This window comes from Microcebus murinus, chromosome 4, assembly GCF_040939455.1.
Source record: "Microcebus murinus isolate Inina chromosome 4, M.murinus_Inina_mat1.0, whole genome shotgun sequence".
Classification (NCBI taxonomy): Eukaryota; Metazoa; Chordata; class Mammalia; order Primates; family Cheirogaleidae; genus Microcebus; species Microcebus murinus.
The window spans coordinates 4,256,810-4,324,179 of record NC_134107.1 but is presented as its reverse complement, the minus strand read 5'-3'; the positions used below and the strand labels follow the sequence as shown (position 1 = coordinate 4,324,179).

The window sequence follows — 67,370 nt, the reverse complement described above, 5'->3', positions numbered from 1 at the left end:
CCCTAATGTGCACTTAGCAGTGGCCAAAATGGTAAGGGTGACGTTATGTAAGTTTTACCACAGTTAAAAAAATAAGACAGTGAAAGTCAATGTATCCACACTCTGATTAATTATTAGCTCCAGTGTTCTCCGCACACAGGTCAGGAAAGCAAGGACTCTGCCTGTTTCTCCAGGAAGGGCCCCTGGTCGGTCTGTCCCAGAACAGGGGCCATAAAGTGTTATCAGGGCTATTGCCTTCTCCGACCCTTGCCACCCTCAGAGCTCAGGCCCTGCCGTCTGCCTCCCTCTCAGAGCTGAGCTGCTCAGCCTGAAAGCCCCTCCAGGCTGAATAAATACGATCTGCTCCTGGGGGGCAGGGCCCTGCCCCAGGCCTGCTGGGGGCAGGTGAGGTGCAGGTCCTGGAGGGGCTCTCCTCCCACAGGAGGGGGGACCTGCTGCCTCCTCAGGTGCATGAGAGGGGCGCCCGCCTTTGTGGAGCCCCAGCGCCTGTCCCTGGATTGCCCAGGACAAAGGGACAGGAGGCCTGGGAGGGGCAAAGAGCCAGGCCCTGAGGCAGAGCTGCCTTTGGGACACACCAAGCTCTTCCCCGCCCTGACAGGGTTCACAGAGAACCCCTGTTGCCCTGCAGGGCTGGGGCCTCTCCCACGGCTGGGTGGTGGCCGGGCCCTCTGCCTCCCACCCTTTGCACTCCAGGTGCCCCCAGCGATCACACCCTGCCTGCTGCCTGCAGGGAAGGACGCTGGCCCATCTGGCTGGCTCTTCCCTACCCCAGAACACCCTCCTGGGAGCCTCCTCCTCTCCCAGGCCTCAGTGATTCCTCAGCTACAGGCCACCTTCTCTCTCTGCTCAGACGTCTCCTCAGAGGCTGCTAGCCTCCTGCCTGGACACCCCCTGTACTTCCTCTCATGCACTTGTTTCCAGGGGCGGGGAAGCTGGGGACCTGGGGGTCCTGTGGGCCCTGCTGAGTGGTGGTCCTGTCCAGCTCCTGGCCCTGCCACCCACTGGCCACGCTGTGCCCCTGCATAAGCTCTCGGCCTCCTGGGCCTGAGTGTCTTCGATGGTGAATGGACAGTTCCTGCTTTCTAAGCCGGTTGTGAGTTCAAAGGAGGCAATATTGAAGCACTCAGAGCGGGGCCCGTTGAAGCTGGGTCTCCTCCTGCACACCACGTAAATCAATTTGAAATGGACCAAAGACCTACATTTAATAGCCAAAACCACACGACTCTTAGGAAAAAAGAGAGGGCAAAATCTTCATGACCGTGGCTTCAGCAGTGGATTCTCAGATATGACACCAAATATGAGCAGCAACAAGAAAAAAGGATAAATTGAGTCAAAATTAAAACCTTTTGTGCATCAGTGGCCACTATCAGGAGACTAAAAGACAACCCACAGAGAAATAAAATATTTGCAAGTCATATATCTGAAAAGGATTAATATCCAGAACACATAAAGAACTCCCACGAATTATCAACAAAAAACAAACAATGCAATTTAAAAGTGGGCAAAAACTTGAATAGAAATTTCTCAAAAAAAGATGTACAAGTGATCAATAAGCACATGAAACTATGTTCAACCTCATTAGGCATTAGGGAGATGCAAATGGAAAACACAATGAAATACCATTCTATATCCACTGGGATGGCTATTATTATTATTATTGTTATTATTATTATTTTTGAGACAGAGTCTTTGTTGTCCAGTCTAGAGTGAGTGCCATGGTGTCAGCCTAGCTCACAGCACCTCAAACTCCTGGGCTCAAGCTATCCTCCTGCCTCAGCCTCCCAAGTAGCTGGGACTACAGGCATGCGCCACCATGCCCGGCTAATTTTTTTCTATATATTTTTAGTTGGCCAATTAATTTGTTTCTATTTATAGTAGAGACGGGGTCTCGCTCTTGCTCAGGCTGGTGTTGAACTCCTGACCTCAAGCGATCCTCTGGCCTCGGCCTCCCAGAGTGCTAGGATTACATGGGATGGCTATTATTAAAAATCAAAACCAGGCCAGGCGCAGTGGCTCACGCCTGTAATCCTAGCACTCTGGGAGGCCGAGGCGGGCAGATCGCTCCAGATCAGAAGTTCGAAACCAGCCTGAGTAACAGCGAGACCCCGTCTCTACTATAAATAGAAAAAAATTAATTGGCCAACTAATACATACAGAAAAAATTAGCCGGGCATGGTGGTGCATGCCTGTAGTCCCAGCTACTTGGGAGGCTGAGGCAGGAGGATAGCTTGAGCCCAGGAGTGTGAGGTTGCTGTGAGCTAGGCTGACACCACGGCGCTCACTCTAGCCTGGGCAACAAAGCGAGACTCTGTCTGAAACAAACAAACAAACAAACAAACAAAAATAAACCAAACCAAACAAAAACGAAAAACTCCAGTGATGAGGTACCCTCAGACATCGCTGGTGGGAAGTACAAGGATGCAGCACCATTGAAAACAGAAACCTGAACATACTTGAACGTCCACTTGATGGCAGTGTTATTCACACGGTCAAAACGTGGAAACAACCACCCAAGGCTCATCAACAGATGGATGAATAAACAAATCGTGGTGTGTGCAAACAGTGGGATGTTAGCAAGCCCCGAAAAGGAACATAATTCTGACACACTGCAACATGGATGAACCGTGAAAACATCATGCTAAGGAAACAAGCCAGACACAAAAGAACAAATAGTATACGAATGCACTTCTGTGAAATATAGAGAACAAATTCACAGAGACAGAAAGTGGATTAGAGAGATTACCAGGGGCTGGGGGAAGGAGGAATAGGGGATTATTGTTTGAATGGGGGGCTTCTCTTTGAGGTGATAAAAGGATTTTGGAAATAGCGGTGATGGTTGCACAATATTGTGAATGTAATTAATGCCTTGAATTGTACACTTTACTAAAATGAAAAATGTTGTCCCTACTTCACCACAATAAAAAAAGGTGCCTGCCCATAGCGAATGCTTTGTGCGTTAGCTGTAGGGACGCGCTTGTCACGGCCGGCACTGTTCACGGTCCCTGCTCCAGAACGGAGACGGTACCTGAAGGCATGAGCACACTTCCTCACCCAGGAGCCAGCAAACAAATACGTCAGATCAGTGGACTAGCTACACGTGGGCAGGCCGGCAATCAGGGCAGGTCTCTCCCGGGGGCAAGTCCTCCCACTGAGGGGACCGCAGTGGAGAGGTCTGGCAGGAGATGGCGGGTCAGGACACAGGAGGCCAGGCTGGCTGGGGGAGCCCGGAGTGAGGCAAGGGAGCTGCGGGGCGGTGCTGGCTGCGGTGGGGCTGGTGAGGGTGAGGCCGGGCTGCTGGCTCTGCTGCAGGGAGGGAGTTGCGTGCACGCCTGTGGAAGATGGAGCCAGCATAGCGAACGGTGGATGGATGTGGCCTGTGAGAGGGAAAGAGATGGAGGCCGGGGGTGGGGGAGGTACGGGTGGAGGTGAGTAGGGCAGAGGGAGAAGGCGTCCAAGGCCCAGACACCCGGGGGTTCAAGACACCCACTCACCAGCAATAATGGGAAGGGGTGGCTGGGACTACTCCTGGCCCCTCCAGCCACTGCAAGGCCAGAGGAGGGATAGACAAGGACTTCAAAGGGTCACACCCTCAGCACACTCATCCGAATCTTGAGTGAGGGCACACATGCAGTGTGACACGGCTAATTTAACATGTTGCCATGCTATTCTTGATGGGAAAAAACCAACCGGTTGTGCAGGCTCCAGAAAGTAAAGCACAATATTGCGCTTGTCTGCCTGTGGTGATTCCCTCCTCAGGACGGGGGAAAGAATGACCAGGAGCACACTCCAGGTGAACAATCCAGGTGGACACTCCAAGAGCACAAGCCAGGTGCACACTCCAGGTGAACAATCCAGGTGCACACTCCAGGTGAATACTCCAGGTATACACTGCAGGTGCATGCTCCAGAAGCACACTCCAGGTATACACTCCTGGTGCACAATCTAGCAACACAGTCCCAGTGTGACTACTCCAGGTGAACAATTCATTTGCACATCCAGGTGCATACTGCAGGTGAACAATCCAGGAGCACACTCCAGATCAATAGTCTAGGTGTACACTCCAGATGTACACCCCAAGGGCACACTCCAGGTGCATACCCCGAGGGCACACTCCAGGTGAACATCAAGGTGCACACTCCAGGTGAATACTCCAGGTATACACTGCAGGTGCACACTCCAGAAGCACACTCCAGGTACACACTCCTGGTGAACAATCTAGCAGCACAGTCCCAGTGACTACTCCAGGTGATCAATCCAGTTGCACGTCCAAGAGTTCACTCCAGCTGAACAATCCAGTTGCACATCCAGGTGCACACTCCTGGTGAACATTCCAGGTGCACTCTCCAGATCAATAGTCTAGGTGTACACTCCAGGTGCACATCCCAAGGGCGCACTCCAGGAGCACACTCCAGGTGAACAATTCATTTGCACATCCAGGTGAACAGTCCAGGAGCACATTCCAGATCAACAGTCTAGGTGTACATTCAAGGTGAACAGTCCAGGAGCACACTCCAGATCAACAGTCTAGGTGTACACTCAAGGAGTACAATCAGGTGAACAGTCCAGGAGCACACTCCAGATCAACAGTCTGGGTGTACACTCAAGGTGTATAATCAGGTGAACAGTCCAGGAGCACACTCCAGATCAACAGTCTGGGTGTACACTCCAGGTGTACAATCAGGTGAACAGTCCAGGAGCACATTCCAGATCAACAGTCTGGGTGTACACTCAAGGTGTACAATCAGGTGAACAGTCCAGGAGCACATTCCAGATCAACAGTCTGGGTGTACACTCAAGGAGTACAATCAGGTGAACAGTCCAGGAGCACATTCCAGATCAACAGTCTGGGTGTACACTCAAGGTGTACAATCAGGTAAACAGTCCAGGAGCACACTCCAGATCAACAGTCTGGGTGTACACTCAAGGTGTACAATCAGGTGAACAGTCCAGGAGCACATTCCAGATCAACAGTCTGGGTGTACACTCAAGGTGTACAATCAGGTGAACAGTCCAGGAGCACATTCCAGATCAACAGTCTGGGTGTACACTCAAGGTGTACAATCAGGTGAACAGTCCAGGAGCACAAGCCAAGAGTGCCCTGCAGGTGCACACCTCAGTTGCACAGTCCCAGCCACTCCCCCAACCTCTGCAGCAACCCCCAGAGCACCCGGGACCATCTCACATGTAGGCAGCTCAGCCCTTTCAGTTGCTTGGACTAAAACCTTGGTGTCAGCTTGGACTTCTCTCATCCCCAGACACAATTTGTCATAGCATTCCATTGGTTCTGTCCTCAAAATATATCCAGAATCCCACCACCTCCATTGTACACCCTGGTCCAAGTTCCAGCTCACACAGGCCTCACTGGTTTCTTCCAGTGGCCTAATTTGGACCATCCCCTCCTCTGCTCAACTCCCCTAACGGTTTCCCATCCACCCAGAGGGAAGTCAGCTGCTGCAATGGCCCACAAAGCCCCACGAGGTCATTCTCCCTCTGTCCTCTCTCCAGCCTCCTCCCCATTTTGCTCTAGCCACACTGGCTGACCTGTTCCTCCTTGGACCTGCCAGGTGCCCTCTTACCTGGAGGCTTTACCCAAACGTCATGCAGCTCTCCTCTTCGCTTCCTTCAAGGCTTTACTCAAACAATGCCTGCTCAGAGAGGCTTCCACCTTCTTCTTCTTCTTCTTTTTGAGTCAGGGTACCGCTCTGTCACCTGGGCTACAGTGCAGTAGCATCATCATATCTCACTGCAATCTCAAACCCCTGGGCTCAAGTGATCCTCCCGCCTCAGCCTCCCAGAGTGCAGGCATTACAGGTTTGAGCTGCTGTGCCTGGCCCAAAAAGCATCTCTGCAGAAACGTCCAGAATAGTGCTTGACCAAGTACCTGGGCCCCGTGGCCCGGCCACATTGACATCAAACCAGCAAAGGGCTAGGGCTGTGAAATGCCGTGACTATGGGCATGTTCCACATGAAGAAGGCTTAGGTCGAGGCTGAGCTTCCCAGGAGGGGGATGCAGAGGGCTGGGGTGAAGGGGCCAGAAGGCTGCACCCCACTGATCTCTTCCCGTGAGCCCAAGCTTTAGTAAATTCTACTAAATGTAAGAAATACTTAGTGGAACTGTGTTTTTACAGATAAAGTGAAGGGGCCATGCCACAGAACCTGGCTTAATTTTTCTGGAAGTGGCCATTTCGTTTTGAATGAAACAGTGCAAAGCGTCTATGTGACCTGTGCTGATGGTTCTCAGACTTGGCCGTGCTGCAGAGTCCCCTGGGGCTGTTGAAACAGACTGCTGGGCCCAGCCCAGAGTTTCTGATTCGCTTCTAACAAGCTTCCAGGTGGTGCTGTCACTGCTGGTCCAGTGACTGCCCTTTGAGAATCACTGTTTTATGTGACGAAAATAGATTTCCGATGCAATAAAACAAGAGGAACATGCAAACATTTGCATGTTTCTTGGTCTCTGATGCCAAGAGCCCTCGCTCCATGCCTCTCTGCTCTCTCCAGCAGCTTCCGTGGTTCCGAGTCTGGACACAGGGTGGTGCCATGTGCCCACAGGTGGTCCTGCGGGCCGTGCGGCCGTCAGCTCTGTGAGGGCGCAGGTGGTGGCTGGTCCTGCTCCTGACCAGGAACATCAGGTGTGTGCTGAGAGGTTGAAGAGGCTGAGGGTGAGAGTGTGGGCAACAGGGCCACTTATGTCCACCAGAGGCCATGGGAGCACCTCCTGGTGCCGCCCCTCTCCAGAACGAGCTGGGATGGGCAGGGTGGGTCTGGTGCACCCTGAGCCCTGGGCCTTGGGCCCTCTCCAAGCCTCAGTTTCCCCAGCTGCTACATGGGGCCTTCATCCCCACCTTTACCTGCACTTGGCCATGTTCCCTTTCTCCCAGTCACATCATTTCCTTCTAGCAAAGGGCAGATCTGGGTGGAGGAGGAATCTGGGCCTCGGGGACAAGGGGGGCTGTGCCACACCCCCCGGCTTGGGCAGCCATGGCGTGGGTGGGGGCGGCAGAGGTGTGCATAGGGTTTGGTTTGAACAAGTCCTTCAAACTGGGGACTAAACACTGGGTTAGGATGAGGACCAACTCTCACTGCGGAAGGTGGGCGCCCCAGCAGCTGCGCAAGTGGGGAGTGAGGAGGGCACATATGTGCTTGGAAAGGTCAGAAAGGGCAGAAGGCCTGTGCCGGGTGGGTGGAGGGGCTGAAGCTGCGGATGGTGCAGCCATCTGGGCTGGAGGGCGGCCTGTGAGGTCGTGCTCCCCTGGAGCGAGTCTCCCCCATCCCCTCACCCCGGCCCTCTCGGGGCCTCCCTCAGAGGCAGGCCTGGGATCCATCTGTGAAAGAAGAAACACCATCGGCTGGCTGTGATCCTTGGAACAAGCATTCAGACCCACAGCCTTAACCCAGACCGGACCCCAAAGCTATAATTAAAGTTTCAGGCGGAAGGGATTATCACAGAGTGGGGCAGAGCCCCCCAGGCCTGCGGCTGGCATTGGGAGCCAGCACTGCTGGAGGTCACATTCAGGACACCCTCCTCCTCTGGCCTCACAGGACTTGGCTCCTTCGGAGAAACCAAGCTACAGGAAGACTGGCCCTGGACCTGGGAAGTAGGGTGGATAGACTAGAAAGTAGTCCTAAAATTAAAGCAAATGTGCTTCCCAGGGAAGAACAAAAGTGAAATTGTGTTCCTAGTGGAATTTATCCCTATCATCAATTTGCCATCTCTAGGCGAACTTACAGAGGCACAATTGCCCCTAGCAAGGGTGGCAACCTGGCCAAATCTGGGGGTGCAGACAGTGACCATGGATGAGTCTGGGGGCTGGTGAGATCAGGTGTCCTGCGGCTTCTCCTCACTCCCGGGCTGGGTCTCACACCAATTTGGTCTGAAGACAACTAAAGAGTACACTGGGCTGTGGCCTTATTATGGTTAATGACAACATCTTGGGTCATTCTGATAGTGGAGTGTAATCTCTGCAATTTCTCTCATGTCTGACTCTGCTTGGTATCCCTAAATCTAGGACAGAGCCTTGCATGTAATTGATACTCCATCCATCTACCCACCCATCTACCTCATCCACCCACACACCCATCCACCTGTCCATCCACCCATCCACCCATCCATCCACCCACACACCCATCCACCCACCCATCCATCCACCCACTCATCCATCCACCCACACACCCATCCACCTGTCCATCCACCCACACCCATCCATCCACCCATCCATCCACCCACTCATCCATCCACCCACACACCCATCCACCTGTCCATCCACCCACACACCCATCCACCTGTCCATCCACCCATCCACCCATTCATCCACCCACACACCCATCCACCCACCCATCCATCCACCCACTCATCCATCCACCCACACACCCATCCACCTGTCCATCCACCCACATACCCATCCATCCACCCGTCCATCCACCCATCCACCCATCCATCCACCCACACACCCATCCACCCACCTGTCCATCCACCTGTCCACACACCCATCCACCCATCCTCGATCTACCTGTCTATCTGTCCACCCTTTCTTCCACCCCTATATGCATTTACCCATCTATCCATCCAACATTGACTGAAAAATCTACTAAACCAACACTGCTCTAGGCCCCAAAGATTCAGTGGTAAACACAACAGAGTCCCTACCCGCATGGACTCATATTCCAGCTATGAAATCAGACAATAAACAAGATATATCTGAAGAGATGTCATTTGAACAAAGCCTGAATGATCTGAAGAAACAAGTTAATACACGAGGGACAGGCTGTCCAGGCACAGACACTGGTGTGGGGTGGGCATGTGCGAAGTCTGAGACAAGCATGGATCATAATCCTGAAAGACACAATCCTGAGTGTTGAAATCCCAGAAGATCAAAATCCCTAAAGTCTAAAATCTCTAATATCCAAAATCCTGAACACGATAATTACAAGAATCATAGAATAATTTCAAAAAGAGTGGCGCCACGCAGAAAATAAATGTGCATGTATTCTCTGAGGACAGCCACGTCCTAAGAGGAAAAAAGCAGCTATTCATCATGATTAGAGACTTTGAAATATACCTAATGATTGTGCGAGTTGGCTGGCTCTTATGGACTGTCCCTGGGAAGTGGCCCATAATCTATCCTTGTAATACACTTTTTCACTTGTCGAATTTTCTTTATAGTTTTTTCCTTTTTTAAGTTTTTTTTCCACTATTATAAATTGTCAGCATTATTTTATTTATTTATTTTGAGACAGAGTCTCACTCTGTTGCCCAGGATAGAGTGCTGTGGCGTCAGCCTCGCTCACAGCAACCGCAAACTCCTGGGCTCAAGCGATCCTCCTGCCTCAGCCTCCCGAGTAGCTGGGACTACAGGCATGCGCCACCATGCCCGGCTAATTTTATATATTTATATGTATTTAGTTGTCTAGCTAAATTCTTTCTATTTTTTAGTAGAGACAGGGTTTTGGTCTTGCTCAGGGTGGTCTTGAACTCCTGAACTCAAACGATCCGCCCACCTTGGCCTCCCAGAGTGCTAGGATCACAGGCGTGAGCCACCTCGCCCGGCCTATTTTTTACATATTTTTGCCACACTGTTAGCCTTGTCTTTGCATCATTTCTGTACTGGAGGTTTATACTATGTAGAGACTTTAAGAATTCTAGTTCATTTTATGCATTTTTTGCAAATTTGACTCTATGAAAGTGCTTTATCACAATGTTGACTTTGTGCGTAAAAACGACAAAACCCTCAATGAATGGAGAGATGTCCTTTTTTTTTTTATTTTTTAATTTTTTTTTGTTCATTCAGCATCAGAATGGAGAGATGTCCTTTTTGTACATTTGCACTTGGGAAAGGTAAAACATCTTGCTATCTCGGCTCTTTGGGCGTTGCATATGCTGTGGGGACCCATCCTGGTTTGTGGCCGGCCCTGCTGAACACTTAGGTTGCCCATCAGTTTCTGATGACTGCGGTTACAGAGCTGGGTGCTCACAATTACCAACCAGAGTGATACGTTTATGCATTTCCCTTTTTGACCTGTTTCTTTGGGAATACAGCTCATCTGCAAATAACTGTTGTTGTTGGTATACTTGTATTTAAGCCTGCAAAAATATGTATGTTAAGGCTGGGCATGGTGGCTCACGCCTATCATCCTAGCACTTTGGGAGGCCGAGGTGGGAGGATTGCTTGAGCTCAGGAGTTCAAGACCAGCCTGAGCAAGAGCGAGACACCATTTCTATTAAAAATAGAAAAATTAGCTGGGTGTAGTGCTGCACACCTATAGTCCTAGCTACTCATGAGGCCGAGGCAAGAGGATTGCTTGAACCAGGAGTCTGAAGTTGTTGTGAGCTAGGCTGATGCCATTGCACTCTAGGCCAGGCCGTAGAGCGAGATTCTGTCTCAAAAAAAAATGTATGTTATTATTGCCTATTTTATTGTGTAAAGTGGCCTATGAAGCATTCTGTTGTGTTTTTGTTTCTCAAATAAATCCTCTTTTAAAAATATAAATATCTTTTAAATAATTTTTAAATAATTTTTCCAGAATTATATTTCAGAATTTTGATCTTTTGAGATTATGCCTTCAGGATTCTGTTTTTTGGGATTATAATCAGCTCCCATTGGGGACGAAGCAGAAGGCTGGTGCTGGGGTGCAGGGAGAGCAGGAGAGGGGCAGACACGGTAAGGCAGGCGGTGGTCAGACCACACAGGCCTTGGAGGGGAGTGGAGCCTGTTGCAGGGTATTGAGCGAGGCAGTGAAGAGACTTGGTTGTTCCAGGGTTGTCTGGGCTGCTGTGGGGAGGGTGGGGAGTTGGCACCCTGCGGCACAGCGTGAGCACCGCAGGGAAACGGAGGCAGACGTGCTGACACTCGCCTGAGCAGCTGAGAAGGGACTGCAGAAGCCTGGGGGGCACCCCCAGGCCTTGGGAACTTCTACACAAGGTGTAGACAAAGGCCAGTGGTCAGCAGATCCCAGAGATTGTGAGTGACAGGAGCAGCCTGGGTGTCGAGGCTGTCTGGACCCGAGCTAGGGGAGGTCTGGAGAGGGTGGGTTTCACCTGGGGCCACCAGGGCCAGGCAGGGTATGGATGAAGTTAATGGAAAGCCAGGTTCATCAGGTAGCAGCCACGGAGAAAAATGCTGGAAAATCGACCTTTGCATTTGGCAGAAGGAAGGTCAGGGGCACCGGGCACAAGCTGCCTGGAGGCAGCCCAGACTCGCCTGGGGTTTTGCTCTGAGAGAAGGTGTGAGTGAAAGTCTCCCAGAGAGCAGGTAAACAAATTTATTAATAAGTGCTTGCTGTGGGAAAGAATGAACAGCTCATTATCTGCAGAAGAGAAGAGGTTTGGGCTGGAGCCCAACTAACCCAGCATGTCTGGCCCTGGGCACCCCGACTTGCCCATGCGCCCTGAGGGCAGGGACTTGGGGTCAGACAGGGTACCCTGCCCACAGTGGGCACTCAGAAAATGCTGAACTTCTCCCCACCAGGGCAGCCCACCGTACACAGACAAACAGAGCCTGCCGGGTCAGACCACATGTGTGGAGCCAGGCTCAGAGAGCCAGGCTGCTCTCAGGCTACTTGGGGCTTGCTCCGGTGGTGACAAGTCAGTTGGGAATGAGAAGAGGGCATCCAGCTTGGTCAGGAATCCTCAAGTTAGAGAATTGTAAAGTAGCTCTACGTAGTACTGCATGGCTGATACACCAGGTATTTATGGTTCACTTAAAAATTATGTCGCTTTCCCCTCTTGCACTCTCAAACCCGACTTCCTTGGCCCTGCCCTTTCACTGAGGTCATTTTTCACAAAGAAGCGAGAGCCCTTTCCAGAGTGTGCCCTGCTGCCCCACACTGCGAGGGGCCGAAGCCCTTGTGGTCACATCAGTGAGAGCAGGACAGGGACTGTTGGTCTGAGGCCTGCTGTCACCCAGTTCCAAGCAGGCATCCTTTCTGCCAAGCCCTGTGATAGGAGGGGACAGCTGTAGCTCCCTGCTCTGGCTATAAAAAGCCCCAACACCCAAGCGAGCAGAGGACACTCCGGGAACCCAGCTGAACTCAGGGAGGAGCCCAGCTCAGAATCATGCCCAGGCTGCCCCCCACTCTCAGGCTGCTCCGAGCCCCGCTGCAGTGTTGGGCAGTTCCCAAGGCGCATGTCTCTGCCAAGCCGGCCAGAACACCCACCTCTCCTGCGGTAAGTGACCCCCAAGACAGCAGTGGGCAGACCTGAGAACTAGGCCCATTTCCTGGGTTTCGGGTGACACAGAAGTCTGGCTGGTAAAGGGGAGAGGTGGCCCTGGTGTCTGAATGCCAGGAATGGGGTCCTTGCAGTGCTGTCAGCCGAGGGGAGGGCCACTCACCTTCCAGCAAAGGGTGTGTGCTCCAGCTTCACCTTCTGTTAGAGGGGAGAGTGGGGCTGCTCCCAGGGTCAGAGGAGAGAACAGGTGAAAACTAAAACCCAAGTTAGCTCTCTCCACCACAGATCATGAGTGTCTCTGTTTCAAGCAGAACTAAACCAAGGTTGTGAGGGTCATTTGCCCAAGGTCATATGACTAAGACCTTAACCCAGACTGAGGTCCCTACCCTAGGCCAGATTTGCTTTTAAACCTCTGGGGCTAAAGTCAAAAGGACCAGTTTGCAACCTGGCATCTGACTCAGCTTTGGAAACAGGGATGGAGGACTGGGCCCCCAGGGCCTGCTTCAGGAGGAAACTGAGTGAGGGTGAAATTTGGCTGGTGCCTCAGCACCTGGCTCTGTAAGTTCAGTCACTGAGAAGCTGGGCTCCGGGTGGGCACACGTGCAGACACAGCACTGCCCAGCCTCTGAACAGGTCTGTGTGGAGGAAGGGCCCTGTGCTCGTCCACTTTCCACTTGAAATCTTCCTGGTTTCTGCCCTCGGTACGGCACCGACACACACGGCCACGAGTAACCAGAGGGCAGTGTGCCCCGTGTGTCTGGGGTCATGACTCTGACGCCTGCCCAGTGTGAACTGCAGCCTGGCAAGAAGGCACAGGCAGCCTCTTGGGAAGAGGGGTGGGGCCGTGACCAGCGGCCCCCACAGACAGAAGCCTCAGGCTACTGCTCCTGCTGAGGGCTAGAGGCTGCCAACCTTGGTGATGGCAGTGGTTACTCACTGCATGTGACCTCACCACGTGAGAAGTCTGAAGGCAGAGAGATAACACAGCTGGGGAGGGAGGGGGCAGGGCAGTCTGTCTGAGTCCCACACGGTGGGACCCCAGGGACAGAGGTAAGGCGGACAGCCTCCCTCAGCGACCCAGGCTTGGTGGACTTTTGTGTGCTTTCCTCCACTAGGAACAGGCCATGGGGCTCTCCATGATATTCCTCAGCTTCCTGGTTCCTGCGGGCTGGATCTTAACCCACCTAGACTACTATAAGAAGAGCTCTACAGCGTGAAGCCTCCGTGGACACCCCAGGCACAGGGCTGAGGTTGCATTAAAGCTCTCCTTCCACCCAATGTTCACTGACTCTTCTTTGTGCGCACACCCACTCCTAGACTGGGCACCTCACGGTGGTTCCCTCACACACCTAGCCCTGAGCTGTCCCAGGGCCGGCTCACTGGGTCACAGAAGCGGCTGGCTCTGAGTGATGTGTGGTGGCCAGGATGTGGACGCCTGTGTCAGCAGGCACCTGTGGGCTGGAGAACAGAGCAGACACCCCCATCTCTCTGATGGCAGACAGGACCAGCTTCATTGGTCCTCAGTGCCAGGCTCTGCCCCACATGGTATGTGCTGGGAGAGGAGGGGCCAAGGCCAAAGCCTCCAAGACCTCCCTAGGTTCCAGCTCATGCTTTTTAATCAGGCGCAGCTTGACCTGGGAGCTAAACCCAAGGAAGCAGAACCACAAAAAGAACAAAGGAAAGGTGTTTATTATAGGAACGTTCTCGAGCCACATTGCAAAAAGATGTTCACAAAGGTAGATGCAGATGGAGACCAAGCTTGGAGTGCGTGTCCTCCAGACTGGAGGGGCACTTCCTCCGTCATCAAATTGCGACTGGGGACCCCTCTCTCCCGCAGGAGAGACCCATGAAGGAGGCTTCTCCCTGTTTTCACAGCAACAACAGTCTCTACTCCACACAGGACCCCAAGTCCCACCCAAACTCAACGCAGATCTTCTCAGCTGCCTCCCCTGGTGGGCAGGGACGCCAGGGCCCTAGGTGAGGATGTCGTGGGCCTGGTGCTCCACCAGCATCTCCATGCTCTTCACGTCGGTGCACCAGAACTCCAGGCGGTCCTTCATTCCCTTGATCTGAAGTGCAAACCAGGGCCACACGGGCATTGAGACATGTGTGAGTCACAGGCCAAGTGGCCAACACCACAGCACCTGACAGGAGCTCTAACCAAAGGACATCTGAGCTGGGGGAGTGGGGTGTGTGACAGGACTGCCCAGTTAATTCTTATCGAAGGACATTTTTTAAAAAACTTGCATGAAAGAAATCTGGCAAGAACAGAAAAAAACTTGCATGAAAGAAATCCGGCAAGAACAGAGGAAATCCACAGTATCAGATTTCCAGCAACTGTGAATAAGATGGATGTGAGCTCAGATGACAGAACACGAATGTAATTTAGGGGTGCACCAATCTTAAGATTAACAGGCTTCTCAGCACAACCAGCACTGTTATCATCATAAGCTTTTAAATGCAGGGTTCAAATCCCAGACTTACATTATATCAGGTTCTTAGAAAAGCCCAACAACAGTAATACATTCTCTAAAACCTCTCGTCTAACAATAGTTTCTTCCTAAATGGCTTCCATCCAAGTGAAACTAAACATAGACACAACTCAAAACACCCACGTTTCAGTCACATCACCTGTTGTAAATCCAGCACTCGGGGCTGCACCCAGGTCATATGAACACGCTTGTCCACCTCGTCTATACTGCCTCTCACCAGCCCCACTGAGAGTGCCTTCATCACCAGCAGCTCCACCTGTGCAGAGAGAGGGGCTTGTGTGAGACACCCTGACACACACCCACAGACTCAGTGGCTTCTGAGACTTGGGGTGCTGTTTCTCTGTTGTCTCTGACAGTCTGGGGAGCAGAGTGCTCACACAAGAGTTCCAGCCCCCTCCTGGTGGCAGCTTTGCTGCTGTAACATCCTGAGTCCAGGGACCGTACCTCATTCACTGTGATTTTAGCACTTTTGGCAATTTCTTCAAAGGTGAGTTGTCTGTGATTGGCAGGTCGTGTAAAAGTCATCTGAAAAAAAATTTTTGTCATTAACTATTTAAAACTATTTTTCCAAATAAAAATTGTCAGAGAACTAACTGATTAAGATATATTTGTTAGGCCGGGCGCGGTGGCTCACGCCTGTAATCCTAGCACTCTGGGAGGCCGAGGCGGGTGGATTGCTCAAGGTCAGGAGTTCAAAACCAGCCTGAGCGAGACCCCGTCTCTACCATAAAAATAGAAAGAAATTAATTGGCCAACTAATATATATATATATATATATATATATATAAAAATCAGCCGGGCATGGTGGCTTGTGCCTGTAGTCCCAGCTACTTGGGAGGCTGAGGCAGGAGGATGGCTTGAGCCCAGGAGTTTGAGGTTGCTGTGAGCTAGGCTGACGCCACGGCACTCACTCTAGCCTAGGCAAGAAAGCGAGACTCTGTCTCAAAAAAAAAAAAAAAAAAAAAAAAAAAGATATATTTGTTAATTCTTGCTCTGAAAATAGAAATCATCTTATTAGTACCCCCAACATTACAAGTTTTCTAATACTGGTCACGTATCTTACTAAGAACAATCTTTCAACACTTAGATAAGAAGGTTAATGGCGAAAATAAGCTTTATTGGAATTTTTAATAATAACCATTATTCAGTCCCTGAATAAGTGCTTGAGGGCTTATTCAGCACCATGTGGGCTACCATGTGAACCAAAAATACAAGGTCTGTTTCCTCATGAAGCTGAAACCCTAGTGTGGAAAGACAGGCGAGCCCGCAGACCAGAATGGCTGTGCCACGGGAGGCGCTGTGCCAGGATGGAGGAGCAGCTATTTCATTTCAGCTCAGATGGCCAGGGAAGACCTCTCTGAGGATGGGCCACCTGAGCTCAGACCCATCACAAACTTAAAACACAAGTGGTGATGAAGGGAAAAGGAAAGTGGTAGAGAGTGGCATGGGGCAGAGGAATATCACTGAAGTTTTAACCTGCATTCAGGAGAGGCTTGGAGCTTGCAGGACCTCATCTGGCCAGGACCACAGACAGAGTAGCTCCTGGGTATGTGCTTACCTCCATGAGGCACAACAACTGAATTTTCCTCAGAAGCTGGGCTTCGTTGGCTGCTAAATCAGGCTGTAAAGTGTAGAAAGACAGAACAATGTTGTCCACGTTTGTGCTTATTAATTACTTAACCTGGGCTTTGGAATTCTTTCTATCACAGTACATTGAACAAAAAGAAACTGGGCAAATCCAAACAGTTTACACTGTAGATGGTGAAAGCTCATTATCAGCTTTACTTGGTTTGAACTTTACTTTCTCAGGAAATCTACAGAAGAGTGCCTAACTGAAAGGCTGTTTCTTAAGACAAGAAATGAAAACATTTACACTAATGTTATAAACACCATTAGGCAGGGCCACGAAGACTCTGCTGGCACAAGGTGCGTCAGGAAAGCCCCTGCACATCCCAGAGGCTTTCAGGAGGTGCCTGTGTGGTCAGCACAGTAAGTGGCATCCCTGTAAAGGACAGACTCCCCAATTCTAGACACTTGTTCTGAATCAAAAGAGCAAGTTACTAATTTATAATGAAAAATATCGTTGTCATGAGAACTAGAATACACCCTCTGCAAGACCAGTGCAATCTCTCCTTGTGGGTGTATCAAAGGGTTATTTGGTGAGCACAGAATTAAACCAAAGAGGCTAGTTTCTTGATTCAAATGTTTAGCAACTCAGACTGTGATGCAGGCAGCTCTGGCAGGGACATTTCTGCCACAGACAGTTGACAGGTCAAGCTCTTGGAAAGGGGCTCTCTCACTAGCCCCAGACAGGCTTTTGCTGCTTGGACAGGTACTGCTCGAAAGCACCTCTGAATGTCCTGTTTTTGTTTCTTTTAATTGCTACAGCTGGCCATCTGTGAGTGGCACATTTTTTCTCTGGGGTCATCAATACATACTCAGACCACAACTGAGCCTGGCGGGATGCCTTCCGCCTCCTCACAGTGTCGTCAGCCGTATTCTACCCTGCTCCATTATGTGTGAATTTTACAAGTGTACTTTAAAATTTGAGACAATTGAAAGTTTCAGAAAAGTACAAAATAACACAATAACTCCTACCACACGTAATATTTTAGTAATATTTGCTTCCAATAATTTCATTTAAAAAAGACTAAACTTACTGTTAAAGCTCAAGTCCTTGTTAAGCACCTCTCACTAACTCCCGCCTCCCACACAGGCTTTGAAACCCAGTGCCTGCCCTCCCCACCCTGACTCCTTACTTGAACTGACCCCTCCTCTGCCCTGCGCCCACGCTGAGCTCATCCCTCCCTCACGTTGCACGCTCTGGCGATCCCCATCCTCAACACCCAAAGTAGCCCGCACACTCTCCCGGTGCAGCAGACACGCTTCAAGTTTCCTTTTGCTCTGCCAAGTTTGCTTCTCACTCACCCCCACGGCACGCAGAGCATCCTTACTTCCGGGACACCTTCTGTGAGGCCCCTCCAACCCAGCACAGACGAAGGGCCCTTACTCTATTCCATCCTCTCAGAACACCCTTTACCGTTCCTCTGCAGCACTAAGCCATCCTGTAGCTAACTAACCACTTAGCTTCCTGCTCTGAGAGAGCAAGCACCTGCCTGTCTTCATCTCTTCTCTGCCCAGTGCCTCCCTATGTGCCTGGCATGTAGCTCAACAAACATCTGTTGACTCAATGAATAAACAGCCGGGCATCGTGGAGACCCACCTGCTGGCCCCAGGCCGTCTTCAGAGTCTGGAATCTCTCTACATTACCACTGTTGAAGGCGTAGAGGGTGTCGATCAGCCACTGCCTGTCAGTGCTCCTCAGTGACTCCAGCACAGGGTGCATGAGCTGTGAGAACAGGTGGTCAGCCGACAAGGAAAGTCAGTCTCCCCCTTGTTAAAGAAGCTGAGCCCAGGGCCAACTTACGAGTTCTCCGAAGTTAAAAACTCCCTCTCCAAGAAGTCCTGCCAGTCCCAGCGTGAACGCTCTCTCCTGCTGCTCAGACACTGTGTAGCAACACAGGTCCAGTTACAACAATCAGTCCTGTTTGGCTTTAAAAATCTCACATAATAAAAAGTAAAAAAACCATTCTTTGGAATGGTTAAATTACAAAGCCTTAATTAACATCAGTCATCTCTTCTCAAGTATTGGATTGACTCAGATTATACCAGGAGCCAAGAGTTTTATGGGAAACACATTCATTTATTACTTTTTTCCTAAAATTATGTAAGTCTATTCATATCTCAGCCAGTACTACTTCCAAGAATAATGAGTTCCTTAAATTCCTTACCTGCTATGGGAAGTAGTACTACCTCTTATTTTATTTATGTTCACATTACTAAATTTAGCCTCTTTTTAGTCTAGAATTAATGTACTTTCTGTTCCTATACAGCAAGACCTTTATTCTCTTGACCACATTAGTTGCTCTTCTTAATACATTTTTCTCGAGATACAGTAATCAGAACTGCATCAACACTTTTAAGCATTGCTGGTCTCGTGAGCCTCAATAGTATATTGTGAGAAACAGCTAAAATTTCTTACACTTTCTCTAAAACCCACTGGTCACTTTTCTTTCCACACGTGAATCCTTGGAAGATTTTACAACTTATTCCCAGAAGTCTGAATTTTCAGTTTTCAGAACAAGGGTCTCAGCTACAGGGATGGGGGTAGTTAGAAGGTACTTACATTCTGTACTTCCTACAGAAACCTCTGACCTAGGTACAGTGAGACCCTAGAGAAGGAATGGTAGAGGTGCTAGGAGGAATTAGCCTCACTTTCAGCTGAATTAAATGCTAGAAACAAATACAATGTAGAAACTAAAGCTCAAACAAATCTTCCCACCTTTTCTTCAAAAGAGGAGGAATCCATTTGAGTAATTTCTGAGACCTATCACCTCAAGCACCTTACAGCCACTGCATTTGGAGAACATGCTCCTGTGTCACATGGACTTTAATGGCCCACGTTACCTGGTAGATCCTTGATGTCAACACAGCCCAGAAACCGCAGAGCATCTTTGTAGTAGGAGGCGTGATTTCCAATTGTTTGATAGTATTTACTGGAGAGATCGTAGAAACGACTGTGAACTGATGTCACACCAGGGAGATTGTTGAGCATTTCTTCAACATCTTCAATTGTTTCCTATACATAGGAAGCAAAATCGTGTTTCTTTTTTTTTTTTTTTTGAGACAGAGTCTCACTTTGTTGCCTAGGCTAGAGTGAGTGCCGTGGCGTCAGCCTAGCTCACAGCAACCTCAAACTCCTGGGCTCAAGCAATCCTGCTGCTTCAGCCTCCCAAGTAGCTGGGACTACAGGCATGTGCCACCATGCCCAGCTAATTTTTTCTATATATATATTAGTTGGCCAATTAGTTTCTTTCTATTTATAGTAGAGACGGGGTCTCGCTCTTGCTCAGGCTGGTTTCGAACTCCTGACCTCGAGCAATCCTCCCGCCTCAGCCTCCCAGAGAGCTAGGATTACAGGCGTGAGCCACTGCACCCGGCTTCGTGTTTCTTTTTAACACAAAAGATTTTTCTTTTTTCTTTTTGTTGAGACAGAGTCTCACTTTGTTGCCCGGGCTAGAGTGAGTGCCGTGGCATCAGCCTAGCTCACAGCAACCTCAAACTCCTGGGCTCAAGCAATTCTACTGCCTCAGCCTCCGAGTAGCTGGGACTACAGGCATGTGCCACCATGCCCGGCTAATTTTTTCTATATATATTAGTTGTCCAATTAATTTCTTTCTATTTATAGTAGAGACAGGGTCTCAATTCTTGCTCAGGCTGGTTTCAAACTCCTGACCTCGAGCAATCTGCCCGCCTCGGCCTCCCAGAGTGCATAAAAGATTTTTAAAGTAATATATCACAAGATAAAAAGTATAAACCACAAGCTTGGTGTGGTGGCTCATGCCTGTAATCCCAGCACTTTGGGAGGCTAAGGCAGGAGGATTGGTTGAAGCCACGAGCTCAACACAAGCCTGGGCAATATTGAGACCCCATCATAACAACAAAAAAAAATTAGCTGGGTGTCATGGTGCACACCTGTAGTCCCAGCTACTCGGGTGGCTGAGGCAGGAGGACCCCTTAAGCCCAGGAGTTTGAGGTTGCAGTGAGCTAGGCTAATGCCACTGCACTCCAACCCAGGCAACAGAGCAACAACTTGTTTAAAAAAAAAAAGTATAAATCACAAAGGCAAAGATTGATCAATGTGACCACATCAAAATGCAAAACTTCAATTCATTCAAAACATAGAAAAAAAGTACAAAGACAAGCTACAGGTTAGGAAGCAACAGTTACAGCACATGTAACCCACCAGGAATCCTGACCAAGGAAATGTAAAGAACTCCCACAAGCAATCAGGAGATAAGCAACACAACAGAAAAATGGGCAAAAGACATTAACAGGCAATTTATAGAACTGGGGACAAAAATGGAATAGGCAATATACCACTAGTAATTGAGAAATGCAAATTAAACCCCCAGTGAGACATTACTTCCTTTCCATTAGATCAGCAAGAGTGAAACAGTCTGAAACCATCAAGTGTTGAGAATACTGAGCTTCAGGAGTGCTCATACAGTGCTGTGGGGGGCATAAGCCACACTGGAGAAAAACCTGGCAACATCTGATAAAGGTAAAGGTGAATACACCTTATACCTGTAGTCTCCAGGAACATACCCTGGTGAGATTCTGCCTATGCACACAGGGACCAGGGACAGAAATACTAATAACAGCAATATTTGCAATAGAAAAAACAGGCAAGATGCCTTCAACAGGAGACTGGATACATATGTTGTGAAACACACAATGAAATACCACATAGAAGTAAAAACGCACTGGTTACACATGTCTACAGATGGCTCTGAAACCTAGTGTGGAGCCAGTATATTAAAATGTACTCAGCACAACATACCCCTATTTAGCAATGCATAAGGAAACACAAACACATAGGCACCAGAGGGAGCCTCGCTGGCGGAGAGTATCCTGAAGGCTGTGGGAGCTGTGCGGCGCTGCTGCATTCCTGAGCTGGTGGGGACCATGGATGCCCATTACAGCTCTCTTATGGTGACTTAAAGCTTCTGGTATGTATTAAATATTTCAATACAAAATGCAATAGGTATGCATATGGGGCTAAGACTGAGAAGCAACAAACAACAAAAAGTATTTTTTAGGGCAATGAGAACCTGAATACTTTCAATGCCAAAAGTTTTGTTAATATTACGATTACAAAACAAACACAAACATGTGCAGGGCCTGGTTTAACAAGGTGAACTGACCACATATGTTGGTCTCACTGCCACCCAAATTCACACCTATGTCCCAAATTGCACTAAAATGAAAATAAGAATACAGACAGGAAACTTCAATAATACTGAAGAGGCAGAAAGACGACGGAGGAGGAGCACACAACCTGTCAGTGGTAAGTAGGCTGACTTTGGTCAGACCAGCTGAGGCCATGTGGCGTGATGTGGGGTGGAGGTGCTGCAGTCATACAGGAGAGTGCTTTTGTTTAAAGGTAACAGGCATCACATCAGCAATTTACTCTTAAATGGTTTTGAAAAAAAACTATACATAAACACACACAGAATAAAGCAAAAGTGGTAAAAGGTTAACAATAGGAAATCTAGGGGTTCTTTGTGTTATTTTTGCAACTTTCCTGTTAAAAAATATTTTTTAAATAAACAGTTTTTACTGTGATAAACAGCTTTTTAAACTAAAGATAAATCCATATTATGGTGATCTCACCTTTGTAACTTGCAGGTCCCCGATGTTTAATTTAAGAGCTCCAATTGCTGTTTTACAAAGAATCACTGCCTCATCACTACTTTTCACCTAAAGACATCAAAAAACAGGGAATCTCAGAAATGTAGGCAGCTGACTAACAAAGTCAGCCAGTTACCTGTACATTAACTTAACTTTCATGACTAGAGACGCTGTGGTCTCTAAAGTTGTGGATAATGAGCATGACACAAACTGTAAGTCACATATATTCTAAAAGGTATTGCTTAAACTTCACGTTTACCTTCTCACGAGTCTTTTCCAGAAAAGTAAGAGCCACGTTAGGATCTAGAAAAGAAAGGAACAAAGTCAGAAGAACCACTAACAGAGTACCTTTATAAACTGGTTTTACCAACCAAGACACCTTCAGGTAGGTTTTACCAACCAAGACACCTTCAGGTAGGTTTAGACCATAAAGTATAATAAAAACATAACTTATAATCAGATACACACACACACACACACACACACATATATATATTTTAAGACAGAGTCTCACTCTGTTGCCCTGAGTAGAGTACCATGGCTCAGCCTAGCTCACTGCAACCTCCAACTCCTGGGCTCATGTGATCCTCCCACCTCAGCCTTCTGAGTAGCTGGGACTACAGATGTGCACCATGATGCCCAGCTAATTTTGCTATTTTTGGTAGAGATGAGGTCTCACTCTTGCTCATGCTGGTCTCGAACTCCTGAGATCAAGTGATCTTCCAGCATCAGCCTCCCAGAGTGCTGGTATTACAGGTGTGAGCCACCACCATGCCTGGCTGCCATTTTGTTTTTATAAGCTAAAAACCTTCTACTGTCTATCAAAATACAAAAGTTCAATTACCTTACATTTCATGATCATTTTAACTACCATTTGGATCTGCTCCTTGATGAAACAAAGTGGGACTTACCAGTCATCTGTCTGACAACATGAAGAATAATTTCTACCAGAGACAAAGGATTCACCCTGAAATAAAAACCACCAATTTTTGAATGTCAATGAATATAGATATACTCATTTTCAACGTAAAAAACTGACAAAAGGGTTTTACCTGTGTTCAAATTCACTGATGAAGTTTTCATAAAGCTGTGAAACCAAAATATAGTGAGAAATTATACAATGTCCTTCAGTCTGCAAAAATCAAGACCCACCAAACATTGTTTTTAACAACAATCAATGTGATCAAGTTATGATTTTGCAAACCAAAATGCCCATCACATAGTAAGCAATGCATAAATGTTTGTTTAACAACAGGAGACCCATATTAAGGCTTAGGTTCATATAAATGATTATCAATGGATTATTAAAGAAAATTAGGATTTCTTTCTAGTTTTGGGAATTAGAGCACAGACCTACAAGAATTTCCTAAAGACCTAGCCCTATATTCTTTCTCCAAGGTATTCTAAGTAAAATAGACCATCAGTTTAAAACATTTGCTAACCAAACAGAATGAAGTGCCTTCAGATTTCAGAAGGTTAAGGCTAATTATGTTCCATTATCCAATTTCTTAGCCATTCAGTACACACTTGAGCACTTCCTCAGACTCTATGCAAAGTACTACAGACACAGAATGCGTAGGATAAATGATGTGTCTTTGAGGAGCTCCTGGTCTAGTGGAGAAAACAGTCTTTAAACAAATAAATGACAATACTGTGAGTTCAAGAGCAAGGGGAGGAAAAAAAAAAAAAAAAAGCACAGCCTAAGGGAGAGGCTTCAAAGAAAGTTATTCCAGAAGTGGTAATACTGAGTTTCAAGGAATGAAGAGCAGTTAGAGAGATGGACATCTGGTGTGGAAGAGGGGGCAGTTGAGAGAAGAACATTCCAGGCAGGAACAGACAAGTGCAAAAGCACTAAAGAAAAAATTACATTATGTTTCAGGAGTATTTCTGAAGAACACAGAATAGGAGGCACTAAAGATTGGTCGCTCTTCAAAATGCAAGGCTGACACCAGTGGAGAAACATGATCACACTTCTATTTTAGAAACATGACTGGGGGCTGAGAGGATAGCAAGGAAAAAGACTGAGAGAGACCACCAGTAGCCAAGACAGGAGAGTGAGGGAGCAACAGTGTGAGGATGGATGAAGAATCTGAGAGGCGCTGGTAAGTTGGACAACTTGGTCAGAGGTGAGCTGGTCACAGAGAAGGGGAGCTGACAATGACTCCTGAGCTTATGGCTAGGTAACTGTGCAAAAGGAGTGCCCGGTGTGAGCAAAGTATGGAGAGGGACCCTCCAAATGACCTCGACTTTGGATTAGGAGAGCCTGAAGCTCCTCTGGGATATGAAGACAGAAACATGGAAAGATCCCTATGGCAGTTATTTAAATCTGGCACACAGCAAACAGCCATCTAAATAAAATGGCATTTTCACTAGAAGAGTCTATTCCAAAGATACCTTCCTCATTAAGAGGGAATGTTTTAACTTTTCTAATATCTATTTTAATTTATGGAATTATTTAAGGAAAAAAGCCCACTAAGTACAGACACTAAAAATTACTTTTGGTGACTGTAAATTCATGAATACTATCTATTAATATTTTACACTTATGTGGGCTGGATCTCAATAATTTTTAAAGGTTTACTTTGTCCATGAAAAAAATAATCATAGATCTGCCAACCTGAATAGCATCATATTACCATAAGGTTCAGAAACTATTTTGCCATGTGTGGAAAAGTGATTTAAAGATAAGAAAGCAAAGGATAGAGGTAAACAATTATGAATTATTTATCACAATGATATATATAACTTTAGGGAACAAGTATTAAGAGAGGTCTCATTTATCAGTTTTTCACATAATCTAGAAGATAGAATGCCCAGCAAAATCTCTAGGCTTATAGATGATTGTAAGTTCCTTTGAGTAGTAAAATGTCAAATTGATAGGTATAAACCACAAGAAAATCTTATAAGCTCAAGTGGTAGGGTAGTAAGGTGGTAAGCTTCACTGTGAGTAAATATAATGTATTCAGGAGAAATAACTCAGGCTATAATTATAAGCTAGGTATCAGTTACAATGCTGGTATAAATCTGTGATTCATTCAGAATCAAAGAAAGGCATCAGAGAGTAAGACAAAAGACTTCAAAGAGCAGGCTACCCATGAGCAAATTTGTGAAAATATGTCAGGGGATCTGGGGGAAGCTAGGAAAGAATATGCATTTTTTTTGTTGAGAAAATTCTAAAAGTGCTCCATCACACAGGCAGCATATTATGCAGGACTCCCTCTCTAACCCCTCCCACCCTCAACTAAAATACAAAAGGTGCTCTATCTTCCACACTACCCAGGACAGACAGTGTTCAGACAAGCAAGCAGAGTCAGTGTGGGTGAGTGGAGTGATGGCAGTTATCTAAAAGATTCCTGTGGTAATCCTCCTCTACATCCTACCCAGCCCTCTAATTGGTTTTGAACTTTTAATTTTTGCATAACAGTTTCCCAAAAGTAGGGTACTCAAAACAAAACCAAAACCCAAAACAGTCTATGAATAATAACATATTGGGGGATGCTATAACAAAGTATAGCATGCTAGAATTTTAGAAGCAGCTAGATTGTTTGTGTTTGAATCCTCTTGTGTCACTTATTACCTGTGACCTATGGTAAGTTAAACTTTTATATCTGCTTCTACATTAAAACAAAGGATAAAAATAGTACTTATCTCCTCATATTCTTATGAAAAATAAAAGAGTAAATATGTAACACAAAAAGATTGCTGAATAATGGGTATACCTTATTATTACTATCATAAAGCCCATCTATTATTTTAGCAAGTCCTTGAGCACATTCATATAGCCTGACCTAACAAGGTAAATTATTTACCTTAATGAGACCATCTCCTTGAGCAAAGCACGGATCCTGCACAAAATCAAGCACCTGAAGTGTCAGCTGATGCCACAACCTGAAAAATATAAGGCCCTTGAGACTTAAAACTAATATCCAATCATAGACACTTTTAGCCTTGCCAGTCCTACCAAGTGACAAATACAGGTTGAGTATCTCTAATTCAAAACTCCAAAATCAGAAATGCTCCAAAATTCAAAATTTTTTGAGCACTAACATGAGGTTCACAGGAAATGCTCATTGAAGCATTTCAGATTTTGGATTTTTGGATCAGGGATGCTGAACCAGTAAATTATACAATGGAAATATCCCAAAATCCAAAATATTTCTGCCCTCAAGCATTTAAACCTGTACTAACTATTACTAGTCTCTACTGTGAGGCAGAAAGAATGCTAACACAGAAGCTAATAAACCTCAATTCTTTTTCTGGTCTTGCTACTCAATGGTTATGTCACCTTCATATCACCTCACTTCTCTAAGTCTCAATTTTCCCACCTATGAAATGGAGGACACCTTTCTAGATTATCTCAAAGAGCTACTGTGAGGTTCGATTGGAAATCAGAACTTTGAAATCATCCAGATCTAAGTTGAAACCCCAGCTCTTCTACTTACTAGCTGAGTATCTCAGGGAAGGTGATTAAACTGAGCTTCAGTTTCCTCATCTGTGAATGGGATAAAGGAAGGATTAAATGAGCAAATATATATAAAACCACTAGGAAAGTGACATAGCACTTAATCCAAAAACCAAAGGCTAATATATAATAATGCAGATAAAATGCTTTGAAAAATACAAAGTGCTATCCAACACAAGCAATTATTTGCCAAACACTAATAATTTGGTCTCAAAAACTGCTAACAGCAGAAGGCTGTTGAATGCTGAACATTGTCAAAACATGTACTGAATATCTATGTGAGAGGTAATATGTTAAATGCCAGAGTTGTTAACAGGTAAGTTACTACAGGAGGCGTTATTTTCCTATGGAACAGTTCTAGTCCAATGCTAACAATTTATTCTACTCATTTTAAAAGAGGTTGGTGCTCAGTAGCAACAATTTAATTGTTCTGAAAGTCATCCTGTTTCTAAACAAACCCAAACTCCAAGATCTCTCTAGGGGCACAAAGCCCAGCGTGAAATACAATGGAAAGTAGGGACAATGGGAGAGGGGGAAGTGGTTGTACCCTGTCCAATAAGCTGCAGAACCAAAAGAAAATAAAACTGCACTGTCCTCTGCTCCAGACCGTGAGAATGATAACTGTAGTTATAGTCACACTGTGACAAGGCTAAGTACAAGTCACCAGGATCTCTTTCCCAAAAGGGGGTGTCAACCTAGGCCTGGAAGTGTGTTTGCCTGTTTGGAATTAAGAGCTAAAATCACAGGCCATCCCTGAACACTTTTAGTAAGACCAGAAAGAAAAGGAATTCAGAAGTCTCAGCATAGAACCTCGATTAGGAAAGCAGTGAATCCTAGACCCAAACATCCTGGCTACAGGTTTGCTCCTTAGTTCTCGTGGACTGTCACCCTTTTTTCCCCTCAGCCCCTCGGATTCCTCAGCCCACCTCCTGGCCTCGCCCACCACCCCTCTTCCCATTCGTCCCCGCCTCCGCAGGCATCCCCACTCGGGTCTGAGTGCCCTCAGCCCATCAATGTCTGCCCCCCCTGTCCCGCTCGGTCCCAAAGACCTGGGGCCCCGCGCCCCCGTGCTCACTTTTTCGTGTAGAGCTCCTCCAGACGATGCCACACAGCAGGCTGCCCGGGCCCGGAGCTCTGGCTCTGCTGTAAGAAGCCCGGTACGTCCTTCATGTCGGCAGAAAGACCCCGGGACACACGCACTACCTAAACGTCAACGCTGAGGGGATGGCGGCCGGAAATGCTCACTCACTTCCGGCGTGGCGAGGCGCGGGGCATGCCGGGAGCGCCAAGGCAGGAGGCGGCCCGCCAGTTGTCGGGGTAACGGCGTGCCACGCGCTCCGGACGGAATCTTTCGCTGGAGTGCTGCGGCCCTTCTGCACAACTCCCCGTTCCAGGGAGGTGTTGAAGAGTGTGGGCGCCTGTGGTCGTCGCCTGGCCTTGTGGCGTGAGCCTTCGAGAGCCGCAGTTTCTCCTCAAACGAGGATGACAAGAGCGCCTTCCCAGTGATGTCTCGCTAGGACCAGGTGTAAATGTAATACCTGACTCCAGGAAGCGGTCCGGGAGTATTATCACTATCCCGGTGGAAAGACAGAAGTGCAGGCTTCTGATTTGGTCTTTCGGGTGAAAGGTCAGAGACTAGGCCAGGGAACTGCCTCCACTGGGTGTTTTCCTCACTCTAGGGGCGCTGTGGGGTCTGCGCGGGGCGGGGCAGGGCCTGCGCGGGGGAGGGCCCGAGGACTCCGAGTGCGGGAACGTGGAGCTGTGGGGCCTGCGCGCGGGGCGGGGGCGGGGGCGGGGGCGGGGCCGGGGCGCTATGGGCGGGGCCTGCGCGGGGGGCGGGCCTGAGGACGCCGACTTGCGGGAACATAGCACCGGGGGGCTGGCACGGGGCGGGGCCTGCGTGGTGGGGGGCGGGCCCCGAGGACGCCGGCTGTAGGAACATGGCGCCGTGGGACTAGCGCGCGGGGCGGGGCTGAGCGCGTTCTGGGCGGGGCTTGCGCGGGGCAGAACCTGGAGGACTCCGGCTGCGAGAACATGGCGCTGTGGGGCCGGCGCGCGCTGGTCGTGCTCCGGCTGCGCGGCGCCGGGGCGGGAGCGCGCGGCCTTGTTGGGGCCCACGCTGGGCTCGCGGGGCCCGGGCTCCCGCGCAGGTACTGCGGGGCGGGAGGGCGGGCGGGCCCTACGTGGTGGTCCTCGACACCTCGCCCCTCCCCCGGGCGGGTTCCGCGGCGTCCCCTGCTGTTTTTACAGATGATGTCTTGGAGTTTCTTCCGTCTCTACTCATCTGTCGAAGCCCCTCATTTGGCTGTTTCGTGATTTACTTCCCTTATTGAAATAGTTTACAGTTTCATGGATAGATTTCTAGTATTTATTGGGGCTGCTGCATCTAAAGGCATCTACGTTTAACCTTGTCAATGTCGTCTATGAAAGTTGTGCGGTTCACACTCCCAGCAGCTTGGTCATACGCGTAACTGCACGTTGTGCAATCCTTTCCTAAAATACAGCCTGCATGTGGCAAAGTCCTAAGACCCGTAGTTGTCAGTAAACAAATGCCCCATAATGGATAAAGATTTAAGGATGGTACATTCACTTAATGCCGTCTGACATAGCTACTAAAAATATTGTGGCAATTTTAACAGAGAGATCCTCATTCATCTAAGAAACCTTCATTTTGTGCCAGACTCTGTTCTAGGTGCTGAGGATAGAGCGGGGCCAGGACAAGCACACACTTGCTTCCGTGGAGCCATTTCTGATATTGGCAACAATCTACAAGACTGACTGTCGTTAAACAAGTCCTTGCTACCACTTGTCCTAAAACAGGAAGCATGGGGTTGCCTGTGAGGAGTAGTCTGTTTGCATGGGCTTTCTGTGTTTTGGATCTTCTGCCCCTGACTTTAGATTCGAGGCTCTGTGTAATTCAACCTTTGTGTCCTTCCATTCTGTCCCAGGCAGCACCCATGCCTGCTTTTCAGGGTAACCCTACTCCCAGTAAATCTCATACCATGTAGCATGTGTTAAGTCACACAGCTTAGGCATGTTCTCGATGGTTGGTACAGCTCTGTCCCTGTGTCTTTCAGCGCTCACAGACATTAACTTACATAGATGAGGGATGTGCTTCAGGTCCTCTTCGTAATCCTTTGCACTCAGTAAGCACTCAGCAATGGTAATAACTTTCCTCTCATAGCAGTTTACATTTAGGAGCTCAGGAACTAGTTTGGGTAAAGATCTTGGGCGAATAGATGTCCTAAATGCTGTGTGAGGTGGGGCATTTAATAGGTGGTGGGATGGTTTTGGAGCCATGGCTTTCCCTTTCTTCCTGTCTACTTCCAGACCAGTTTTCATTTGAAAACCCCTTTGGAAGTTTGCATTCAGGACTTGAGTGCCCACTGAGCACAAGGTATCAAGATGCATTCCTCAAGGAGGGAGACCTTTTGTTTGGCTGAAATGAGGGGTAAGGAGTAATGGGGAGTTAAAACTGCCACTGGGGTGGGATATGTTGTACTAAGACATTGGGATCCTGTGGGGAAAAGAGAGCTTTGGGGGAGACCACGGCAGCAACGTGTACCGAAGATTGTTGTGTGGGGAGATTTTGTTGGTTTTGTAGGGAGCAAAAGGAAAACACAAAAGAGCAAACAGAAAAGTGAGACAGGATCATCATCCTGGAAGATAAACTCTGAATTATACTGACATGTATCCAAAGATGTGTTTTTCGGGTGCTTGTCTCTTGTCTGTGTGACAAGTGAGTAAAAGAAATACTCTCTTTCATTAAGATTGACAAAAAAAAAAGAGAAAAGAAATACTCTCAGTTGTCTGTTTTTACATCTGTGTTTGCTTTAGATTCATCATTTATTTGAGAAGTGTTGTCAGATTGATCTGTGGAATCTCTTTTCCTGTCCAGTGGTGGTCTTTACTACAGACAGAGACATCCTTGAGGAGTGTCATGGGGACAGCTGGAAGAAGGAATGCGGTGGCCCCAGTCTTTGGGGTGTGAGGAAGGGGCCTGTGCACTGGGGCTGAGTATTGCGAGCTCAGGGCAAGTTGCCAGGGTGATACCAGGAGATGAGGATGGAGGGCTTGGCTAGATGCCAGCTGAGGGTCCTAAGATTCTATAAACCTAGGTGGCCTTTCATGGAGCTTTAGTGCCTCATGGCTCCAGCTGCAGACTTTGGTGGGATGTTTTCAGTTACTGCCCCAGGCTTTGTCTTACTGTATTGCTTTTTTTCTTCCTGTTGCTTTCCTGAGTGTTGAGTCATTTACAAAGTCCTAGCGCCTTATTGAAGCCTGTGACTTGTTTATTGTGTGTTTTGTGCTGTTTTCCTATGAAAGCCCATCTCATACTCCTAACAATAAACCCTGTTAGTGTCTTGGCTTCTGGAGGTGACCTGAGAAGCTCTCTAGAGCTACAGCCTACCTGCTGCCTTGCCTGATTGTATAATTTTGGCTGCCGAATGGCTGCAGACCTTGAAGATGAAATGTCTGCAGCAGTTTGAACCCCTGGCTATCAGAGGGTGAATGTTTCTTTCTGGAATGGTCTTTAGAGCCCACTTTTCATTCTAGTATAATAACATTTGGCATATTGTCTAATTTTAATTTTCTTTAAATGTCACTGTATATTCGTCACAACTTAGGTTTGTTAGAGTGTGCAGCTCTGTTGAAAGTATGCCCAGAGGGCTGAGTGCAGTGGCTCACACCTGTAATCCTAGCTCTCTGAGAGGCAGAGGTGGGAGGATCGCTCAAGGTCGGGAGTTCAAAACTAGCCTGAGCAAGAGCGAAACCCGTCTCTACTAAAAATAGAAAGAAATTAATTGGCCAACTAAAAATATATAGAAAAAGTTAGCCAGCCGGGCATAGTGGCATATGCCTGTAGTCCCAGCTACTCAGAAGGCTGAGGCAGAAGGATTATTTGAGCCCAGGAGTTTGAGGTTGCTGTGAGCTAGGCTGACGCCACGGCACTCTAGCCTGGGCAACAGAATGAGACACTGTCTCAAAAAAAAAAAAAAAAGAAAGTATGCCAGAGCCCCCACAAAAGGATGTTCTTGGCTCTGGCTTGAGCCTTCAGTGTGGAACTCTGTTCTCCTAGCACATGCTTTTGATAATGGGAATGATGAAGTGAGTGCAGTTCCTATTAACCTGAATTTTTTGCTCCCAGATAAGTCCTGAGTTCTGATGTGGGACTGCTGTCCAATGCCCAACAGTCATGAGGAAGCTGGTTATTTTGGGAGGACTGGAGAAAAGTGTGTGGTCATTCTAGATGGTGGGGTGGTGCGAAGGGGCAGAGCTGTGCTCGATCTTGGTAGCATGACATTGGTTGTCATCTGTTACCTTTGCCACTCTGCTTTTTCTGTCAGAATTACAGGTGGAAGAAGGCCCATATCTTTTTCTGTGGGGGCTTCAAGCGTCTTTGGAAGTAGAGGCAACAGTGAGAAGGGGAAGCTTTCCCTGCTGGACATAGCTGAGCTGATTCGGGCCAGAGCCTGCCAGAGAGTGGTTGTCATGGTGGGGGCCGGCATCAGCACCCCCAGTGGCATCCAAGACTTCAGGTACTGTCTGCAGTCCCCACTGCCTTCTGTGTTACCCATTTACTCCACTTCCTGGCTCTCTTCTGAAGGGCTCAGTCTTCCTTTTCTCTCTGCAGATCTCCAGGGAGTGGCCTCTACAGCAACCTCCAGCAGTATGACATCCCTTACCCCGAGGCCATTTTTGAGCTTACATTTTTCTTTCACAACCCCAAGCCATTTTTCACTTTGGCTAAGGAACTGTACCCTGGGAAGTACAGGCCCAATGTCACTCACTACTTCCTCCGACTACTTCATGACAAGGGGCTGCTTCTGCGACTCTACACACAGAATATTGATGGACTTGAGAGAGGTGAGTCCTCTCTCTGTCTCACACATTCTCTTCCCATCAGGGAGGGCTGAAGCCTAGTGCTTGTACTTCATCTTTGGGACTATTTTTGAGCCAACTCGTTACGCCTGTGTCCCCAGCAAAAATGTCCTCTGTGTGTATAAGGGCCCACTGCCTGTTCTCCTGGCATACGTGCTAGGCTGTGCATGTTGGACAGGACTGAAGTTGATGTGGTTTTGCTAATCTGGTATGTTGGTTCCTTTTTTAAAAATTTTATTATGGAATTTTTTTTTTTTTTATTATGGAATTTTTTGAACACTAAAGAGAAAAACGTAATGAACCCTCACGTCCTCCTCCCCGTCTCCATGCATGGCCAGTCCTTGTTTCCTCTGTGTCCTCTCAAACACCCAGATTGTTTTGAAGCAAACCCCTCACATCACAAATTTAATCTAGAAATAATATATTTAAATACATCAGTGAGTATCTCTAGAAAGTAAAGACTTTTTAAAACATAGCTTTGATATCATTATCACACTAAAGAATCACTAATAATTCTGTAATATTGTCAAACTCAGTCTATGATGATTTCTTGACTATATCCACATGGTGGCCCAAACCAGTAATTCACACATTGTGCTGACCTCTGGCCACGCAGCTTAGAGAAGTCTTCAGTGGTGCCTTGCCTTACATGCAGTGACACAGACAGGTGCAGGGACGGTCAGCTCTCAGTGAGCCAGCAGCAGCTCAGCCAGTCTGTACACATGCTGTCATTTAAGAAGAGGAGTCACCTCAACTTCAGGATTGTGTTTCCTTGCTAGAAGGGTTCCATAGCTTGGAGCCAGAGAGGCAGCAGTGGATACCCCATGGTGGAGTTCTCTTCTCCCAGAGATGCAGCAGGGCAGGCCTTTGGGGAAGGGGGAGTACCTGGCTGTGGGCTTCAGCACCGGTTAGTTAGGACCATTATGGGGGCCCTATCCATGCCCACTGCAGTCTTTTGGAACCAGGCAACTTTCATAACAAGTCGTTTTTTTGTCTTTTCCCACCAAGCAGTTTTTTTTTTAATCTATGATATTTATATCTTCATTTTTACTTGGTGTCTAAAGAATAGAAAATGTGTTCGTAGGTATTAGATATAATTTTATTTGAACTTATAGTAATATCAAATGGTTGTTTTGACAGGCTTTGTTTTCATTGTGATTTGGCTCCAGCTGGGAGCCCCTTAACCCCTGTGCCTTATTCTGGTTGGTGGAGCGTCATCTATAGGTGATAAAGACAGGGATGTCAGACTTTACCTCCCAGGAGGCCTGTCAAGCCCAGAAGTTGTGCTTTTTTTTTTTTTTTTTTTGAGACAGAGTCTCACTTTGTTGCCCAGGCTAGAGTGAGTGCCGTGGCGTCAGCCTAGCTCACAGCAACCTCAATCTCCTGGGCTCAAGCAATCCTCCTGCCTCAGCCTCCCAAGTAGCTGGGACTACAGGCATGTGCCACCATGCCCGGCTAATTTTTTTTTTTTTCTATATTAGTTGGCCAATTAATTTCTATTTATAGTAGAGACGGGGTCTCACTCTTGCTTAGGCTGGTTTCAAACTCCTGACCTCGAGCAATCCACCTGCCTTGGCCTCCCAGAGTGCTAGGATTACAGGTGTGAGCCACCGTGCCCAGCCAGAAGTCGTGCTTTTGGACTTGTGCGCTGACCTGGAGACAGCAACACTTAGCTTTGGTTTGAATTTCAGTGTCTGGCATCCCTGCCTCAAAGCTGGTTGAAGCTCATGGAACCTTTGCCTCTGCCACCTGCACAGTCTGTCGAAGACCCGTCCCAGGGGAGGATGTTTGGGTGAGTTACCCCACTGACAGTCTCCCTTCTGCAGTTCACAGGAGTGGAGGGGGTGATCTAATAAAGTGTATTTGTAAGTGTCAAGTTGGAAGGACAATAGTACAATAATAGTGTGAAAATGTTTTTCTTTATTTTAAAATGATGTAAAGGGATTTGCATTTTAGAGAGGTTTACTAGAGACAGGGTCTTGCTCTTACTCAGGGTGGTCTCGAACTGCAGTAATTTGAAATCAGGCAGTGTGAGTGCTCCGACTATATTTTTCTTTTTCAAGATTGTTTTGTCTACCTGTGGTCCCTTGAGATTCAATATAGATTTTAGTATGGCTAGTGTTTTTTATTTTTTTACTTTTTTATAAAATAGACTTTATTTTTTAGAGGAGTTTTAGGTTCACAGCAAAATTGAGTAGAAAATACAGACAGTTCCCATATATCTTTGTCCCCACGTATGACTTGCCTCTCCACTGTCCACATCCCCTACCAGAGTGGCCCTGTTTGTTACAACTGATGAACCTACACTGACACATCATCGTCATCTAAAGACCGTATCTTACGTTAAGGTTTACCCTTGGTGTTGGACATTCTGTGGGTTTGGAAAAATGTATAATGACATGTATCCACCATTATAGGATCATGCAGAACACTTTCATTATCCTAAAAGTCCTCTGTGCTCTGCCTATTCATGTCTCCCTCCCCACCAACCCCTGACAACCACTGATTTTTTTTTTTACTGTCTCCATAGTTTTGCCTTTCCCCAAATGTCATAGATGGAGTAATACAGAATGCAGCCTTTTCACATTGGCTTCTTTCACTTAGTAAAATGCATTTAAGTTTCCTCCATGTCTTTTCGTGGCTTGACAGCTCATTTCTTTTTAGCTCTGAAGAATATTCCATTGTCTGATACCAGAGTTTATCCATTCACCTACTGAAGGACTTGTTGGTTGTTTTCAAATTTTGACAAATGAATAAAACTGCTATAAATATTCATGTGCAGGTTTTTGTGTGGACCTAAGTTTTCAGCTCATTTGGGTAAATACCAAGGACTGTGATTGCTGGATCGTATGGTAAAAATGTGTTTAGTTTTGTAAGAAACGGCCAAACTGTCTTCCAGAGTGGCTGTACCATTTTGCATTCCCACCAGCAATGATGAGAGTTCCTGTTGCTCCGCATCCTCATCAGCATTTGGTGTTTTCAGTATTTTGGATTTTAGCTTTTCTAATAAGTGTGTAGTGGCATCTTGTTGCTTTAATTTGCAGTTTCCTGATGGCATATGATGTGGAGCATCATTTCATATGCTTATTTGCCATGTGTATATCTTCTTTGGTGAGATGTCTGTTCAGGTCTTTTCCACATTTTTAAATTGGGTTATTTTCTTACTGTTTTGTTTTAAGAGTTATTTGTATATTTTCGATAATAGTCTTTTTCAGATATGTCTTTTGCAAACATTTTTTGTCTATTCTGTTCCAGTAGCTTGTCCTATTCTCTTGACAGTGTCTTTTACAGAGCAGAAGTTTTGAATTTTAATGAAGTCCAACTTAGTAATTTTTTCTTTTGTGCATCATGCCTTTGGTATTATATCTAAAAGGTCATCAGCATATCCCAGGTCATCTAGGTTTTCTCCTATGTTATCTTCTAGAAGCTTTATTGTTTCACATTTAGGTTTTTGACCTATTTTTTTTTTTTTTTTTTTTTGAGACAGAGTCTCGCTTTGTTGCACAGGCTAGAGTGAGTGCCGTGGCGTCAGCCTAGCTCACAGCAACCTCAAACTCCTGGGCTCAAGCAATCCTGCTGCCTCAGCCTCCTGAGTAGCTGGGACTACAGGCATGCGCCACCACGTCTGGCTAATTTTATATATATATATTAGTTGGCCAATTAATTTCTTTCTATTTATAGTAGAGACGGGGTCTTGCTCTTGCTCAGGCTGGTTTCGAACTCCTGACCTCGAGCAATCCGCCCGCCTCGGCCTCCCAGAGTGCTAGGATTACAGGCTTGAGCCACCGCGCCCGGCAAGGTTTTTGACCTATTTTGAGTTAATATTAGTGAAGTATGTAAGGTCTGTGTCTAGGTTCAGTTTTTAGCGTGTGTCCAGTTCCAGCATCCTTTGTTGAAAAGACTGTCCTTTTCCATTGAATTGCCTTTGCTCTTTTGTCAAAGCTCAGTTGACCATATATGTATGAGTGTATCAATTTTGAACTCTCTGCTCTGTTCTATTGATGTATTTGTCTATTCTTTCACTAATATGTCAATCTTGATTCCTGTAAGTCTCGATGTCGAGTAGTGTCAGCTCTCTGACTTTGTTCTTCTTCCATATTGTGTTGGCTATTCTGAGTTTTTTGCCTTTTCATACACACTTTAGAATCTATTCTTTTTATATTTTTAGACTTTTGTCTTTGTCTTTGGAGTTTTGCAATTTCTCTGTGCTGGGTTTTTCTATATGGATTTCTTCTTATTTAGTCTGCTTAAAATTTGTAGGACTTCCTGAATCTGTGGATTGGTATCTTTCAGAATTCCTGGATAATGCTCAGCCATTATCTCTCCAGGTGTTGACTGCCTCTGCCCCACTCCCTGGGCCCTCATTTTATGTATTCTGATTAAACATACATTAGATCTTCTCCCTCTTCTGTGGTTCCTGACTGCTCTTCCATGTCTCCACTATTGCTCCTCCTTGTGCTACACTCTGGATAATTTCTTTTGATCTGTTTTTCGGTTTATCAATATCCTATTCTGTTGTAGAGACTAAAATCCTTCAAGTTTTAATTTTAGTTACTCTACTTTTGATTTTTAGAAGCTCTATTTGATTATTTTTTAAGTCAGTTACATTATTCTTGATAATAGTTTTCTATCTTTAATAAATATTTCAAGCTCATCTTGTTTTTTTTTTCCTTTTAAACAATATAGTTTTATTATCTTTATCTGATAATAATCTGAAATCTTTGGTCCATTTTTTCCTGCTGCTTCTTTCTGGATTCAGCCTGCTAAAACAACTCCCATTAACTGTGAAGGTTTATCTTAGAAGCTTTCTCCTAAGTTTCTTCCTTTTCCATGTGGCCCTAGGCATTAATCCAGGTACAGCATGATATATTAATAATTTGCACGTACTTTACCTTGGCCTACAGGGGCGGTTTTTGGCAGTATGTTGCTATTCCTAACCATGCCAGCCAGTGAGTTCAAGCTGACCTTAATGCCTCCTGGGGCTGAGAAGATGCCATGGTCATTTCAACTCAGACCAGGCCCAGGTTTTATATCACCTTTCTCGCTGAATAATGCCTCTTGTCAGCCACATGCCTACAGAGTACTGAAGGAGGGCTGTGTGGTCTGCCAGGTATTTCCATAGCACCTGAATGTCTCTGACCACCATCCTAGGTACAGAGCACAGCATTAGATACCCTAGATACCTGCTGAAGTAGTTATGAGTAAACTCATGTGATGTCCAGGATTTGCCTTTAAAGACTCCAGCAGCCCCCTCCCAAATTCTGGAGGGCTATATGAAACAACTGGCTATGAAACAAAATGTTGGTGATTGCTGAAGCTAGGTACATGGGGGGCTTCATTATACTCCTCTCAGCTTTTGTGAATGTTTGAAACTTTCTTTATAAGAAGTTGTTGGTTCCTGGTGGTCTAGTAAAGAAAAGAAAAATAGTTTTTGCCTTTTCCTTTTAAAATGTGTTGTAGCATCTTCCTCAGGCCTGTTTTCTCTATTTCCCTAGGCAGATGTCATGGCAGACAGGATTCCCCGCTGCCCAGACTGTGCCGGCATCGTGAAACCAGATATCGTGTTCTTTGGGGAGCCACTGCCCCAGAGGTTCTTGCTGCATGTGGTTGATTTCCCCATGGCAGATCTGCTGCTCATCCTTGGGACCTCCCTGGAGGTGTGTCAACGGGCCCGTGTGGGGAGAGGAGGTGGGGTGCACAGGAGTCACCACTTGGGGGCTGGGGCATTAGTGCCACCTTTGGAAGAAGAATGGACTCAGCTGGGCCTCTAGACGGAGGAAGTAGCAGCCTGGATGGGAGGTGGACAGCGGGAAGCCACTGGGCTGGAGGTGCCATATGTGTGGGTGGGGCCCCATGTATGAGGGAAGGTGGAGATGCAGGGGGCTCCCAGGTCAGATCAGGAAGATTGATCCTGTGCTGGAAGCACTGACACAGCAGAGAGGATTGGCCCAGGGATGGAGCTGCACCCTTGGGGTCAGGGAGACCTTTGGGGATTGGGGATTGGAGCGAGCAGGTGCCAGGATGCCGATCCTGAAAGCAGAGCTGTGGGCCATCATAGGGACAGCAAGGAGTGGGCTGGACTAGCAGCCTGGAGACAGTCTGTGGAGGGGAGAAGGAGGTGTCTGGCTTGGGCTGTGGGATCAAGGCATTGCTGGTCAGGGGCAACTTGGTACCGGGTGGGCTGAGTTTGGTCCCACCCACATGTATGAGGGTCCTGGGAGATACCCACTGGCCATATTCAAGCAGTTGTTCTAGATCTGGGTCTGAAGCTCAGGAAATTTATAAAAGATGTGATGAGAGCAAGAAATCAGGCGGTGAGCTGAGCTGGTGTCTGACTAGATGTTGGCACCCAGGGCCAGAAGGGCCAGAGAGACCTGTGCTCAGAGGGGCCGAGGGCTGGGGGCCCAGAGCTGTGCATTTGTTCAGTTGCTTCTGCTGCCTCCTGTGTACTGGGCCCTGTATCAATGCTTTGGACAGACGCAGTAAGATGTACATATCGGAAGCTACGTAGTTTGTTAGGAGATGATCTGTGTTATAGGGAAAATTAACAAGTAGGACAGAAAGGGGAGGGGTTGGGAATGGGCTGCAGTATCAACTTGGTTATTCTGCGTGTGCCTGGTCAAGAAGGTGTCACTGGAGCTAAGGGTTGATGGAGGTGAGGGGTGTCTAGCAGGAGACACGGCACAGGTAGTCTGTGGAGATGGGTGGGGTGTGGTGGCTCACGCCTTTAATCTTGGCACTGTGGGAGGCTGAGGCAGGAGGATTGCTTGAGGTCAGGAGTTTGAGACACAGCCTGAGCAAGAGCGAGACCCCGTCTCTACTAAAAATATAAAAATTAGCTGGGCACAGTGGCAAATGCATGTAGTCCCAGCTACACAGGAGGCTGAGGCAGGATTGCTTGAGCCCAGGAGTTCAAGGTTGCAGTGAGCTATGATGATGCCCCTGAATCCCAGGCGGGGTGACAGAGCAAAACTCTGTCTTTAAAAAGAAAAAAAAGTCTGTGTTGATGGCACCAAGGTTGGAACACAAAAGGGGAATGCTGTGACTTATTGTTGGGTTCCTCTGGGTGCTGGGTTGTGAATCCACCGCAGGGACAAGAGTGGGAGCTGCAGACCCAGCAGGGCCTTGCAGGTGGTGTCCAGGTGGCATGGCAGGCGGCCAGGTGAGCCCAGATATGTGTGAATGCAGAGTTGGTGCGGGGCAGTGTGTGGGAGGGTGTGGGCTCCTGCAGGACTCCAGGGCTGTGGGCTGAGTAGCAGGGAGGAGGAGCCACCACCTTCTGAGATGGAGAAGCCTAAAGGGCGGGTTTGGGGGGAGCTCAGGAACTCAGTCTCAGTCACACAGTTTGGGAATGAGGAGCTGCCACATGGAGGTTTTGAGCAGGCAGGTGGACACACGAGTCTGGAGTCTGGGAGGGACGAGATGTAGGAGCTGGAGTCCTGGAGTGAGCAGATAGAAGAACATGGGGTGTAACACACGCGGGGCTCCCTAGGCCAGGCCTGGGATGGAAGATGGACATGGGGAGCGGTCAGAGCAGCCAGGGCCTGGCAGTGCTGGGGCTGTGGTGATCAGCGTGTGGCGCTAAGCCCGGCTGACCACACTGGCTGCCAGATGTGGACACTGGGGCCACCAGTCATCTTTATTTTTGAAGTGAAATGAAAATAGCTTTTTTTTTTTTTCTGATTGTAATAGTGTACCATACACTTGTTTTAAAAGAGTCATACGTTATAAAGGTATAAAGCAGAGAATCAACCTCAGTCCCACCACTGTTAGCATTTTGTTCTGTGTCCCCTTGGGTTTCTTTTTTGTACAAATATACACATACAGATGGTGATTTTTCACTAAAAGTTGGACAACACCGTACAGCCTATTCAACAACTTGCTGTTTTCATGTAAACAGTGTGAGCACGTGGAAATCTGCTGGCTTTTTTTGTTTGTTTGTTTAAGAGATGGGGTCTTGCTCTGTCACTAGGGCTGGAGTGCAGTGGTGCCATCATAGCTCAATGCAGCCTTGAACTCCTGGACTCAAGGGATCTTCCTGCCTCAGCTTCCTGAGTAGCTGGGACTACAGATGTGCTCCACCATGCCTGCTAATTTTTTTATTTTTTGGCTGGGTGCAGTGGCTCATGCCTATAATCCTAGCACTCTGGGAAGCCAAGGTGGGAGGATTGCTTGAGGTCAGGAGTTCGAGACCAGCCTGAGCAAGAGTGAGACCCTGTCTCTACTAAAAATATAAAAATTAGCCGGGCACAGTGGCACTTCAGAGTCCCAGCTACTCGGGAGGCTAAGGCAGGAGGATTGCTTGAGCCCAGGAGTTTAAGGTGGTTGTGAGCTAGGTTGACACCATGGCATTTTTGTAGAGACAAGGTCTTGTGATGTTGCCCAGCTGGTCTCAAACTCCTGGGCTCAGTGATCCTCCCACCTCAGCCTCCCAAAGTGCTGGGATTACAGGTGTGAGCCACCGTGCTCGGTCATCTGCTCCCTTGTTAACACCAACAGACTCCCTTATCCTGATACAAGGTCCCAACTGAGGGGTCCTTTTCTATAACTGAATAATGCATAAACTGAAGAATCTGATGTCATACATAGAGTTTATCTTGTACGCTTTGTGGAAGAAATATTAATGTGTTTGATTATGGAGTACTATGTCCGGATCTCCTCTAGGTGTGACATCATACATGTTATATAAACCATATGATCTTTTCTAACATTTGAAAAATTCCGAATTCTGAAGCACATGAAGCCACAAGAGTTTTAAGATAAGAGTTTGTGGATTTATAACAAAATTTATTTTAGCAATTTCTTATTGGTGGACAATAAAAATAATAAATAGTATGCAATTTTTATATTAAAAATGCTGTAGTGTAAATATCCATGTGTATTTATTTTTACACACTCACGCAAGTACTTCTAAAAGATAAATGTTTAACTGCTTAACTTTTCTTAAAAAAAAAACAAAAAAAAAAAAAACTAAAAGATAAATGTTGGTAAATATTGAGAACTTGCTACCAAGTATGTATGAGGGGCCATTTTCCGACATCCTCACCAGTAACAAAATATGTATCTTTCTGAGTTTTTGCCAATTTGATTGGTTAAAAATAAATGGTGTGTTATGAGAGTTTTTGCATTTCTGTAATAAAGAATGAAATTCAGCTTTTCATATGTTTATTGGCCACTTGTGTTTCTTCTCTTTGTAGTGTATATTTGTATCTGTTGCCCATTTTTCATTTAATTATAAATTAGTAGTATAAGTTAAATTATATTAGTTTTATCAATTAGCAATATAAACTTCTTGCCACAAATGTGTATATTTTTATGGTGATGAGAGGTGTATAAAATTTTTAAAGTTTCTGCATATCTGATACGTTGATCTGTTAAAAAAAGGAAAAAAAAAGAAACTAAAGTATAATTATAAAAAAATAGTTTCTGCATAGTAGTTTTATGTAGATACCAATGTGACAGTATTTACATAGTCAAATCTATTGTTTTCCATTGTCTTATCTGACATGCCTAAAAAGTTCTTCCCTACTTTTACTTACTTTTACTTATAAACCTTTCTCTTCAAGAACTGTTTTACTATTAAACCTTTAATCTATTTGAAATTTTTTCCATGAAAGGTAGGAATCGAGCATTTTTTCCCCAGATAATGAGCCAGTCTCAATACCATTTGTTAATCTACATCTTTTTACACTGTTACTTGTAAAAGAAACTTTCATTTAAGAGCTGGACTAAGAGGCCTAGTGAGGCCTCTGTGGAGTCTGGGTGGTGAAGACGGTGGAGAGATGGGACAGTAGCTCAGCCTTGGGCGAGTCAGGACCCCCAGGGGCACTGGCTTCTTTGGGTGCCAGGTGCGGGTGGTGGTGTCACAGTGAGTGGGGCAGAGGGATGAGTGTGGGTTGCTGTCCACCTATGGTGTGCTGGAGACAGCATGGCAGGGAGAATGGGCAGAGAGGAGGCAGGAAGGATGGAGCCCTGATGAGTCCTGGAAGCAGGCAGGGAGAAGCAGCTAGAGGCAGTTAGAGAGGAAGGCCGGGGAGGAGGAAACAAGGTCGTCCCACAGGCCAAGCAGCAGGAGCTCAACTGAAGAAATGAGATGGGTGGTGGCTTTCTCTGGACCATGAGATCTGATCAGTGTACTGCCCCCCGCCAAGGCCTCAGTGGCTATGGCGTGAAGTGTCCTGAGGGCTGGTGGGGTCGACACTGTGCCCCTCACATTTGGGCCATTTTTCAGGTGGAGCCTTTTGCCAGCTTATCTGAGGCCGTGGGGAGCTCAGTGCCCCGACTACTCATCAACCGAGATTTGGTGGGTCCCTTGGCTTGGCGTCCTCGCAGCAGGGACGTGGCCCAGCTGGGGGACATGGTTCACAGCGTGGAACGGCTGGTGGAGCTTCTAGGCTGGACGGAAGAGTTGCAGGACCTTATCCAGCGGGAAACCGGGAAGGTATAGACTGCTGAGAAGGGCTTTCAGAAGGGCAGCCCTCCTCACTGCTCTGGGGTCCGGTCCAACTGGTGTGGACTCGTTAGCTAAAACAGTGATAGCTGCTGATGTAGTTGTTAATCTTGTACCAGGCACTTACCTGGACCTGGCTCAGGTGTTATTTTTACTACCTCCATTTGGAGGTGAAGAAACTGACACGAGGTACACAACTCACAGTGGCTAAGCAGGGACACGGTCAGGCAGTCAGGGCTGTTAAGTCTGCACTCTTAACACACTACAGCCTTTGCTCCCTGGAATAAAGCAGCCAGCAGCTCCCCTCTGCGGCCTGGTATGTGCTTCTGAGATACAGGTCAAAGAGCTTTGAGAAGCTGAATTCCTCTGCACCTGTGTGGGATGAAGCCCACACTACTGATGCTTTCAGGAAGTAATCAGTGTGAAAGCTGTTGATCTATTACAATCTGCTGAGGGTAGAACGCCAAAGAGCCTTGATGCTTTTTAGATTTCAAATGATTACAGGCAGGTGTAACGCTGTCCAAAGAGGATTTCACCAGAATATATCACACTTGATGTTCCTGTTGTCCCCCAAAGCAGGTGTCTTAGGAAATTCTGATCCTTTTCCTGTCCACATGTGTGCCTGCCTTACGACTCGAGGCCATGGGATTGGCACTCTCCTCTCACCTACACTGGCAAACACCTCCCCACGCCCCCAGCCTCTGGTTGAATCCTGATTTTTTACCAAGACTGAACCAGAGAGAGCATCTACACATATTAGGCATCATCACCACTATTATTTTTAGCCTTTCATTTCAGAGTTTGGCTCTTAGGGCTAAGGTATAGGATGGTGCTATTTCTTATCTCACTAAATAGAGGGAAATAAAGACCATCAAATGTCAAAAACACTTATGTAAAATGGGTTGTGATTTTACAGTTTTTTGGCTTTTTTTTTTTTTTTAAAGAATTGTTATTCAAGGGGTGATTTTTCCATACAGTCAATGTTTTAAGTACTTGAGCATCAGTCAGCACATCTTGGTTGGGTAGCTGACATCCCTTAGAGGCTCTCCACTTAGCTACCCTATTCTGCCAGGCCTGCTGGGATTGCCTTAGCTTGGACCTAAAGCAGCATTTGCAAAGAGACAGAAAAGCTTGTTTCATAAAATGTTCTGCTTCTCTCCAGCTAGATGTTTGACCAGGCCCTGCAATCTGGCCTAGCAGGGTGTGTTTACAGAGTACTGATTTGCTTTCCTGTGTTCCAGCTCGATGGACAAGACAAATAGGAGTGTGATGGCTGCACACATATGAGAAATGGTGACACAGGAGATGTCCACATCCCATTTCTGATGAGAACTCACACCTGAAGACAGTTTGGGCAGGTTTACAAGTTTTGGCTGCTGAACCAGGACACGAGAACTGAGGTAGAGTGGACATCTGGGGCTGCCACTGGAATGTCTTCCCGACCTGTGAGCTCTGTGCTGATGGGTAGAGTGGTGTTTGCACTCATGGCCACCCTGATACAATGGAGCTGCCTGTTTGCTGTATTTAATTCTTCACTCTGCTGTAGCTCCTGATGCAAGAAGCTTTCTTCTCACAGTGACGCTTGTTGGACTGAAACAAACTGAGTGCAATCTGCTCTTACTGTGCCCTGGTTGCTGTCTGAAGGGCAGGCTCGGTATCCCCTATGGCTAGAAGGCCTGGGTTTTAGATCTGCGCTCTGGTGATGCCCTGAGGTCTCCTAGCCAATCAGTTTCTTTCAGTATGGTTATCTGTAATTAGATATTCATGGCATGAATGTGAAAAGGGGACCTTGGGGCACACGGTGTCCCCTGCTATGTCCCTATTTGAAGAGTCTGAGGACATTTGTCCCTGGATTTACTCTGGAGGTGCCAGCACCTTCTCTTCCATCCCAGATCCCCTCTCTGAAGGGTATCATACCCTTGACTCTACCACATTTAGTATCTCCTTGGGGAAATGATATGTTCTAGAATATTCTAGCACTTCCTGGCTTGTCTCCGGTCCTCACATTGTCACCCACCAGGTGATGCTATTAGAATTAATCTCTTAGACATAGAAGCATCACTAACCTAAGATGTAGGCTGGCTCCCAGCAGCTTGTCGGACTCCCTTGACCCGTGCTCAGGCCACACTGTGATGTGGGGGCAGACCTTCCTGGGGTTGGACCAAGGCCCAGCTCTGACAGTGCCCCATTCTGGCACTGACTGCCTCTTCCTTGGCTCATACCCATGTGCACATCCTCCTTCCTAGCGTTGTCAGCTTTGTTTCCTGTGCAATAGCACCCCCGTCCCTGAACCTTGCCTGGCCTGGGCTGGAGCTGATAGAACAGATTTAACTGTTAGCATGGAGAGGGGACCCGTGACCTTGCCCTTCAATGAGTCGTGATCAACAGATTGAATTCTACAAAGAACAAAATTAGTTTCTAGTCTACTTCAAGTTTCTTTACTTGCTATTTTACACATATATTCACACATGCACATTCTTGCCCCAAACTCTTTATTCCAGGATGATGTTTCTGTGGCTACTTGTAGTGCACAATAGAAATCTCAATGTACTATGTTTGCACAAGCGGCACTTTCCTTCATGTAAGTATTTATAGACTAAGCCAGTGGAAGGATTGAGATTTAACTGCCACAATCAGCAAGAACCCATGTGCTGTGGATACAACAGTGGGTGGCTACGCCAGGACCAAGAACATAGAAGAGGCTACCAGCCCTGTGCTCAGTGGGGACAGAAACAGAGCATACCTTGGAAGTGGGTGTTTGACATATTCATATATAAAGTTCCAGCAGATTCTTTTTCCTTGTAAAATGCACATGCCCCAACATACTGGCTCTGGGCCAGTGCTCCAACCTCAGATGTCTTGCATCTACATGTGCCCACACTCAGCCCATACCCCCCTATATGCACTCTCATCTGTGTGTCTAGGTAGGCCCTGCCCTTAGGTAGCAGCTTCTGCACACATTCCTCTTGGCACATGTGAAAGAAAGTACTTCATCTGTGGAAATCAAGGCTGCCTGCCCAGAGTTATAGCAGAAAAAGATCATCACAGTCCTAGAGATAAGAAACTGGACCAGAGGCAGATCACAAACAGAACCTTGGAAGTAAAGAGAAAAGGTCTCCAGCTTGGAGGGAGGGGCGTGGAGCCGTGTGGCCGGCCGCATGTGGCTTCCTGGGGTTGCAGCCCCAAGCAAGTTTCCAGAAGCAGCACCAGTTCTGATGGGGGAGCAGAACAGCTGACATCCTCAGTCAGGGTCCGAGTCAGGGTCTGAGGAGAGCTGCCCCTCCATAGTCTCGCACATGGCGTCCTGCAGGGATGTAAGGTGGCCCCGGGGACTCATCCCCATGGGTTGGATGACTCTGTGCCTGCAGGGAAAGGTGCAGTGGGGCTGGGGAAAGGGCGCAGTGGGCTGGGCAGGGGTTCTGCTCACCCCTGGCTGCTACCTTCCTCTCCACCAAGTGGGCTGCTCCCATTTACTGGGAAGGCCTGGGTGGGACGTTGTGTTAATCAGGTCCAAATCCCAACTGCTACCTAATGGCTTTAAGATATTAGGCAGTTTTTGAATTTCTATGGGCCTCAGTTGTTGTCTGTAAAATGGGTACAATATTGATCTCACCCTAACCCTTCCCTAGGGGATTTCTGCCAGGGCAAGTGATTCCCAACTTCAGTAATGCAGCCCTGCTGGACCCCCATGCCCTATGATCCCACGTCCTGGGGCTCAGACAGGACATGCATCTGTTCTCCCATCTGGCTGCAGGCCCTCCCAACACCACACACCTGGAGAGCTTGTCAAGCATGTCCACCAGCTTCATGGCCTCGTGCTCTTTCTGCTCCTCCGTCATGCCCTCCGTGGGGTTAGGCAGCTTTTCCTCCACCCTGCCGGTCACTGGGTTTATGCTGTTTCCCAGGGGAGTGTGGGGAATGTGTTAGGGACTCTCCAGGATAGGAGGGGCTGCGTGGGGTTGGTGAAGTCCCACATTTTCCTGCTCAGGCCTGGACTGGCAAGGAACCTAGTTCCCCTGTGGGGTGAGGGGGACAAGGCAACAAGGCAGGAAGAGACCTCCCTCCAGGAGTACCACAGATAACCAGCTCCTGCCACCTGACCATTCTCTCGGTCTCTGTGTTCTCAGAATGACACTTCTTGATGTCAGGGTACACATCACTTAGGAACCAGTCCCTGACTCTGGAAGATCTTGCCTGTTTGTCATCCGGTCCCACCCACCCCATGGGAGTCCAGATGGGTGTAGGAGCAGGGACTAGGGGGTTGTGGGAGCAGCCCCAAATGTTAGACGCACACACCTGGCCTTGGCTTCCTTGTACTCGTCTGTGTCTGTGTCCTCATCCTCTGAGTACTGGCCCTCGGGCCGGCCCCCTGACATGAGGCCCCTGGCAGCCAGGAGGCCAGCAGCGTTTCCGTAACCTGTATACTTGATGAACCTGGGCACTGAGGGGCAAGGCAGAGGTCAGTGTGCACTCGTGGCCAAGGCAGGGCAGGCCTCCCGGCCTCCCCGACTCACCGCTCTCAGAGCACAGGACAAACAGGAACTCGGCAGCCACCCTCTTCACGTCTGTGTCCAGGTGCGTCATGAGGCGGACGAGCTTGTTTCGCAGCAACTCCCCAACCTCAGGCCGGGTCTTCACATCCCGCAGTGGGGGCAGCACCTGGGGAGGCAGCTGTCCCTAAACCTTGGCTTGGAGTAGCTGGGGTCTGTGACCAGGGCCCAGCCCAAGTCCCCAAGGAGTCCCAGCTCTTCTGCCCCATACCTGGGCCTTCAGGAACTTCCTGGCCGGGCGGTGCATGCGGGCACACTCCGTCAGCACGCTCAGCACGGGAGCCACGCTCTCCTTCAGCCTGTGCGTCTGCAGAGGAGCCTCTGTCATGGGCTGTGCTCCTACCAGACTCGAGGCTGGCGGGGCGGGGGCGCAGGGCTGCATGCATATTTGCACGCACAACCCAGCTGGTCTAGGTGGCAGGGGCTTGAGAAGAGGCCCCGCTACAGTTATCCCAGGGCCAAGAGTGGGCTGTGGGTGTCTTTTTCTGCTTTGAAAGGGTCAGGACCAGGAACTAACTCAGCAAGTTACTTGTAAGCTTTATAACTTGGGGCAAATAACTACTTTAAGTCTAACTTCCCCAACTATAAACCAGGGTTATAAAAACACAAAGCACTTAAAGCTGTTAGCACACCACTGGCACACATATTGCTCCCAGGAAAAGGTGGCAAAAAGAAATAAGAACAGAATGTCTACTCTGTGTTCAGAGAGCAGGGAGTTTCTTACCCTCCCTAGCCTCCCATGTTACCTCCCTGGACCCCAACACCAGCAGTGGCAGCAACAGGCCCAGATGTCCACAGCCCATGTGTCCGGCACCAGCTCCCCATCCTGACTGGCTCACATGCACTGTGAGCATCCCCTACTCAGGCATTGTGGGACTCCCAGAGGTCTAGGTCTACTAAATCTTGGTCTGTTGCACTACAGCCTGCCTAACGTCCAGAAGCCCCCAGAAGATGGTTTGCATTCTAGCTGTCCAGATGGTCCATGGTGCAGCCACAGAAATCAGAAGGAACCTCCGCTCAGAGGCTTCTGTGGGTCTCCTCAGGACGCTGAGGGACAGCTGATACAAATCAAGGGCTGCCAGTGCACTGTGACAGTGGGAGTCCAAGAGTCAAAAGCAGGGATTGGGGGCTTCTCAGGACCAAAAAGGATCCACAAAAAGATCTAAAAAAGAACAAGCACTTTGCTAGACTCTGAAAAACTTGTTTCCTTGTAGTAATCAGCAAAAGTGAAACCTTCAAGTGTATGTGGGGTATCCACACGTTCCTCAGGGAGGAAGGATCTGGACTCACCCTGGCAGCTGAAGGAACTGCCCGAATCACACCAAGATGATCTCCACTTACCAGTGTGGATGGTGCAGAAGCAGTGACCACAGCTGTGCAGGAAAGCCTGCACAGCAGTCCCCAGCCTACCTGGTGCAAACGCTTCTCTAGGAAGCCAAGGAGGACACGAATCACATCCATATTCACTCCCATGAACTCCAGGGAGCCTGTGTGTGGCTCCAGGGTGAGGAGGATGTCCAGACAATTCAGGGGTAAGTTGCCCAGAAGGTTCACTGTGTGGCTGAGGACAAATGAGGGGGTTAATAGGCCCTGCTGGGGCTACACATTACATGAGCCAGCATCTGGGGGCCCAAGGAACAGCCCTAGGGACCAAAGCTAAGGGCAGGGACTGATCTCAAAGGCACTCACACTCAGCTGTGTGGGGCAAGTCACCCCCCCCCCCCACCAGGAGGGAACAGCATTCTCTGCAGATGCCCCGCCTGCTCTACCCTGTCTGGGCTGAAGCACCAGATGATTTCTAGAACCCAAAGCAGCCCAGAAGCAGGTCACCCAAGAACAAGGGCAAGGGACCAAGTTACCTTGTAAATAACACATCACCTGTCACCACTGGTCAAGGTCGACGAGGTAGCACGTTCCTGCCACCAAATTCATGGCTTATGTCTAGCCTCATGCTAGAAGCACCAGGGGCTCTTTGGAAACACACTGATGTCCAGTCCCACCCACACCCCCTCCTAGGGTGGGGCCTGGGCTTCTAGCTTGTTCTGCTCTACAGCCAGGGCCAGGGACCAGTGTCTGGATATCTGAGCATACTTTCCTCCCACAACAGGCCCCACCCTCACCCATGGAACTCTTCTGTGCGGTCTCCAGCAGCAGCAACCATCACACAGTGCCGAAGAAGGGTGCCCAGATACCGGTAAAGGGCAGCGTCTTCCTGATCAAAGAAAGGGGTTTCTGTGAGGCTAAGCCCCACTCCTCCCCATTGCTGTCAGCTGCACTCCAGGCCTGTGTGGCATTGACTATGCATCTCCTCCTACTGCACACCTGGCCCCTAGGTCACTTTGGCCAGTGCTAAAGCTAAAGATGACCACTGCTGTTTTCCTAAAAACTCCACCAGTGTTCTTCTCAGAGCGCTTCCCTAATCAAGAATGTTAATATATCTCCTTGGAATGAAGTTACACTCTGTGCCCTGGCACCACACCGACAGCCTCATGGTGTAGGGTCTCCCATAGTCTCCTCCCACCACACACATAGCCCTCCTGTCAGGCCACAAGTGCCAGAAGTGGCCCCACCTTCAGAAACTTTTCTTGAGGCTCCTGCCTAACACATGGAACCTCCTTAGCCTCCTCCCAACAGGCTGGGAGTTCCTGTCCACTCCATGTCTGACACCCAGAAATGTGAAGGTGCCTGGTGGGAGGCATCTCCAGGAAACATCTGGGCTGAATTGGGCCCCACCCATGGACTCAGATCAGCCCTCACCTCTTCCACCTCCCTCTTGACAGAGTCGAAGGTAATGTTGAAGAGCACTTTGAGGATCTCCATGGCTCGCTCAGTCTCTTGGGGAGGAAGGAGCTTGGGGGGACTCTCTTCAGGAGTCACCCCCAGCGTCAGCTCCAGTGTGTCAGTCAGCAAGCGAACTCCATTCAGCTCCTGAAACAGCTGCTGCCGCACATCAGTGCGCAGGGCTGTCAGCAGGAAGAGCAGCCGCAAGTCAAAGAACTGAACGTCGTGGGGGAAGCTCCTCTCACGGTACAGGCTCACACGCTCTGCCAGCTTCATCACCAGGCGGGCCTCTGCTGCCAGCATCTGTGCGATGGGGCTGCTGAGCACGAGGTTGCATAGGCACTTGAGGGACTCAAGTACAACATCCATGTCCGGGGGCTCTGTGACAGATTCTTCAGAGGCAGAGATGCCAGCATAGCAGGCCAGTGCCTGCAGGCTCTGGCGGCTGGTGAAGGGATCTAGGCAGCTGCGGTCCCGGGACAAGATTCGGACACTCTGAAGCCAGGTGACACGGTGGGAGGGTGGCAAGCCCTGCTCCAGGACGGAGACCAGCAGCTCCGCCAGTCTCTGTAGATAGGAAGAAAAGCAGCTCCACTGGGCCCCTATTCCTGGGCCACCCGTCCCTGCCCCTTTACCCCTTGGGCCAGCACCCACCTTCCGGTCCTCCTGTTGGGCATCGTCAAACGTGAAGCTCTGGGAGTGCTGGGGAGAGACCCAGTGGGCTCAAGTCCATATGGGAGTAGGGGTGCAGATGGGGGCAGCCTCTCAGTCTCTAACTCTGCAGCAGCTGCCAGCCACCGCTCAGGACCGATGGCAGAGTCCACACTCGCCCCACCCCTACGCACCTGCCGCCCAACGGGTGCACGCCACTCTCCCCCGGTCACTCACCCCACACCTGGCCCCCCACCCCACGGGGCTCCTTGTGGTTCACTTACACAGCGCCCTGCCGGACGCGCGCGTGCACCACTCGCCCCCTCCGAGCCCGTCCCACGGCCTCGGGCTGCCGCTCACCTCCTGGTTGTATATCCGCAGAGCCTCCATAATCGCGTCTTCCTCCCCTGTCTCTACGGCTTCCGCAACCGCCCGGGGCTCCATGGCGCTCCGGGACCGGCGCCGGGAAGCTCTGGCCGGGAAGGCGGAGGTCCAGCTCCCCGGTTCCGGGCCACAGCTCGCCAGCCCCGCCCTGGCCCAGGAAGCCCCGCGTCGGTGCGCGGGGGAAGCCGGGAAGGGGCGTGCGGGGCGCGCAGCGGAGGCCGGGACCCGGTGAACGCGGCTTGGTGGAGGCCGGGCGGGACGTGCGCGCCTTAAGGTGGCGCGCCTTAAGGTGGCGCGGCCGGAGCAGCGCGGGCGGACTGAAGACCTGGCCGCCAACTCAGCCCCAGCTTCAAGACCAGACTTGGGTGACGAGCCGCCCTCGGGGCCGAGGCGCTGTGAGCTGAGCAGTGGCCCCCTCACTTCTTGGGCCGGAATTTCTAACCGGAACGAAGCTCAGCCTCCCCGATCTTCCCTGCTACACACACTGACGCCCCTCTTGACCCACAGAACGGGGAGGCAGAGCGGAAGCCCAAGTCCTAAGCCACTTGGTTTGCTAGGCATCTGTCGCGCGCCTACTGCATGCAAGGCACTGGGGATGCGGGCGAGCAGGACCCACAGGTCCCTGCCTTTGTGGAGCTTATCTTCCAGAGGGCAAGACAGACAAGGAAAAACAAACGAGACGAATTGGGGCTGTCACAGTGCAAAGGGCTCTGAGGAAGTGCCATTTTCGGTGAAACCGGCGACAGGAAGCGAGCCAGGAAAAATCCGGAGGAAGGTCCCTCCAGGCAGAAGCAGCAGCAAGTGTAACGGTGGGAACGATCGTGGTGGGCTGAGGAAGGGGGAGAGCGAGGCGGGAAGGTCAGGAAGGAAGCGAACCCGGACGCAAAAGTCTCTCAGTGGTTGTCACAGGGATTAAAGGACACTCGAGAAAGGCCCCTCACGGTGATGGGTAACGTGTAAGCATATCCCACGCCTCTCCTAGCAGGCATCTGCTGAGCGCCTAGCCAGGGCCCGGTCGTCCCCACCATCCCCTCTTTCATTCTCTGTCGTTCTCCGCTGTTTCACGCCGCGCTCAGTCGCTCCGGGCGCTGTCCGAGGACCTGAGCTCCACTTTCCGGAGGAGCCGGCCTTGCCCCACCGGGCCAGGCCTCAGCCCACTACACCCGGGCTCCCCACTGTCTCCTGCCGGAGGAGCCCGCTCCTCTCACCCGGCCCTGCCGAGTTCTCCTAACTGCGAGAGCCTGACAGGGCTTCTCCTCAGCACCGCAGGCTCGGCACTGAGATACTCGCAACCCGGCCGTCCCAACTCAAATGGCCCCGCCCCACCTGTTCCCGGGCGGAGAAGCATACGTCACGTCTGTTCCCGGATAGTCGCCGGCCCGGCCCCCGCGGCCGGAAGTTGAGCGAGCCTGAGGAGGGAGGGGTGGGGTAGCTTGGGCGTGGTCTGCGTGGGCGGGGCCGGAAGTCCCTGTCCCGTGACCGCGCCGCGTCGGAGGCGGTGGCTCGGAGGCGGCGGCGAGCCGGGACTGGCGCGGGGCGCGATGGCGGACTGGGCCCGGGGTGAGCGCGGGGAGCGGAACATTTGGGGACGAGGCCATGTTAGAAGCGACACCGTTGCCCGCGGGAGTCGTGTGTGCCCGACCCTGCCCCGCTGGGGTGGCCGCGGCGCCGAGGACCCTGCTGGGGGCGGAGCGGGGTCCGAGCTGGGCCGGGTTTCGGTCGGCACTGCCGCGGGGGCGGGACTGGGTGGGCGGCGCAGCCGCTCTGGGCGAGAGTTCGCTGGGGTCTCTGTCCCCGCCGCTCCCCGCGAGGTCATTCTGCGTGGGGTCGAGGTGTGCTGGAGCACGGACCGGCCCTCGGCTGGGCCGCCTCTGGTAGAGGCTGTGTGCGGTGGGAGGGTCCCGGCAGGCCTCTGCTGATTTGGACTCCGAGCGCCCCATTTCCCCTCTCGAAGCCTATGTTCTCGTTTGCAGAGTGGGATGGGCTGTTGTGACGATCGAAGGAATTAACGACCAGGAAATGGTTGGCAGGACGCTAGCTCCCCTTCCTTTGGGATCTATCTGTACACGTCAGTGATTCCTGGGACTTCGCCACTCCACTTAGATGGGTCGCATTGAGGCTGTTTTTTCCATGCTTTGGGTCAGTGGGGACTTTGCACTCCGCGCTGGCACATCAGTTCTCACCCACCTGATGTGCCAGGCATTCCTTGTCACCTGACCCAGTCTCTGCAAGCACTGTGCTCATGGTGTAGGAGGAAGCCCTGTGTGTGATGCAGACAAAGGATCTCCGGTTTGATCTCAGCTCCCATTTTGGGGAGTTGGGGAGCTTTGCTCAGTTATTTTCTCTGTGGTAAAGGGCCTTCCCAGGGTCTCATCTTGGTTACCTGTTACTGCTGCAGGACCCAGCTGAAAGGTTGTCCCTTTCTGGGGTTCCTTCCTGGGTGTGCTTCCTAAGTATTTCCCAGGTCCTTAACAGAGTTAACTCTCTTTCTGAGCTTGGGTTCCATATATGCAGATGGGACATCTGTACAGGCAAGTGTTGCATCTCACCAGCACTGTAGGGCTTGGTCCAGGTTCTGGTACAGTTATTTTCAGAAAGTGTTGATTGGACTGAACCCAATTTGGGTGCCTGCCCATGCCTGCCTGAATGTGTATGCAGGATGTGTTTTCACAAAACAGGTGCTCACACATGTCCTTTATGCAGCTTGTCTCACGTGTGCAAGGTCTACCCTCTGGAACTTGGGTTAGGGCTGGACCTGCTCACCATTGGAATGAGAGGGGTCAGGGGCTGTGCTTGGGTGAATGCAGCATCTGCTTTCTTTTCTCACAGGTCAGAGTCCTGGTGCTGTGGAAGAGATTCTAGACCGGGAGAACAAGCGGATGGCTGACAGCCTGGCCTCCAAGGTCACCAGGCTTAAATCGGTCAGTTGTGGTCCTCTTCTTTCACCTTTTCTTGGTATTCTTGGGGAGTGGGGATGGGGGGAGGCTAGAGAGTCTGGGGGTGGGGGGTTCAGGCAGTTTTCTATGCTCCTTGTCTAATTCCTGGTTATGTGTACGTAACTTCATGAGGCCCCAGGTGACACCTGGACCTTTCTGACCTCTGTTGGTGACAACATGTCTGGCAGAGCTGTTGACAGGATCTGGCTAGTCTTGAAGGGTGGGTGAATGCTGCATTCTGTCTGTTCTAGCCTAACCCTGCTCTCTCTGTATCCTGACCAGCTGGCCCTAGACATTGATAGGGATGCAGAGGACCAGAACCGGTACCTGGATGGGATGGTAAGGGTCTGCAGTATGCGCGAGTCAGCCAGCTCTGCCCCCACACTACCTGCTGTGTCTCCTCTCCTTCAGCACTGGTGCGGGTGGGTGGTCAAGGCACCGCTCCTGTGTGATCCTGCTGGGATTCCTCCTTCAGGACTCGGATTTCACGAGCATGACCAGCCTGCTTACAGGGAGTGTGAAGCGCTTTTCTACGATGGCAAGATCTGGGCGAGACAACCGGAAGCTTCTTTGTGGTGTGGCCGTGGGCCTAATCGTGGTCTTCTTCATTCTCTCCTACTTCTTGTCAAGGACAAGGACGTGAGCCAGTGGGAGCTGGCTTCTGTGGTTGCCAAGGGTAGCCCAGGCCTTCCCCACTCAGTGTTCTGGGCTCCTGAGGACTTAGGTACAAGATATTCCTTTGAAATTGCAATCGTGGGTTAGGAATCTTCCTATGTGGTAGGAGGCTGCGGCTGCCTCTGACCTGATGAGCTCATATTGACTGGTCCCATGTATAGAAAGGACCCTTTACTTTGGGGGAAACCAAAGCCCAGCCTCCACCCCTATCCCTAGGTGCTAGAGACGCCAGCAGAGCTGGGGCCACAGTGTGTCAGGAAGAGCCAGGATTGAACAGCTGTTGAATCCTGGATGTGGTCACCTGAGCCCAGCAGCACTTCTCCCACCTCTCTGAGCTCTGGCATTTTAAGGCCCGTGTGGCGTGTCCTTACCTGAGTGAGGCCATGTCTGTGATCTGAGGTGTCTGGAGCTGACACAGGAAGGGTCCGTGGCTATGAACCTCAAGTGAGTGCCATCTACTCTGACTGAGCGTCCTGGGCCTGGAGATGGCAGTTCCTCCTGGCCGAGGGTGCTGAGCACAGGCCAGACTTGCTGCTGCGAGTCCTCTGTGCATGCCTTCCAGTCCTGTGGATGAAGCCAGAGCCCTGGGAGGGACATGGCTTGTGGAGGAAGGAGTGGACACAGCCTTGACTTTAGCTACTGGGCCGGGATCCTCCTGGGTTGTGTGGCTGTGTATCCAGCAGCAGAAACTTGAATTCTCAGGTTTCATGATCTACCCAGCACCAAAGATGGGTTTCCAGGAGAACAGACCTAGAAATGGGCCAGTGTGGCATTTCAGAGTCAGGCATAGTATGGGGTGTGAGGCTTCCCCGTGAGGGCCCTCTCTGTGGGTCATGTAGGCCACCTGCTGAGATTTGTTGCTACACAGTTTACTGGTACCTTTCACCCCCCACCAGGCCCAGCCAGTCCTCCTGGCTGTGATGGAGACCTGTGCCACCCTCCTTGTCCCCAGCTTCTTCAGGCTGTCTTCCCACCCCCTCTCCCTGGGCCTTCACTGCCCACTGGTCCTGGCCAACTTTCCCACGAACCAAACCACTGGGCTGGCAGGGCAGCAACTTTTGGGGTCCCAGCCCCCTTGCCTTGGCATAAAAACACCGTTAAAGAAGTAGCAAAGTGGCTATGTGCACTTCTCTTTCCTTGTTCCCATTTTCTGTCTCCTGGTCATTCCATCTCACTGTCTACTCCCTGGTGTGACCACACCATGTGTCGTGCAGAAGTGCCTCTGAGCTCCAGGTTGACTGCAGATGAGTCACAGCCCCACCTTGTTCTGACCTGCAGCTCCGAGTCCCTTTGGGTCCCTCTTCCACACAGCAGGCCCACCCTTCACCAGCGCTCACCACAGCCCCTTTCCTCGTCACCTGGCCTTTCCATTGCACTGCCTCCTGGAGGGTCCACCTGCTTCCTCCCCTACCCAGTGCAAGTGCACACCTCACCCTTGAGGTTGGCTCAGCTGCCTCTAGGTCTCTGGGGCTTTGCTACTGCGCTGAAACCCTCCAAGCTGGCCTAGTCTTGTTTCCAGCTTGCCGCCTCCTTGGATTGTCCTTTTTTGGGCCCCTGTCATTCCTGGCACCCCAGCATCTTTGTGTGCCATGGCTTGGCATACTCTTCTGCTTGTCAGGGCCTGTCCCCTGGTCACCAAGCATGGTGGCTGTTGCCTCTGTCTTGTCCCCATGTGGTCATTGCAGATGGCACATCCACACCCCAGCTCCGTGTCCCCCCATCTTTTCCTGGACCATGTGGGGCTGACCTCCGATTGCTGAGAAGCTGAGCTGTGGGAGCCAAAGCAGACCACAGGAGGCTGTTGCTGCAGCAGCGCCCACTCTCCTTGCTGATGCAAACTAGGAGTGAGACTGCCTCTCAGGGGCTGTCCTGGAGAAGTTCTTTGCTGTCTCCGAGCTGTTCCCTCCCCATCTCTCTGTCTCTGGCTGTTTGCAGCCCACCCAGGTACTTTGGGGTCTGAGTTATGGTTCCTTTCTGGTTTGCTTTTCTTTCCCCTCACTGTCAGATCTGACCCCCTGCACACCTTACTCTCTGGACATGTGGGGTTTCTGATTTGACCTCTGACACCAGTAAAGCACAGAGGGACCTGGGGGGCCCATGTAAGGGTTGGGGTTGCCCACTCTGCCAGGTGAGGACAAACTGCCAGCTCTGTCTCATAATTCAAGGGCAAGACATATTACCAGTGAAAAGTGGAATAAATGAGGCCTCATAAACAAGTAGTCTTCGTTGTCTCATTTCCTTGGCATTTGAGGAAGTTTTGTCTGGAGCTGACCCAGGTCCACAGGCTGGCTGTTGGTTCTGGTACGATACACCCTTCCCCTTCCCATCCTCACCCTTGGGGGAATCCCTGCGTCCTCCCTTATCCACCCCTCAGGGCTGCCTTGGGCAGGGCAGCAAGGGAGTCACCACTTCCTGCTGCCTGGCCCTGCTCTGCCCCGATGCCTGAAGCTCAGATGAGGGTGATGATAGCATTACCTCATAGGGTTAAATGAATAAACGTGAAGTGCTTAGAATATGCAGCTTGGCACGATCACAGCCCAGTAGGAGCAGCTGTACTGTGCTCATACAGGTGCAGGTGATAGTCCCATGGTATGTCTGGCAGGGCCACCCACCCAGAAGTGACTGCCCCTCAAGGCTGAGGTGAAATCTGGAGTTCACTCCTTGAGACCTGGCCTTGGACTCCTGGGCAGCCTCTGGAAACACCCCCTCTCAGTCCCAGCTGATAATGCCCCCTTTCCTGTCCACATCCTCCTTACACTCCCTGTTGTCTGTTGGTGTGCAACAGATCACCCTAAAACTTCTTCACTTAAAATAGCGTTAGTGCCTTATTGTCTCTGTTACTGTGGTCAGAACTTCAGATGGCCCAGCAGGGCTGGCTGTTTGCCTTGCTGAAGCTGTGCGGGGAGGTGTGGGGCTGGGGCTGCCCTCCCCTGAAGGCTCACTCAGGTCAGTGCTGGTGTGAGAGGAGGGCCTGGCTGGGCTGACTGTGAGGACACCATGTTGGGTCACCAGGCAGGAAGCTTCCTCATGACATAGTGGCTGGTGCCAGGTGTGAACAGGGACACGGGGAGTGGGGGTATTTGGGCAGAAGCTGTTTCCTTTGTTGTGTGCCTGGACTAAAATCAGGTGGCATCACTTCTGCCACGCACTTTTATTCAGCACGTCACACGCTCTGGTCCAGGTTCACAGGGAGACACAGACTCCACCTCTCAGGGCGGTGATGAGCAGAGGTGTGGCTGCCTTTGAAGTTCAAGGCAGAAAGCATCAGGACGTCAGGTGAGGGGCAGGGTGTCTGAGGCTCCCAGGCCCTAGAAGCCAGGATCGGACCCCTCGTGGGCCAGTGCTGACAACGGGACGTTTCTGGAAAAGCTTGATCTTTCCAAGACAAACCCTTGCTAATGGAATCCATGATTTATTAAGTAATCTGGGCATGACAGGAAACAACATTAGCAAATGGGAAAGTAGCGTAGAAAAAATAACTGGTCACAATTGTCCAAATAAGCGTGCTCTGCCCTGCAGGGCAGGCTGGCTGAAGCCCAGCTGGTGGAGACTCCTTGAGAATCTGCTGTGGGAACGCGATGCTCGGAGGCGGGGCTGGCGAATGCGGTTGGGGCTGGGCTATTCCACGTCCACGACCAGCGGCGTCATGTAGTCGGAGTGTTTGATGCCGAAGGTGACGATGGGGGCGCAGGGCTTGGTCAGGATCACCTGGGAGAGGAGAGGCTGTGAGGGGAACTGGCAGCCCTGTCCCCACTCCGAAGGCTATCGGCCCTGGCTGGGGCCTGGCTGCTGCCTCAAGAAACCCAGGCTGAGGCAGTCAAGCACAAAGGCTGTGTTGCGGGATGTGGACACAGCACGAGGTCACCCCCCTTTGGCCCCATGACCTTGAAGGGTTGCCACTGGGGCTTGGGCTGAAGATGGACGGGGTCCTGAGGGCTCAGCCCCTTCCCCTCTTGCTCTCCCAGCTGTGCCCTTCCCTCGGGCTGTGTACCCCCCAGGCTCTGTCTCCACTTCACCCCCCAGCCTGTGTCCCCCTCCATGTGCCCCCTGTAGGCTGTGTCCCCATCCCCTCCAGGCTGTGGGCCCCACCTCCTGACCCCACTTTCTGTAGGTCTGCGCTCCCAACGCCAGGCCATCAACCAGGCCACAGAGCTCCACCGCCTCCCCCGCCCCCCCCCCATCTGCAGAAAAATTGTTTTCCACGAAATTGGTCCCTGGTGCCAAAAAGGTTGGGGACCACAGCTGTAGGGCATGTCCCCCACCACACTATCTTCCACACCCCCACCCAGGCTGTGCCCCCCACCCCCTCAGGGCTGTGTTCTTCCCAAACCTTCTCAGGGCTGTGGGCTCCGGGGCCTGGCTTGAGGGTCTTGTCCCCTGGGGGCTCCACCCGGGCAGCCATGGTGTACTGCGGAGCCTTGAACTTGGTCACCTGCACGTCGGTCTGGCGGTAGGCTGCGGGACCTGGGGTCTGTGGGGCAGAGGAGGCTCAGACAGGCCCAGCCTGCAGGGCCCGTGGCTGCAGAGGTGAGGGAGCAGCCTGGCACAGCGTCTGTGCATCAGTGTCCACTTTTGTTTTCCATCGCACTGTGAGGACCACACCCCACTGCTTGGGGGACACCTTTCCTGTGTCAGATTTTGGCCTCACTCTGGCAGGGACATCCCTCCTGTGAGTGTGAGTGTGGCCCTGTCCAGTGGGGGAGCTGACCTGTTGGACTAGAGGGCAGGGGCCTAGGCTGGCGAGGTCAACAATGGGTTTTGGGCCCCTCAATCCGCCCAGGCACGTACCCAGCCTAGGGCCTTTACACTGGCAGTTTCCGAAGCTGAAACCCTCTTTCCCCAAATGGCTCATGGCTTATTTTCTCCTTTTTCCTTCCTTCCATGCTGCCCTAAAACTGCCTCTCGCCCTCCAGACAGCGCTCCCTAAATCCCTTCTCTGCTTGTCCTCAGCACTGTCCCTGCCTCCCGGGGCCTGGCCTCTCCCCTCTGGTCTGTTGTCCACCCCTCCCACCACCACGTGTCACCCAGCACGTGGCAGGGACCCAGAGGCAGGGCTGGAGGGCTGAGGGGTTTCAGCAGGGTAGGGTCAAGCCAGTGGTCCTGGGTTGGGGGGAGGGCTCTCGTGGGAGGCAGTGCTTTGCCCTTGGCTGGTGTGACCCTTGCCTTGTGCAGGTCATCGCTGAAGCTGCCCAGCTTGCTGCGGCCCTTGATGGAGAAGGAGGGCTGGGAGACCTTGCCGACGGTGTGGGGCCCCATCACGACAGGTAGCATGTACGCGGCAGGGCCTGTGGAGTGGATGCAGAGCCTCAGGACAGAGTGGGCCACAGGCTCCTACCCTGGCGTTCTCTCCATTGCGCTGCCCTGTCTCACCCACCCCATCCTGGACCCCCAAGTCCAGTTGGCTGGGGACTGTCTGGGCTGCCACAGACCTGGGGTGCTGTCCACTCGGAAGGTCTTAGTCCGGGCAGAGATGGAGTGGCTGGGTGCAGAGTCGAACACATGCTTGGTGGATTTCTCTGGAAAGTAGTCACCTGGGGGAGGAACGGGGGGAGGGTGCTGGGACAATGAGGATAGCTGGCTAGGTTTGGGGGCTCAAAGAGGACTCTTCGATATTCCAGGCACGGAACCTCTGGGCCCCAACACAGATGGTGGCCGGGGCTGGCTGGGGGTGTCCAGGATGGACATGCTGACTGTGGACCTGGGGGAACAAAGCTTGCTTCTGAGCAGGGACAGTGGGATCTGACATGGGTCTGGCCCCTGGACCAGGTGGAGAAAGACCCAGGTTGGAGCTGGGCTCTCGGGTCTCCGAGCTTCTCTGCCCAGGCCTGATGGTGCCCCCTCAAGAGCAGATGGGGCAGGAGGGACCGGGGTGGCTGAGCGCTCACACCCTGGCCTGCCTCACCTGCAGGAAATTGGGGACGTGCAGCAGCCACCCCACAGAGCGGGGCAGGGCTGAGGTAGGGGCATGCTCGTCTGTCCAAAGTAAGGAACCTGAGGCAGGGTCACTCACCCGGGCCAGGGGTCAGCTTGGTCTTGGTGCGGTAGCGCCCCAGGATGGAGAAGGCAGGGCCGAGGTCCTTGCCGGTCCTCAGTACCTTGGGGTTCACACTGTAGCGGGGCCCCGGGGAGCAGTTCTCTGCCAGGAGCATGGGGGCCCCTCGGAAGCTGAAGGCTGGTGCACGCAGCTTGGTGGGCGTGTGCTTCACGAAGCCTGTGTGCCAGTGGACTCTGAGCAGCTGAAGCCTGACTTGCCTCCTCCCCAGTGGGTGTCAGGAAATGTGCCCCAGGACCCCTGGACTCCGCAGGCACCCCCATACCCCCCATCCCCTCAGGGCCCCAGCCCCACCCCAGGCCCTCAGCGCTTACCCGTGGTGGGTGGAATCAGGTACTTGGGTCCGGGGCTGCTGTAGAGGGCCATGATGGGCCCCCGGGGGCGATGGGGCCTCCAGGTGCCCACCCACACCTCCTCCGCCATGGCTGGCTCTGTCGTGGATGAAACTGTGACCAGGTGCTGGGAAGCCCCTGCCCTGTCTCCTGCTGGCTCCACTACCCCCACCCCTGCTGCTGCCCACACTGCCAGGACACGCCTGCCTCAGTGTCCCCTGCAGGTGTCTCCAGCTGGGAGCCAGGGAGTGGGGCAGACCCTGCAGCACATGCCCGAGGGGCTGCCCATTCTGGCCCTCGACTGGCCACCCCCTTGGCTCTCGGGGCTAGCAAGAGGACGGTGGCAAGGAGTGGGCGGGCGGCGGTGGGGGTCGAGGCTGTCCTCTGGAGAGGAGGGAGACCTTTACCTCGTCCGTGCAGGAGCCGCACTCAGAGCAGCCTACGGACCCAGCCTCCCCTGGGACGATCTGTCCCCTGGGCTTCCGTGCCAGGGAGTTGCCGCAAAAGGAGCATGGAGAGAAGGGCCCCCGTCTCTCCCTGGGGGCCTCAGGAATTGGGGAGGGGTCCCCAGCCCTGAGCTCTAGAATGTGGCTCTGTGGGACGGTGGGTTCTAGATTGTCTGTGTGATGCAGACAATGGCCTCTGCCCAGGCCCCCCCCACCAGGACCCCTCACAGGGACACCCCCACCAGGACCCCTCAGCAGGACCCCTCACAGAGACCCCCCACCAGGACCCCTCACCGGGACCCCTTACAGGGACCCCTCACTGGGACCCCTCAGCAGAACCCCTCACAGGGACACCCCCCACCAGGACCCCTCACAGGGACACCCCCACCAGGACCCCTCAGCAGGACACCCCCACCAGGACCCCTCACTGGGACCCCTCACAGGAACCCCTCACAAGGACCCCTCAGCAGGACCCCTCAGCAGGATGCCCTCACAGGGACCCCTCAGCAGGACCCCTCACAGGGACCCCTCAGCAGGACCCCTCACAGGGACTCCTCGCAGGGACCCCTCACAGGGACCCCTCAGCAGGACCCCTCACAGGGACTCCTCACAGGGACCCCTCAGCAGGACCCCTCACAGGGACTCCTCACAGGGACCCCTCAGCAGGACCCCTCACAGGGACTCCTCACAGGGATCCCTCAGCAGGACCCCTCACAGGGACCCCTCACAGGGACCCCTCAGCAGGACCCCTCACAGGGAGCCCTCAGCAGGACCCCTCACAGGGACCCCTCAGCAGGACCCCTCAGCAGGACTCCTCACAGGGACCCCTCAGCAGGACCCCTCACAGGGACCCCTCAGCAAGACCCCTCACAGGGACCCCTCAGCAGGACCCCTCACAGGGACCCCTCAGCAGGACCCCTCACAGGGAGCCCTCAGCAGGACCCCTCACAGGGACCCCTCAGCAGGACCCCTCAGCAGGACTCCTCACAGGGATCCCTCACAGGGACTCCTCACAGGGACCCCTCAGCAGGACCCCTCACAGGGACTCCTCACAGGGACCCCTCAGCAGGACCCCTCACAGGGACCCCTCAGCAAGACCCCTCACAGGGACCCCTCAGCAGGACCCCTCACTGGGACCCCTCAGCAAGACCCCTCACAGGGACTCCTCAGCAGGACCCCTCACAGGGACCCCTCAGCAGGACCCCTCACAGGGACCCCTCACAGGGACCCCTCAGCAGGACTTCTCACAGGGACCCCTCAGCAGGACCCCTCACAGGGACTTCTCACAGGGACCCCTCAGCAGGACCCCTCACAGGGACCCCTCAGCAGGACCCCTCACAGGGACTCCTCACAGGGACCCCTCACAGGGACCCCTCAGCAAGACCCCTCACAGGGACCCCTCAGCAGGACCCCTCACAGGGACCCCTCAGCAGGACCCCTCACAGGGAGCCCTCAGCAGGACCCCTCACAGGGACCCCTCAGCAGGACCCCTCAGCAGGACTCCTCACAGGGATCCCTCACAGGGACTCCTCACAGGGACCCCTCAGCAGGACCCCTCACAGGGACTCCTCACAGGGACCCCTCAGCAGGACCCCTCACAGGGACCCCTCAGCAAGACCCCTCACAGGGACCCCTCAGCAGGACCCCTCACTGGGACCCCTCAGCAAGACCCCTCACAGGGACTCCTCAGCAGGACCCCTCACAGGGACCCCTCAGCAGGACCCCTCACAGGGACCCCTCACAGGGACCCCTCAGCAGGACTTCTCACAGGGACCCCTCAGCAGGACCCCTCACAGGGACTTCTCACAGGGACCCCTCAGCAGGACCCCTCACAGGGACCCCTCAGCAGGACCCCTCACAGGGACTCCTCACAGGGACCCCTCACAGGGACCCCTCAGCAGGACCCCTCAAGGGACCCCTCAGCAAGACCCCTCACAGGGACCCCTCAGCAGGACCCCTCACAGGGACCCCTCAGCAGGACCCCTCAGCAGGACCCCTCACAGGGACCCCTCACAGGGACTCCTCACAGGGACCCCTCACAGGGACTCATCACAGGGACCCCTCACAGGGACTCCTCACAGGGACCCCTCACAGGGACCCCTCAGCAGGACCCCTCACAGGGACCCCTCAGCAGGACGCCTCAGCAGGACCCCTCACAGGGACCCCTCACAGGGACTCCTCACAGGGACCCCTCAGCAGGACCCCTCACAGGGACCCCTCACAGGGACCCCTCAGCAGGACGCCCTCACCAGGACCCCTCACAGGGACCCCTCAGCAGGACCCCTCACGGGGACCCCTCAGCAGGACGCCCTCACCAGGACCCCTCACAGGGACCCCTCAGCAGGACCCCTCACAGGGACCCCTCAGCAGGACGCCCTCACCAGGACCCCTGTCTCCAGGCCCACCCACCACCCCCCCGCCAGGCTGGGGTGGGACAGAAGTGGGGAAGGGAGCAACAGGGTGGTGAGGTCACAAGGCCTAGAGAGGGGTGGCCAAGGAATGAAGGTGGTGACCCCACTCAGCTCCACCCCCAGTAGAGACCATGGGGCTTGGGAAACTGAGGCACAGGAAGTTTCTGGCTGTGGGGGATCCTGGGACCCAGGGTTGGGGTTGATTGTCTGTGGGGAGGTGCCGCCCCGCTCGACTTTCTCAGAGCCTGCTCACCTGCTGTCCCAGCCCACCCCTAGGACCCTGGATGTCCTGGGTAGGTGCGCTTTCTTCTCAACCTTATCAAGTGTCCTCTTGGGGCTCAGGCTCTTCCGGGAAGACTGTGACTTTGGGAAGAGAGGCTCTGGCATCTGCCCCTGGACCTGGGCATCGGTGGCCTGTGTCACGGGGTACAGTTCTATGCACAGCCATTGCCTTGGAACACCAGCTTCCGGATGCCAAGCACCCCACCTGGCCCTGGGAGTGAGGGGGCTGGCGCCCCGTGTCTCTGCCCAGCCCAGACACTTCCTCCTTCCGGGGCTCCGTGCCCCTCCTGCCTCCCCCGCTGCTTCTGCAGACCCTCTCCCTCCTGTGTCCACGTGACGGCTGTGTCTGCTCTGCTTCGTGGCATCTGCTGGATTTTCCACTCTGAGTCCCGCCCACTGTGTGCCTGCTCCTGTGTGGAGCCTGTTTCTGTGCACATCTCTGTGTGGGCTGACATCCACGTGTATGCTCCTCAAGTGGGACCCTGGGTGTGAGACTGTACATGCACCTGCAGGTATGGTCATGTCCTTGAGTGTGTGTTTTTTTTTTTTTTTTTTTTGAGACAGAGTCTCGCTTTGTTGCCCAGGCTAGAGTGAGTGCCATGGCGTCAGCCTAGCTCACAGCAACCTCAATCTCCTGGGCTCCAGCGATCCTTCTGCCTCAGCCTCCTGAGTAGCTGGGACTACAGGCATGCGCCACCATGCCCGGCTAATTTTTTCTATATATATCAGTTGGCCAATTAATTTCTTTCTATTTATAGTAGAGACGGGGTCTTGCTCTTGCTCAGGCTGGTTTTGAACTCCTGACCTTGAGCAATCCGCCCGCCTCGGCCTCCCAAGAGCTAGGATTACAGGCGTGAGCCACCGTGCCCGGCCCTTGAGTGTGTTTTTGACTTGACCTTCTGTGTGTCAGTGGGCAAGAGACAGCAGCCGGGGCCTGAGCTGCAGAAAGCTTTATTGATTAAACAGTTGAGGATAAATTTACACGTGGAGAAGCAGTAGTGGGGCAGCGTGGCCATGGCTGCTTGTGTGGATGGTCCTGTGGCTGCTGGGAGCCACGTGTGGGGTCCACTTAGGCATCATCCATGTTGCCAAGCACTTGCACCTGGAAGGCAGATACGTGTGGGCCAAGACAGCTGGTGATTGATAACCTGACAGCCGTCAAGCAGACAGGCCTTGGCCAGCCTCTGGGGGAGGGTGGGCTCTGACACAAGGTGGCCCCTCCCCTCCCAGCAGCTGGGAGGTGTTGTGTGCGCATGCATGACTGTGTGCATACATGTTGCATGCATGTGCATAGGTTGCATGTGAACATGTGTGTTTGTGTGTACATGTCCACATCTCAATGTAAGCATGCATATGTGAATGTGCATTTGTAAGTGTGTGCCTGCAGTGTGCACTGCATGTTTGCACCTGTGTTGGTATCTGTGTGTGTGCACACATGTGCAAGGGGGTAGCCCACAGGCTGGAGGTGGAGCAGGTCTGTGGAGTCTGGGGGCTACTCTGTGGGGGGGGTCTGGCTGAGGCAGGTTGGGTGTCTGTGGGGTGGTGAGCTGTGGGGTTGCTGTGCTGGGCAGGCAATCGGGGGCCTTGCATTGGGTGGGTCTCGGTAGGGCCTCGGGTCTCCAGGGAATGGGCCCCAGCCCCCGTACCAGCAGTTTGACCATCTCCTCCTTGTGCATGGGCTGCAGGCCGTCGATGCAGGACTTGAGCTCCGCCAGTGCCTCTTTGGCATTCGAGTTGATGTCGTACTTGCCCAGGGGCCCTTCGTAGAGCTCCTCTGTGGTCCCCACCAGCAGCGTTTGCAGGAAGTCCATGAAAAAGTCTTCATTTTCCCCCGCTGTGGCCAGCCCTGTGTCATAGGTGAGATGATGCCAGGCCAGGACCCCCGCCACTGTGGTCTCCCCATCAATGCCCGTTTCTCTTACACATCTTCCTCCACCACACCCCAACCCTACCTGCCTGCAGACCCCCCGTCACCCCGATCTCAGCTGCCCCATCTCTAGTCAGGCTCCCTGGGATTACTGCGGTAGGAGAGCTGCGCCCCTGAAGTGAGGCTGGTCTGGCCTAGGGCTGGGAGGGCTGGCTGTGCTGGGCTGTGGAGGGGTTGGGTGGGGCCGGGGCCAGCAGGGTCCTTGCCCACCTCTGTGATGGGGGCAGGCAGAGTGTCCACTGCAGGGGCCTGATGCTGGGGTTTAGCTTCCCGGGTATCCCCAGCCCCTACCACAGAACGTGCTAGAAGCACAGTGTCTGCCGCCTGCGCAGCGGCACAGACTCACCGCAGACGCAGAGCATGGTGAGGGCTGCCAGCAGGAGGGTGCTGCTTCCCTTCATGGCCAGCAGTTGCAGGAGCTGCCTCTGGCTGGGATCCCAGGGTTTTATGCCTCAGCAGGCGGCACCTTGCCAGGTGGGCGGGCCGGAACTGCCCACCTGGACCTGGCAGTGAGCTTGGGTGAGGCGTGTTCTCACCCCTGGAGCCCCCAGTGGGTGCCAAGGAGCAGTAGCTTGCGGGTGGCTGTGTAGGGGGTGTTGGCAAGCGGCTTTGGGGTGCATGGGAGTGAGGACAGTGTAGGGTGAGTGGACACAGGCAGGTGAGGCCACGCAAGCTGGCCAGTGAAGGGGGCAAGGGGGCTGGCTGCCAAGGGCTCTGGTTGTTCCTGGCCTTGCAGTTGAGGGTGGTGGGCTCTGGGTTGGGCTCAGGCCCTTCTTTGGGGCTGGGACCCCCTCTGTTCAATGGGCTGCATGGCTTGGCTCTATGTCTGGGGGTCTCCAGCGTGGCAGGGGCCAGGAAGTAGCTGTGCAATGGAGGACTTCCTGGGGGCTGTGAATCTGGGGAGGCCTGAAGTCAGAGGCAGCGTCCAGGGGATGGAAGATGGCCTCAGAGGGTCCGAGGGGTGGAGCTGGGCTGCCACTGAGGCCTGGTCACAGCAGGAAATGAGGAAGGGGCCGCAGTCTCTGTGGCCAGGCCCACCGGGAAGGCCCAAGACCCTGGGGGAGCCCGTGCCGGGTAGGTGGGGATGCCACAGGCCCCCAAACCAAAGCAACCCAAGAGAGCCTTCCTGGGGGTATTGGAGTCCTGCTCTCCCATGTGGCCTGGCCCTGCTCTGCCTGTCCCCTGCTGCCACCTGGTGGCTGATGGTCCTGCGGGCCCCTGGGCCGCTCACCCGCATGT

General features: G+C 51.3%; 6 protein-coding genes and 1 pseudogene across 12 annotated transcripts; 3 read left to right on the top strand and 4 right to left on the bottom strand.

Annotated features, from left to right (window-relative positions):
* Positions 1-13,834: 13,834 nt before the first annotated feature.
* On the bottom strand, positions 13,835-27,637 carry PSMD13 (proteasome 26S subunit, non-ATPase 13). The gene is made up of 13 exons (XM_012769594.2): positions 27,447-27,637; positions 25,719-25,797; positions 22,962-22,996; positions 22,821-22,876; positions 22,169-22,212; positions 21,892-21,978; positions 19,123-19,294; positions 18,083-18,162; positions 17,879-18,004; positions 16,214-16,276; positions 15,100-15,180; positions 14,795-14,911; positions 13,835-14,232 (listed from the first exon to the last, which is right to left on the bottom strand). Exons 1-13 carry the CDS (start codon positions 27,539-27,541, stop codon positions 14,137-14,139), a joined length of 1,131 nt encoding a protein of 376 aa, XP_012625048.1. The 5' UTR covers positions 27,542-27,637; the 3' UTR covers positions 13,835-14,136.
* Positions 27,638-27,699: 62 nt separating this feature from the next.
* Positions 27,700-44,319, top strand: SIRT3 (sirtuin 3). 5 transcript variants are annotated; one of them, XM_020286422.2, is made up of 8 exons: positions 28,392-28,521; positions 29,702-29,822; positions 31,720-31,911; positions 32,007-32,239; positions 33,946-34,046; positions 37,750-37,911; positions 42,486-42,695; positions 43,946-44,319. In XM_020286422.2, exons 3-8 carry the CDS (start codon positions 31,865-31,867, stop codon positions 43,964-43,966), a joined length of 774 nt encoding a protein of 257 aa, XP_020142011.1. In that variant the 5' UTR covers positions 28,392-28,521; positions 29,702-29,822; positions 31,720-31,864; the 3' UTR covers positions 43,967-44,319. The 5 variants fall into 5 exon arrangements, with proteins under 5 accessions (XP_075857698.1, XP_012625050.2, XP_020142011.1 ...); XM_076001583.1 differs by lacking the exons at positions 28,392-28,521; positions 29,702-29,822 and adding an exon at positions 27,700-27,998; XM_012769596.3 differs by lacking the exon at positions 29,702-29,822 and having other exon boundaries at positions 28,379-28,521.
* Positions 44,320-45,179: 860 nt separating this feature from the next.
* RIC8A (RIC8 guanine nucleotide exchange factor A) lies at positions 45,180-52,375 on the bottom strand. 2 transcript variants are annotated; one of them, XM_076001580.1, is made up of 10 exons: positions 51,047-52,375; positions 50,690-50,737; positions 50,012-50,602; positions 49,375-49,466; positions 48,665-48,815; positions 47,466-47,561; positions 47,219-47,381; positions 47,001-47,145; positions 46,479-46,598; positions 45,180-46,066 (listed from the first exon to the last, which is right to left on the bottom strand). In XM_076001580.1, exons 1-10 carry the CDS (start codon positions 51,128-51,130, stop codon positions 45,946-45,948), a joined length of 1,611 nt encoding a protein of 536 aa, XP_075857695.1. In that variant the 5' UTR covers positions 51,131-52,375; the 3' UTR covers positions 45,180-45,945. The 2 variants fall into 2 exon arrangements, with proteins under 2 accessions (XP_075857695.1, XP_012625046.1); XM_012769592.3 differs by having other exon boundaries at positions 47,219-47,363.
* Positions 52,376-52,502: 127 nt separating this feature from the next.
* BET1L (Bet1 golgi vesicular membrane trafficking protein like) lies at positions 52,503-55,794 on the top strand. Its single transcript, XM_012769600.2, has 4 exons — positions 52,503-52,630; positions 53,900-53,991; positions 54,289-54,345; positions 54,482-55,794. The coding sequence occupies exons 1-4, from the start codon at positions 52,612-52,614 to the stop codon at positions 54,647-54,649; spliced, it is 336 nt and encodes a 111-aa protein (XP_012625054.1). The 5' UTR covers positions 52,503-52,611; the 3' UTR covers positions 54,650-55,794.
* Positions 55,602-56,897, top strand: LOC142870516 (uncharacterized; annotated as a pseudogene).
* A 1,180-nt stretch (positions 56,898-58,077) lies between these two features.
* Positions 58,078-61,602, bottom strand: CIMAP1A (ciliary microtubule associated protein 1A). Of its 2 annotated transcripts, XM_012769598.3 has the most exons (7): positions 61,473-61,602; positions 61,048-61,164; positions 60,692-60,892; positions 60,111-60,212; positions 59,845-59,966; positions 59,012-59,152; positions 58,300-58,389 (listed from the first exon to the last, which is right to left on the bottom strand). In XM_012769598.3, exons 2-7 carry the CDS (start codon positions 61,154-61,156, stop codon positions 58,300-58,302), a joined length of 765 nt encoding a protein of 254 aa, XP_012625052.1. In that variant the 5' UTR covers positions 61,157-61,164; positions 61,473-61,602. The 2 variants fall into 2 exon arrangements, with proteins under 2 accessions (XP_075857699.1, XP_012625052.1); XM_076001584.1 differs by lacking the exon at positions 61,473-61,602 and having other exon boundaries at positions 58,078-58,389; positions 61,048-61,165.
* Positions 61,603-65,218: 3,616 nt separating this feature from the next.
* On the bottom strand, positions 65,219-66,549 carry SCGB1C1 (secretoglobin family 1C member 1). The gene is made up of 3 exons (XM_012769602.3): positions 66,478-66,549; positions 65,851-66,050; positions 65,219-65,306 (listed from the first exon to the last, which is right to left on the bottom strand). The coding sequence occupies exons 1-3, from the start codon at positions 66,530-66,532 to the stop codon at positions 65,274-65,276; spliced, it is 288 nt and encodes a 95-aa protein (XP_012625056.1). The 5' UTR covers positions 66,533-66,549; the 3' UTR covers positions 65,219-65,273.
* Positions 66,550-67,370: the final 821 nt, after the last annotated feature.

Bases quoted from the DNA above. Each gene is read 5' to 3' on its own strand.
- SIRT3 (XM_012769596.3), top strand. From the start codon at position 28,406: ATGGCGCTGTGGGGCCGGCGCGCGCTGGTCGTGCTCCGGCTGCGCGGC. The intron at 28,522-31,719 runs GTACTGCGGGGC...TTTTTCTGTCAG, and splicing joins GGGCCCGGGCTCCCGCGCAG to AATTACAGGTGGAAGAAGGC. The intron at 42,696-43,945 runs GTATAGACTGCT...CCTGTGTTCCAG, and splicing joins TCCAGCGGGAAACCGGGAAG to CTCGATGGACAAGACAAATA.
- CIMAP1A (XM_012769598.3), bottom strand. From the start codon at position 61,156: ATGGCGGAGGAGGTGTGGGTGGGCACCTGGAGGCCCCATCGCCCCCGG. The intron at 59,967-60,110 runs GTCTGTGGCAGC...TCCACTCCACAG, and splicing joins CCGAGTGGACAGCACCCCAG to GCCCTGCCGCGTACATGCTA. The intron at 59,153-59,844 runs GCAAGGGTCACA...TCTGCCCCACAG, and splicing joins TCAGCGATGACCTGCACAAG to ACCCCAGGTCCCGCAGCCTA.
- RIC8A (XM_076001580.1), bottom strand. From the start codon at position 51,130: ATGGAGCCCCGGGCGGTTGCGGAAGCCGTAGAGACAGGGGAGGAAGAC. The intron at 50,738-51,046 runs GTGAGCGGCAGC...GTCTCTCCCCAG, and splicing joins TGCGGATATACAACCAGGAG to CACTCCCAGAGCTTCACGTT. The intron at 48,816-49,374 runs GTGAGGGTGGGG...ATTTGTCCTCAG, and splicing joins CGCACAGAAGAGTTCCATGG to CCACACAGTGAACCTTCTGG.
- BET1L (XM_012769600.2), top strand. The intron at 53,992-54,288 runs GTCAGTTGTGGT...TATCCTGACCAG, and splicing joins AGGTCACCAGGCTTAAATCG to CTGGCCCTAGACATTGATAG. The intron at 54,346-54,481 runs GTAAGGGTCTGC...TTCCTCCTTCAG, and splicing joins ACCGGTACCTGGATGGGATG to GACTCGGATTTCACGAGCAT.
- PSMD13 (XM_012769594.2), bottom strand. From the start codon at position 27,541: ATGAAGGACGTACCGGGCTTCTTACAGCAGAGCCAGAGCTCCGGGCCC. The intron at 21,979-22,168 runs GTAAACGTGAAG...TGATGTCTTTAG, and splicing joins TGGAAAAGACTCGTGAGAAG to GTGAAAAGTAGTGATGAGGC. The intron at 14,233-14,794 runs GTGATGTGACTG...TTTGCACTTCAG, and splicing joins GAGTGCTGGATTTACAACAG to ATCAAGGGAATGAAGGACCG.
- SCGB1C1 (XM_012769602.3), bottom strand. From the start codon at position 66,532: ATGAAGGGAAGCAGCACCCTCCTGCTGGCAGCCCTCACCATGCTCTGC. The intron at 66,051-66,477 runs GTGAGTCTGTGC...CCTATGACACAG, and splicing joins CACCATGCTCTGCGTCTGCG to GGCTGGCCACAGCGGGGGAA. The intron at 65,307-65,850 runs GTACGGGGGCTG...TCTGCCTTCCAG, and splicing joins AGGAGATGGTCAAACTGCTG to GTGCAAGTGCTTGGCAACAT.